Source organism: Acomys russatus, chromosome 8, assembly GCF_903995435.1.
Source record: "Acomys russatus chromosome 8, mAcoRus1.1, whole genome shotgun sequence".
NCBI classification, from domain to species: Eukaryota; Metazoa; Chordata; class Mammalia; order Rodentia; family Muridae; genus Acomys; species Acomys russatus.
The window spans coordinates 547,071-619,159 of NC_067144.1; positions in this window are offsets into that span (position 1 = coordinate 547,071).

The window sequence follows — 72,089 nt, forward strand, 5'->3', positions numbered from 1 at the left end:
GAATTTTTTTGGCTCACTGATGTATACTATCATATCATCCACAAATAGTGATAATTTGACTTCTTCCTTTCTGATTTGTATCCCCTTGATCTTCTTTAGTTATCTTATTGCTGTAGCTAGGACTTCGTGTACTGTATTGCAGAGACACAGAAAGAGTGGACAGCCTTCCCTTCTCCCTGATTTCAGTGGAATTAATTTAATTTTCTCTCCATTTAGTTTGAGGATGGATATAGACTTGTACATTGCCTTTATTATGTGCATGGTATTCTTGATTTCTCCAAGACTTTAACCATGAATGGGTGTTGGATTTTGTCAAATGTATTTTCAGAAACTAAGGAGACAATCATGTGGGTTTTTTTTTTCTCTTTCAGTTTGTTCATATGATGGATTACATTGATGGATTTCCTTACATTGAACCATACCTGCATGTCTGGGATGAAGCCTACTTGGTCATGGTGAATGACATTTTTTATGTTTTCTTGGATTTGGTTTATGAGTATTTTATTGATTATTTTTGCATCTATGTTCATAAGAAGAATTGGTCTGAAATTCTTTCTTTTTTGAGTCATTGTGCAGCTTAGGTATCAAAGTGACTGTGGCCTCATAGAATGAGTTTGGTATTATTCCTTCTGATTCTATTTTGTGGAATACTTTGGAGAGAAATGCTATTAGGTCTTCTTTGAAGGTCTGGAAGAATTCTGCACTGAATCCATCTGGCCACATGCTTTTTTTGGTTGGGATATTTTTGATGACTGCCTCTATTGCCTTAGTTGATATAGGACTGTTTAATTTGTTTACCTGATCTTGATTCAGTTTTGCTACTTGGTATCTATCAAAACAATTGCCCACTTCATTAAGATTTTCAAATTTTGAGACATAGGCTTTTGAAGTAAGAACTAATTGTTCTTTGGATTTCCTCGGTGTCTGTTGTTATATATCCCTTTTCATTTAATTTTGTTGATTTGAATATTCTCCCTCTGTCTCTTAATTAGTATGGATAAGGGTTTGTCTATCTTATTGATTTTCTCAAAGAACTAGTACTTGGTTTCATTGATTCTTTGAATTTTTCTCTTTGTTTCTAATTTATTGATTTCAGCCATGAGTTTAATGATTTTCAGCTATCTACTCATCTTTGGTGTGTCTGTTTCTTTTTCTTCCAGAGCTTTAAGGTGTGCTGTTAAGTTAGATGCTAGTATGGGATCTCCCTAATTTCTCTATAAAGGCACTTAGTGCTATAAACTTTCCTCTTACCTTGCTTTCATTGTGTCCCATAAGTTTGGGTATATTGTGCCTTCAGTTTCATTGAATTCTAAATGTTTTTTATTTCTTTTTTAACAATTTTATCCCTTACCCAGAGGTCATCCAGTAGGGAGTTGTTCAGTTTCCATGAGCTTTCAGGCTTTCTGTTCTTTCTGTTGATGTTGAGTTCCATCTTTAATCCATAGTGGTCTGATAAGGTGCAAGGGATTATTTCAATCTTCTTGTATCTGTTGAGGTTTGCTTTGTAACCAAGTATATGGTCAATGTTGGAGAAGGTTCCATGAGGTAGTGAGAAGAAGGTGTATTCTTTTGTGTTTGGGTAAAATGTTCTGTAGATATTGATTACATCCATTTGATTCATGACCTCATTTGTTTCATTATTTCTCCATTCAGTTTCTGTCTTCACGATCTGTCTATTGGGGAGACTGGGGTGTTAAAATCTCCCACTATTAATGTGTGGAGTTTGATGTATGATTTAAGCTATAGTAATGTTTCTTTTAGGAATGTGGGTGCTCCTGAATTTGGAGCATAGATGTTCAAAATTGAAATGTCCTCTTTGTGTATTTTTCCTCTGATGTGTATGAAATGTCTTTCTCTATCTCTTTTGATTAGTTTTTGATGAAAGTCTGTTTGATTAGATACAAGAATTGCTCCTCCAGCTTGCTTCTTGGGTCTGTTTGCTTGGAATATGTTTTTCCAGCCCTTTACTCTAAGGTAATGTTTATCTTTATGGCTAAGGTGAGTTTCTTGTATGCAACAGAATGATGGGTCTCTTTTCTGCATCCATTCTTTAGCCTGTGTCTCTTTATTGAGGAGTTTAGGCCACTGAGGTTGAAAGATATTAATGACCAGAGGTTGTTGTTTCCTATTTTTTGTGTTATTAGTAGTAGAGTGTGTGTGTGAGCTTCCTTCCCTCTGTTTTTGCAGATGTGAGGTTATTTATTTCTGCTGTTTTCCTGGGTGAAGGCATACTGCTTGGTTTGGAGTTTTGTGTTGTTGTTGTTGCTGTTGTTGTTGTTGTTGTTGTTGTTGTTGTTTCTAGGGCTGAATTTGTGGCTAGGTACTGTTTAAACTTGGTTTTGTCATGGGATACCTTTTTTTTTCTCTCCACCTACGATATTGAAAGTTTTGCTTGGTATAGTGGTCTGCATGGGCATTTGTGATATCTTAGTGACTGAGGGACATCTATCTAGGACCTTATGGGTTTCATAGTCTCTGTTGAGGAGTAATGTATAATTCTGATAGATTTGCCTTTATATATGACTTGGCCTTTTATAAAAATTTATTTTATTAATTTATTCTTGTTACATCTCAATGTTTATCCCATCCCTTGTATCCTCCCATACTTCTCTCCCTCCCATTTTCCCCTTATTCCCCTCCCCTATGACTGTTCCTGAGGGGGATTACCTCCCCCTATATATGCTCATAGGGGATCAAGTCTCTTCTTGGCAACATTCTGTTCTTCCTCTGAGTGCCACCAGGTCTCCCCTTCCAGGGGACATGGTCAAATATGAGGCACTAGACTACGTGAGAAAGTCATATCCCACTCTCCACTCAACTGTGGAGAATGTTCTGCCCATTGGCTAGATCTGGGTAGGGGTTTAAAGTTTACCGCCGGTACTGTCCTTGGCTTGTGCCTTAGTTTTGAGCGGGATCCCTGGGCCCAAATCTGGTTTTCATAATATTCTACTTATAGGTTTCTAGGACCCTTTGGATTCTTCTACTTTGCTATTCTTCCATGCTTCTCTCATTTAGAGTCCCAATAGAATGTCCTCCCCTCTGTCCTAGTTTTCCGGTAAGTGAAGACTTTCGTGGGACATGCCCCTTGGGCTAGTATGCAGATATTAGTGAGTATATACCATTTGAGTCTTTCTGCCTCTGGGTTAACTCACTCATTATGATCATTTGTAGCTCAATCCATTTATCCACAAATTTCAGGAATTCCTTGTTTTTAATAACTAAGTAGTATTCCATAGTGTATATGTACCACAGTTTCTTTATCCATTCTTCTACTGAACAACACTTAGGCTGTTTCCATGTTCTGGCTATTATGAATAAGGCTGCTATGAACATGGTTGAGCAAATTTTCTTGTTGTGTGGTAGGGCATTTTCTGGGTATATTCCAAGGAGTGGAATAGCTGGGTCTTGAGGAAGCCCTATTCCCATTTTTCTGAGATAGCACCAGATAGATTTCCAAAGTGGCTGTACTAGTTTGCATTCCCACCAGCAATGAAGGAGTGTTCCTCTCTCCCCACATCCTCGCCAGCATGTGGTGTCACTTGAATTTTTGATCTTAGCCATTCTGATGGGTGTAAGATGGAATCTCAGAGTTGTTTTGATTTGCATTTCCCTGATGACTAAGGAGGTTAAGCATTTCTTTAAGTGTTTCTCAGCCATTTGATGTTCTGTTCAGGAAGTTGTCTACTGTGACAATATGTTCCAGGCTCTTCCCCACTTTTTCTTCTAAGTGACTTAGTGTCTCTGGTTTTATGTTCAGGTCTTTAATCCACTTGGATTTGAGTTTTGTGCAAGGTGACAAATATGGGTCCAGTTGCATTTTTTTACACATAGACCTCCAGTTAGACCAGCACCAATTGTTGAAGATGCTATCCTTTTTCCATTGAATGGATTTGGCTTCTTTGTCAAAAATCAAGTGACCATATGTGTGTGGATTCATATCTAGGTCTTCGATTCTATTCCACTGATCAACCAGCCTGTTACTGTGCCAGTACCATGCTGTTTTAATTACTATTGCTTTATAGTACAGTTTGAGATCAGGTATAGAGATACCTCTGGAGCACCTTTTATTGTACAAGATTGCTTTAGCTATTCTGGGTTTTTTGTTTTTCCATATGAAGTTCAGAATTGAACTTTCAATGTCTTTAAAAAATTGTGTAGGTATTTTGATAGAGATTGCATTGAATCTGTAGATTGCTTTTGGCATGATGGCCATTTTTACTATGTTAATTCTCCTGATCCATGAGCAAGTAAGATCATTCCATCTTCTCATGTCAACTTCAATCTCTTTCTTCAGAGTTTTGAAATTTTTTTCAAACAAGACCTTCACTTGTTTAATTAGAGTAACTCCTAGATATTTTATATTGCTTATGGCTAATGTGAAGGGTGTGGTTTTCCTAATTTTTTCCTCTGTAAGCTTGTCATTTGTGTATAGGAAGGCTACAGACTTTTTTGAGTTAATTTTGTATCCAGCTAATTTGCTGAAGCTGTTTATCAGCTGTAGGAGTTCTCTGGTGGAATTTTGAGGGTCACTTTTGTACACTATCATATCATCTGCAAATAGGGATAATTTGACTTTCTCCTTTCCCATTTGGATACCCTTGATCTCCTTTTGTTGTCTTATTGCTCTGGCTAGAACTTTGAGTACTATATTGAAGAGATATGGAGAGAGTGGGCAGCCTTGCCTTGTTCCCGATTTTAGAGGAATTTCCTTGAGTATCTCACCATTTACTTTGATTTTGGCTATTGGCTTGCTGTATATAGCCTTTATTATGTTGAGGAAAGTGCCTTGTATCCCTGGTCTCTCTAAAACTTTAAACATGAATGGGTGTTGGATTTTATCAAAGGCTTTCTCTGCATCTAAATAGATGATCATGTGGTTTTTTATTTTCAGTTTGTTTATATGGTGGATTACATTCATGGATTTCCATATATTAAACCATCCCTGCATGCCTGGAATGAAGCCAACATGGTCATGATGGATGATAACTTTGATGTGTTCTTGTATTCGTTTTGCAAGTATTTTATTTAGTATTTTTGCATCGATGTTCATAAGAGAAATTGGTCTGAAATTCTCTTTCTTTGTTGAGTCTTTGTGAAGTTTAGGTATCAATGAGACTATGGCCTCATTGAGTGAATTTGGTAGTTTTCCATTCATTTCTATCTTTTGGAGTAGCTTGAAGAGTATCGGTATTAGCTTGCCCTTGAAGGCCTGGTAGAATTCTGCACTGAAACCATCTGGCCCTGGGCTTTTTTTGGTTAGGAGACTATCGATGATTGCTTCTATTTCTGTAGGGGAAATGGGACTATTTAGCTTGTTTATCTGCTCTTCACTCAACTTTGGCAAGTGAAATTGATCAAGAAAATTGTCCATTTCCCTTAGATTTTCAAATTTTGTGGCATATATGCCCTCCAAGTAGGATCTTATGATTCTTTGTATTTCTTCAGTGTCTGTTGCTATGTCTCCCTTTTCATTTCTGACTTTGTTGATTTCAGTACTGTCTCTCTCCTTTTTAGTTAGTTTGGCTAATTGTCTGTATATCTTGTTGATTTTCTCAAAAAAACCAGCTCTTGGTTTTGTTGATTCTTTGGACTGTTTTCTTAGTTTCTAATTTGTTAATTTCTGCCCTGAGTTTGATTATTTCCAGATGTCTACTCCTTTTTGGTGTTTCTGCTTCTTTTTTTCTAGGGCTTCCGGTTGTGTCATTAAGATGCTTATGTGCGATGTTTCCAATCTTTTTAAAAGCACTTAGTGCTATGAATTTTCCTCTTAGCACTGCTTTCAATGTATCCCACAAACTTGCATATGTTGTTCCTTCATTTTCATTGAATTTCAGAAACTCCCTGATTTCTTTCTTTATTTCTTCCCTGACCCAGGTATCATTTAGCAGAGAGTTGTTTAGTTTCCATGTATGTGTAGGCTTTTTGTTATTTCTGTTGTTGTTGAATTGCAGCCTAAGAGCATCGTGATCTGACAGAATACAAAGTATTATTTCAATCCTCTTGTATCTATTAAGACTTGCTTTGTGACTTATGATGTGACCAATTTTCGAGAAGGTTCCATGGGGTGAAGAGAAGAAGGTATATTCTTTCTTGTTTGGGTGAAAGGTTCTATAGATATCTGTTAGACCCATTTGACCCATGGCATTGGTTAATGATGTTATTTCTTGGCTTAGTTTCTGTTTCAATGACTTATCCTTCAGTGGGTGTTGAAGTCTCCCACTATTATTGTGTGGGGATCAATGTGTGGTTTAAGCTTTTTTAACAGATCTTTTACAAATGTGGGTGCCCTTGTATTGGGAGCATAGATGTTCAGAATTGTGATGTCATTTTGGTTGACTTTACCTTTGATGAGTATGAAGTGTCCTTCCTCATCCCTTTTGATTAATTTTGGTTGAAAGTCTATTTTGTTCGATACTAAAATGGCTACACCTGCTTGCTTCTTGTGACCATTTGCTTGGAATATTTTTTTCCAACCTTTTAACCTGAGGTAATGCCTTTCATTATGGGTGAGATGTGTTTCTTGGATGCAGAAGAATGTTGGATCTTGTTTATGTACCCATTCAGTTAGTCTGTGTCTTTTTATTGGAGAATTGAGGCCATTGATGTTGAGAGATATTAATGACCAGTGACTGTTAAGAGTCTTAATTTTGATGTTGTTTTCAGTCGAGCGTTTGTGTAGTTGTGTTTTTGCCATGGGATAGTTATCTATTTCCTGGGTAGTTTTGGTTGTAGCTTGACCCTTTGGGATGGAGTTTTCCTTCTAGTACCTTCTGTAAAGCTGGGTTTGTGGATAGGTACTGTTTGAATTTGTTTTTGTCATGGAATATTTTGTTTTCTCCATCAATGGTTATTGATAATTTTGCTGGGTAAAGTAGTCTGGCCTGGCATCTGTGGTCTCTTAGGGTTTGCAGGATCTCTGTCCAGGCCCTTCTGGCTTTTATGGTCTCTGCTGAGAAGTCGGGTGTAATTCTGATAGGTTTGCCATTAAATGTTATTTGGCCCTTTTCCCTTGCAGCTTTTAATATTTTTTCTTTGTTCTGCATGTTTTGTGTTTTGATTATTATGTGGCGGGCAGTTTTTCTTTTCTGGTCAATTCTATTTGGTGTTCTGTAGGCCTCTTGTATGTTTATAGGCATTTCTTTCTTTAGATTGGGGAAATTTTCTTCTATGATTTTGTTGAGAATAGTTTCTGGGCCCTGGAATCTGATGTCTTCTCTTTCTTCAATGCCTATTATCCTCAGATTTCTTCTTTTCATGGTGTCCTTAATTTCTTGGATGTTTTGTGTCAGGAGTTTTCCAGATTTGGCATTTTCTTTAATGGTTGATTCAATATCTGTGATTGTATCTTCTAGACCTAAGATTCGTTCTTCCATCTCTTGGATTCTGTTATAAAAGCTCACCTCTGTGTTGCTCGCCTTCTTCTCTGAGGTCTCACGTTCTCGTTTTTCTTCTGTCTGTGTGTTTATCATTGAATCCATTTTCATTTTCAGATCTTGAACTGATTTTTTGATATCTTTCCTCTGGTTTTTTGTGTATTCCTGAGTTTCTTCCATTGCCTCTTTATAGGTCTTCAGAGCTTGAACCGTTTTATTTATTTCTTTCATCTGGTTGTTTGCATTTTCCTGCAAATTTTCCAGTTCCACTCTATGTGCTTCTTTTATGTCTCTCACCTGTTTGTCTGCGTCTTCCTGCACTTGATTACGAATTTTATTTGTTTCCTCCATTACCATCCTCATTACTAAAGTTTTGAGGTTATTTTCTTGTATTTCCATTGTATTTGAGTTCTCTGGGTTGTTTTCTTTGGGATAGCTAAAAACTGGAGAGGCCATGTTGTTTTGGGTTTTTTTGTGTATGCTTTTTCGCTGTCCTTTAGACATCTTGCCGTCTTTGTTTCTGTTGGGTAGCTTCCAGAGTTAGATGGAGGGAGTCTGATGATAGATTCACTTGTTTTCTCACAATTTCCCTAGGCTAGGAGCTCTAATGCTTCACTGGTGTGGATGTTAGGAAGTTAGCCCTGTTGTTCTGGTCTCTCACAGCCAGCGATCTTCAGCTCCTCTGTGCTGTGGGTACTGCAATTGTTCTGAGTTTCTGAATGAGCATTGGGTAGTGCCAAGGTATCCACAGCCTTCTGTGTCCCCTGCCCAGTCCAACCAGGAACACTGGACCCGAACCATGGGCCGAACTCAGCTAGATTCTCAGGGCATGAACCGTCTGCGGAGCTCAGCTAGGGATTCTGGGCCCAAAATGCACACAGGGTCCAGCCAGAATTTTTGGGCTGGGACTACACACCAAGCTCAGCTAGGGGCTTTTGGCCCAAAGTGCATGCTGTGGTCAGTTAATGACTCAGGACCCGAACTGTCCGCCAAGCTCAGCCAGGAATTCTGGATTCAAACTGCACACTGTGTCCAACCAGAGTCTTAGAGCCAGTGGAACTGAGCGCTCCACCCAGCCTGCGTCACAGCAAGAGAACTGCGGCTGCGCCGAGCCAGGGCCTCCGGTGGAGCTGAGCTCTCTGCCCAGCCTGTGTCATAGCAGAACTGCGGCTGTGCTGAGGTAGCACCGGTGGTGGAACTCAGCGCTCCGCCCAGACTGTGTCACTGCACGGGAGCTGCCACCGAGGTGATGTGGTGCCTAGGGTAGAACTGAGCGCTCCACCCAGCCTGCATCACAGCAGGGGAGCTGTGGCTGCCCTGAGTTAGTGCCTTGGGCAGAATTGCTTGCTGGGCTGGGCCAGAACCCTGGACTCTGGTGCTGAACTGTCCGCCGAGTCCAGTCTGGGTCCTAAGGCACCACGCAACCCAAATCCAGCCTAGAGTCCCCTCTCCCGCAGCAACTCTCACCAGCCACCACACCAATCGCCTCGACCAGAAAGCTATGAGCTGCAAACCTCAGCCACTGGAACCGCCACCACTGGTGCCGCTGGTGCCGCTGGAGCCGCTGCCACTGCTGCTCAGATCCGAGAAAATCAGCTCTCCTCCTATGTGCAGGGGCACGCAGGTCCTCCACACCATGGTCCCTCCAATCCACGGAGCACTCCCACTGCCGTGGTGTGGGGACCTCAGTGCTCTTGGTTCAGAAATCTGTGCAATTCCCTGAATTGTTCACTGGAGCCTCCACACACGGTCCACACTGCTCGTCACCATCTTGGATCCTCCTGACTTTTGACTTGGCCTTTTTCTCTTGAATTTTTTAATATTCTTTCTTTGTTCTATATGTTCAGTGTTTTGATAATTATATGGCAGGAGGAGGTTTTTTTCTGGTATTCTTTTTTTGGCATTCTGTAGGCTTTTTGTATATTTATGGGCATTTCTTTCTTTAGATTAGGGAGTTTTCTTCTATGATTTTGTTGAAAATATTGTTTTGGCCTTGCAGCTAGGAGTCTTCTCTTTTTTTCTATATTCATTTTTCTTATATTTGGTCTTCTCATTCATTTGGATGTTCTGTGTCAGGAGCTTTTTAGATACAATTTTTCTTTGACTATTGTATAGATTTCTTCAGTCATATTTTCTATCCCTGAGATTCTTTCTTCCATCTCTTGTATCCTGTTAGTGATGCTTGTGACTGCAGTTCCTGTTCTCTTCTATAGGTTTTCCATCTTCAAGATTACTTCAGGTTGTGTTTTCTTTATTATACCCATTTCCATTTTTAGATCTTGAACAGTTTTTTTTTTTTCATTCCATTCTCCCATTCCTGTATTTCTTTAAGGAATTTATTAAATTCCTTCATCTGTTTAATTGAATTTTTCTGTATTCTTTTTTTTTTTTTTTTTGAGGGATTTATTTTCCCCTTTTAGAGTCTCTATCATTTTCAAACTTCAGATTTAAGAGTATTTTCTCACACTTCAGGTATATTCATGTATCCAGGATTTGCTAAAGTAGGATAGCTGGGTTTTGCAGGTGCCATATGGTTCTGGTTTTTGTTGCTTGTGTTCTTCCACTGACCTCTAGCCATCTGCTTGTCTCTGGTGTTTATAAGTCTGTTGGTGCCTGATGGTTGTAGGCCTCTAGGATTGTAGGTAGAGTTGGTGGTCCTGAGTGGTAGCAGACCTCTGGTTTTCCTGGGTGGTTGCAGGCCTGATGGTTGCCTCTCTCTCTGGCACTGTTGTTCCCTGATGGTTGTCTATCTCCAGGAGTACAGACAGAGATGTCTCCCAGGAAATGGAGCATGCCCAGGTGATGGAGAGCAGAGCACACTGGGGTAAGGGGAGACCTGGAGCAGATGGCCTGGCACAGACCATGCCTCAGATGGCAGGCTCTGTTGTTTCCTAATGGCTGCTGATCTCTGAGTTTGTAGGTGGTGATGGCATCACAGGAGATAGAAGACACCCAGGAGCTGGGTTGTGAAGCTCCTTGCCTGGATGAAGCTCAGAGGGCTCAGGGAAGACCATGCCTCCAAAACCAGGCTCTAGTAGGCCAGGAGTTGGGAGAGGGCATTCATCTTCTGTTCCACAATTGCTGTCTGCCTGAAGATCTACAGATGGAGATAATGCCCTGGAAATGGATTATACCTGGGAGAAGGACAGGGCACACACGGGAGGGCAGATGTGGCACAGACAGCCTGGAACAGACTGCACCACTGCTGGCAGGATCTTCTACAAAATTATTAACCAACGATTTTCAACAGTGTCAAGGAAGAGTAAAAAGTTATATCTAATAGAAGAAGCTCAATTGATGTATGGGCAAGGACAGTGAGTAGCTAGAGACTTGCTTTTCTGGGAGAACTGGCAACTATGATAAGCAGAGAAGTTTGAAAGTGGCCTTTATCCATCTTACCAAAAGCAATTTCCAGATTCAATGCAAACCCTATCAAAATACCTACACAATTTTTTTTAGACATTGAAAGATCAATTCTCAACTTCATATGGAAAAACAAAAAACCCAGAATAGCTAAAACAATCCTATACAATAAAAGATCCTCTGGAGGAATCTCCATACCTGATCTCAAGCTGTATTATAGAACAATAGTAATTAAAATAGCATGGTATTGGCACAGTAATAGGCTGGTTGATCAATGGAATTGAATTGAAGACCGAGAAATGAATCCACACACATATGGTCACTTGATTTTTGACAAAAAAAAAATCCAAATCTATTCAATGGAAAAAGGGATAGCATCTTCAACAAATGGTGCTGGTCTAACTGGATGTCTACATGTAGAAAAATGCAACTAGACCCCTATTTGTCACCATGCACAAAACTCAAATCCAAGTGGATCAAAGATCTCAACATAAAACCAGAGACACTAAATTGATTAGAAGAAAAAGTGTGGAAGAGCCTGGAACACATTGGTACAGAAGACAACTTCCTGAACAGAATACCAACAGCCCAGGCCTTAAGATCAGAAAATAATAAATGGAACCTCATGAGGCTGAGAAGCTTCTGTAAGGCAGGAGACACTGTCAACAGAACAAAGCAACAATCTACAGACTGGGAAAAGATCTTCACCAACCCTACATCTGACAAATGTATAATATCCAAAATATATAAAGAGCTCAAGAAATTAAACACCACCAAACCAAATAACCCAATTGAGAAATGAGGTTCAGAACTAAACAGAGAATTCTCAACAGAGGAATATCAAATGGCTGAGAAATACTTAAAGAAATGTTCACCATCCTTAGTCATCAGAGAAATGAAAATAAAAATGACTCTGAGATTCCATTTTACACTCATCAGAATGGCTAATATCAAAAATTCAAGTGACACCACATTCTGGCAAGGATGTGGAGAAAGAGGAACACTCCTCCTTCAATGCTAGTGGGAATGCACACTTGTACAATCACTTTGGAAATCTTTCTGGCACTTTCTTAGAAAACTGGGAATAGGGCTTCCTCAAAACCCAGCTATTCCACTCCTTGAAATATACCCAGAAAATGCTCTGCCACACAACAAGGACATTTGCTCAACCATGTTCATAGCAGTCTTATTCATAATAGCTAGAAACTGGAAACATCCTAAATGCCCCTCAGTTGAAGAATGGATAAAGAAGCTGTGGTGCATTTACACTATGGAATACTACTCAGCTATTAAAAATAAAGAAATCCTGAAACTTGTGGACAAATGGATGGAACTCTAAATGATCATATTGAGTGAGTTAACCCAGAAGCAGAAAGACTCACATGCCATATGTTCACTTATAATTGGGCATTAGCCCAAAAGGCATGTCCCATGAAAGTCTTTACTTACCAGGAGATTGAGATAGATGTGAGGACATCCTACTGGGACTCTAGGTAAGAGAAATATAGGAGCTGGGGAAATAGAAGGATCTAGAGGGTCCTAGAAACCTACAAGAAGAACATCATGACAGGTGGATCAGGGCCCAGGAGGGTCTCCTCAAACTACTGGACTAACCAAGAACAATACAATTAGTAAACATTGAACCCCTACTCAGATCTAGGCAATGGACAGGGCATTCTCCACAGTTATGTGGAAAGCAAGGACTGACTCTGACATGAACTCTGGTGCCCCATATTTGACCACTTCCCCTTGGCGGGGAGGCCTGGTGGCACTCAAAGAAAGAATAAGCAGGCTACCAAGATGAGACGATAGCCTATGACCATATAGCTGGGGAAGGAGGGCCCCCTCAGTCATAGACCTAGGGGAGGGGAATAGGGTGAAAGCAAGAGGGAGGGAGGAATGGGAGAATACAAGTGATGGGATAGCAACTGAGTTGCAATCTGAATAAATTAATTTAAAGATAAAAGAAAGTATCCTTTATATTATTCTTAATTTTTTCTATGTTAAAACTTATTTCTAAATACACATTTTTAAGGTCTTGTTGTTTCTTCTTATTGTTGCCAGTGACTAATAAAAATATTTTTTGCATTTATAGGTTAATTTATCCTTCATAATGCAGGTGTGTCTGCAATACTAGTTGTTGCTGCTGATATGTAGGAAATAGATAATAGATATAGAGAGATAATGATGTACATAGGAGATATAAAAGACAGACATAAAAAGATAGACAGGAAGATAATGTATGTATAATATACAGATGTTAAGTGAATACAAACAAATGATAGGTAGAAAAGAGATGATAGACATAGATGATAGATGTTAGAACTTAGCCATAAGTTAAACAAACTGTACAACCTCACACATATGTCATAATCATGGTTTAATATTTAGATTGTTTTTATCTAAGAAGTAAAAAATTCTGTAACACACAATATAACCATATTTTAACATAAGGTAATCTTTTGTCTTCAAAACAGCATTTCAAAACTGCAGTTGACCTTGACCTAGAGAAAATCAAACCAGTTAAAAATCTTAGCACGGATCAGAAAGGTTGCTCTGTGACCTGCCTTAGCAGAAGAGCTAATTACAGCTGATATCTGCTGGATGAGGAGAGTCACTTTTCTTTGTGGAGGTGATTACTGATACCCGTCCCGTGCTCCCATAACCCCACACTCACAGGCAAATTGGCAGCGCTAGTTGGATTTAGTGTGTTTTGCATATATGTAAAAGGACATGAAGTTGGAAAAGAATTATGTTGAGAAACAGGAAGGCCACCAGAGAGAGTTGCAGGGAGGAAGTTGGAGGATGTATATAATCAAGATACACAGTGTACATGAGTGAAACTTTCAAATAATAATAAAAAAAAGAAGTATAAATTTCTTAAAAGAAAACAGACTTCTACAGTTTAGTAGCAAATTGGAAGTGCAAAAGCTGTATCTCTGGAAGCCCTATGTAGCAACTTTTTCAAACTGTAACTCCCACAGAGGGATAGTGGGAACTCTGCAGTTTTCAGGGAAGATAACCTTTAATTAAAAAAGAATAATGCGCACGGGAAGTCGCCGGCTGGTTGGCTCCTGCTGCCTCCCTGTAGTTGCTACCTCCAGCTCCTAGGCCTTCAAGGCTTCTGCTAAAAGCCACTGGTCTCCCATATCCCAGGCTTTCCTTATACTTCCCCGCTGTTCCTCACAGCCTGCAACAGAAGATCGGACCCTGGCACCACTCCTTGCACTTTCTGGAGTTTCTTGGATACTATGGTTTCTGCTGTAATGTATCTTCTTCCCTCATCATTTTTTTTTCCCAATAGTCATGTCTAGAATGTGTAAATCTGAGTGACTCCTTGCAACATTTGATTTAAAACATTAATACAGTTATTTCTATAACTAATCCCAAGGTTTAAAAAAAAAAGTTTAAACAATATGGCCCAGTATCCTGAGCACAGCAGCTTGACAAAAGGATTCTCACTACCTCCACACATGTGTCTTCTGTCCCTAAGTCCTTAACTGTCCTTCATCATTAGCTCTGCTTTCATTGAGTAAATATTGCCAGCACCTTGTGACTAAAAGAGTCATCCTGCAGGACGGAATACAGGAGGGCATGCTGGCAGAGTCTACACACGTTGAAGACCATACCTTACCTGTGACAGAGGTTCTGAAGCTGCTGGTGACTAGACCTCAGTGCAGAAGACAGTGAACAGCACGCTTGCTCACAGTAAGCACTAGTGCTGCACCTCACACCCATCTAAAAAAGAAAGATATCTGTGATTTAATATTACCTATAATCAACATTTTTATTACCGCACCCCAAACACCTTTCTAAAAGATCCTGGATATTGGTGTAAGCTATGAATAAAGCAGGTCTAGCAGCTGAGGAGGCAGAAGCAAGGGGCCCTTGTGCTTATGTCTGGATTTGTTTACAGGTCCTCTTAGCTCAGGCTTGAGGATTTTGCAATCCCATATTAAAATGCTTGAAAGAAGTCTTTATATGTAATTCAATCATTTGTGCCTTGGGCCTAGTCCACAGGCCTGGATATTTATTTTCATATCTGGACCCAAGGTTAGCTCATTTCCATAGATGTGGCTGTGACTTATTCTTCAGAGCCCTCTTCTGTGTAACTCATTATGCCTTAGCAAAGAGGCAGAGCCTGAACAAGCATTCACATGGAAAACCAAAAGCAATTCCACACAGAGCACCTTCAGAAGGGCTAAGATGCAAGTGTCTGCAAAAGGTTGGGAGGCTCCTTGGCAGTGTCTTTTGATGAGCTCATGAAGTTTGGGGAGGGGGGAGTGGGAGTAGAAATGTGCGGATAGTCAGCACCCCAAGCACTTCAAGACCTCAGGGAGCAATCAGCTCAGAGAAAAGTTGGGAACCTGGCTTCCAGACTGGCCTCCCTGATTGCCAGGACAAATGGCTACAGCCAGGCGCCTGCTGCCCATTCTGACTTGGCCACCTTCCTCCTTTTTGCTGATTTACTTGACTCTAGTCCAGCTGGACAGTCATACCTACCTTTTTTCATGGTCTCCATTTTTAAGTACATTTAAATCAATTGCTGCACTAACACAGAGGGAAAGTTCTGTCACCCATCACATTCAGATGCCTATGAAAATGAACAGGGCAGTCTCAGAATTCATGCTGTAACTTGTGGCCTGGGAAGGGAGGCTAGGCTCAGGAGAAGGAAGTGCTTGTCTACTGTATGTCACAGGAATAAGACAGAAAAGATACATATGGTCCTGTCTCTATTTAGGATCTTCATAGTGATGGCAGCAAGCAGTGATGGTGGCTGGAGAGCAACACTAAGGGCTGGTCATGCAGGATCCCTGAAAGTGTGGAAAGACACCTTCACCACTGTAATGTACAAATTTATTTTCAAGTGGAAAAACAACTAAATTAGTGAATAACTTCATTACTCGCTGGTGATTTTAGTTAGTATCTACATACTGAGAAACTCTAATTGTCACTGACCTCTGGTGCCAGCTGGATACTTAGTTGTCCCACAGGTATCTCAGACACCTGCTCCAGTTGTAACATAAAGAGCTAGATCTTGACCGTAGAAGTGAGACATTTTATAAACCCATATCTTCTGGCTGCTACAGAGAATTTTTGATGTTGAAAAGCTGCATAGTCCCTACAAGGCAGATGAGCCTCAGTGAGCGAGTAAACAGACATGTGGAAACCATAGGAAACACCTACTTGCAACACCAGGCTTCAGAGTTCATCAGTTATGGCAGCCACCAGATAGGACCAATACAGACACAGTCACATAAAATTCATACAGTATTATGAAAGTATTTGAGTTAAAGATTGCTTTTACTTCAAGTAAGACAGCTTCTTTCCGCATCGCTTGATTTTCAGGGAAGCAGTCTGTCTTAGTTAGATTTTCTATTGCTATGATGAAACACCAGGACCAAGGCAAGTTGGAGAGGAAAGGGTTTATTTCAGCTTACACATCCAGGCACCAGTATATCATTGAGGAAAGTCATGGCAGGAACTCAAATATGACAGGAACCTGGAAGGAGGAACTGATTCAGAGGCTGTGGAGGGGTACTTCTTTCTGGCCTGCTCATCTTGGCTTGCCCATCCTGCTTTCTTATTGAATCCAGGACCACCAACTCAAGGATGACACCACCCACAGTGGCTTGAGCCCTCTACAATAAAATATTAAATACGAAAATGTCTTACAGCTGGATCTTATGATTGCATTTTCTCACTTGCAGTTCCCTCCTTTCAGATAGCTCTAGCTTGCCTCAAGTTGACATAAAACTAACCAGCTTACAGTCCCTCAATCTTACTACTAAAACCATCTCAGGGTGCATCAAACTGTTTTCTAATGTTATCTTTATGCCATATCTTATTGCAGCTCTTAGCCTTGGTCAAAGAAGCTTCTGTTTGCCATAAATTCACAATTGGTAAATATGCAGAGAATACTTGACTGCAATATTCTGCCCTAAATGGGACATCTCTATTACCCCATAATGCCCACCATAACCCAGGAAGACCTGGAAACCTCATGGATGTGAAGAAGAAGGGTAGAAAGAATGTAAGAACCAGAAGTTGGAAGCGACTACTGCAGAATGGTATCTTCTATACATGGCATAACTGATGCTCTCATGACTTTATGTGTTCCTTTCAAAAGATGTGTACAAGATTGGGCCTACCAGCCAGCACTATCATAAATGCTCACCACACAGCAACTACTAACAGTTAACGGCAGCTGGGGAAAGGGGCCTCAGTGCCTTCTGTGGTGCATTTATAAGTTGCCCTTTCTCCAGTTACTAAACTGTCAATACATTCTCCTACATGCAACTCTATTTGAACTCAGTGGGATACACACACAGGCACAGAGACACACAGACACACACACACACACACACACACACACACACACGACAAAAAGTAGGACGGGAACTTGGAAAGAAGGGTTTCCTCAGGAAAAAAAGAAGAGATGGGACATAGAAATATGAAGGAGGATTAAAATTGAATGCATATGTGTATGTGTACGAAACTAAGAATAAAAATAAATAAATAAATAAATAAATGGATGACAGAATGAAAGGGAGGAAGGAAGGAAAAAAGGAAGGAAGGAAGGAAGGAAAGGAGGATAGAAAGAAAAAGTATTTGGGTTACTTCATCTCTGTGGCCCTAAGAGACCATACCTAAGCTGACATCCACTCTGACATTTATCCTGAGCTGTGACCACACTGACCCATGCATTTTAGTAGGAAAGGGGGGCTGTCAAGGGTAAATTCACCCACCTACCTTCTGCTCTTCTTTACAAGAACTTGGCAAAGAACCATGCAATCAACTGTGTCCACAAAATTGTCCTGAGGTCAACATGGAAGAGAGTACAACACACATGTAGACACCCACTTACCCCACAGTAGCCCAAAGCATCGTTAGGACAAAGTCACAGATGACTACATGCCTACTGCCCTTATGTCAGTCAGATTTCTCACTGCTGTAACAAAGTACCAAATGGAACAACTTACAAATTTTATTCCATAGCATTGTGGTGACAGAAAGTGTGAGCAGACCCAAAGGCATGCCTTCAGTGACTCATTTCCTCTAATTACACATACCTCCTAAAATTGCCACCATTTCTCAAAGTAGCACTGCCATCTGGGGTTCAAGTGTTTGATATACTGGCCTGAAGAAACATTTTCTATTCCTACCAGCACAGATCTGTTGCAGATACAGCCTCTTGGATATGGAAGGTCAGAGGAAGTGGCTGCCATTGACCCACATATTATTTTTCTGAGCTTGAAGAACAGTTTTCAAAGTCAATGTGAAAGATAAAAGTATTTAATGAAGGTGGTCAGTACCTGTCACCCCCAGCCTTGAAGGGATTAAATTCCTCTGGCCACTCCTAAGGCACCTGTGTGGATATGCAAACGTACACAGTATTGTAAATAATAAAATATTTTTAGCTATCTAGAAGGAATTGCATTAAGGTGTTACATGATAATCCACTGCTGCCAAACACTGAAGATGAAAACACACTTCTGTATGGTGATCTCCAAAATGTGTATTCTTGTTAACAGAGGGGCTAGTATAAGGAAAGAGCAGAAGATCTCGGTGGGAGAGGATCTGGGTTCAAATCCTTCTGTTCCCTCTTCTTAACCTGTGAGATATATGGGAATGATCATTTCTCTGCCTATAAAAAATGGAGAAGATATGATGAAAATATAAAATTTAAACAACAAAAGTCCCACTTCTCTTAGCAAGTCAAACACTTTAAAAGTTTAATATCATTAAAATACCTGTCTCTAAAATAGCCAGTATCTCTAAAATACCCAAAATATCTCTGAAACTCAAAAGTGTCTCTAAAACTCTGAAATATCTTTAAAGTTCCAAACTCTCTCAACCATGGTCTCCCATAAAAGAAGAATAAGTCACATACTTTCTTATTCCAAGAAAGAAGAAGCAAGACACAATGACAAGATCAAAGCAAAATAGAAGTCCAGCAGAGTGAAGCTCAGTGTCAGAATCTAGGACTCCTAATCTCAGAGGCTCCAAAAGACTTGGCACAGCACACACAGAACTTCTAGGCTTAGGCCAGCTCCACTCCATGGCTGTTGTTGTCCTTGGCAATTGTTCCATGGTCCTGGCACCTCCAAAGTGCTAGAATCTCTGCTGAAACTGAGCTGCACCTTCACCAAGAGCCTCTCCTGACCTCTCTTCAAGGACTCCAGCCCTGTCATAAAATGACAAGTCCCACCTGCTATCCAAGATCCTTTGATACCTTCAAAACTAGCACCACCTACATGGCTCTGACACTACCAAGTTTGGTCCACTCTAGACCATAGTTCCTGTGTGCTGACCCTGGGGAAATAGCCTCAGACTTATTGAAAGATGCTGGTATCTTTTTAATCACCTCAATGTTTTCAGTTAAACACCATCAGTTGGCCTAGTAAAGCAAGTTGTTTACTTCAGAGCTACTGGTTGATCCTGTAAGACTTTATTTATCATTAAAAAAAAATAATTATTGTTTATTTTTATTTAATTGATTTATTCAGATTACATCTCAGTTGTTATCTCCTTACTTGTATCCTCCTGTTCTTCCCTCCCTCCCTCTTCCACCCTATTCCGCTTCCCTAGGTCTGCGACAGAAAGGGGCCTAATCCCCCACCATATGGTCACAGCCTATCAAGTCTTATCTTGGTAGTCTGCTTGCCCTTTCTATGAATGCTACCAGGCCTCCCCACCAAGAAGAAGTGGTCAAATATGGGGCAGCAGAGTTCATGTCAGAGTCAGTCTCCACTCTCCACACAACTGTGAAAAATGTCTGTTGGCTAGATCTGAGTAGGGGTTCAATGTTTACTGCATGTATTGTCCTTGGTTGTTGCAATAGTTTGAGCAGACCTCTGGGTCCAGATCCGCCCATCATGATGTTCTTCTTGTGCATTTCTAGGACCCTCTGGGTCTTTCTATTTCCCCATTTTCCCACACTACTCTCACCTAGAGTCCCAATAGGTAGTCCTTGCATCTATCCCAATCTCCTGGTAAGTGAAGACTTTCATGGGACATCCTTTTTAGGCTAGTGTCCAATTATGAGTGAGTATATACCATGTGAGTCTTTATGGGTCTAGGTTAACTCACTTAATATGATCCTTCTTAGGTCCATCCATTTGTCCAGATTTCTTGGTATTCTGGGTATATTCCAAAGAGTGGAATAGCTGGGTCTTGAGGTAGTCCTATTTCCAATTTTCTGAGAAAGCGCCAGGTTGATTTCCAAAGTGGTTGTACAAGTTTGCGTTCCCACCAGCAATGAAGGAGTGTTCCCCTTTCTCCACATCCTCACCAGCATGTGGTGTCATTTGAGTTTTTGATCTTAGGCATTCTGATGGGTGTAAGGTGGAATCTCAGAGTCGTTTTTATTTGCATTTCTCTAATGACTAAGGATGGTGAGCATTTCTTTAAGTTTTTCTCAGCCATTCAATATTCCTTTGTTGAGAATTCTGTTTAATTCTGAACCTCATTTCTTAATTGGGTTATTTGGTTTGGTGGTGTTCGATTTCTTGAGCTCTCTACATATTTTGGGTATTATTCCTTTGTCAGATGTAGGGTTGGTGAAGATCTTTTCCCAGTCTGTAGGCTGTCACTTTGTTCTGTTGACAGAGTCTTCTGCCTTCCAGAAGCTACTCAGCCTCATGAGGTCCCATTTATTCATTGTTGACCTTAAGGCCTGGCTTGTTGGAGTTCTTTTCAGGAAGTTGTCTTCTATGCCAATGAGTTCCAGGCTTTTCCCTACTTTTTCTTCTAACAGATTTAGTGTCTCTAGTATTATGTTGAGGTCTTTAATCCTCTTGGATTTGAGTTTTGTGCATCGTGATAAATATGGGTCTACTTGCATTTTTTTTTACACATAGACCTCCAGTTAGAGCAGCACCATTTGTTGAAGATGCTATCATTTTTCCATTGAATAGATTTGGTTTCTTTGTCAAAAATCAAGTAACCATATGTATGTGAATTTATGTCAGGATTTTCAATTAGATTCCTTTGATCAACCTTCCTATTGCTGTGCCAGTACCATGCTGTTTTAATTATTGCTGCTCTGTAGTACAGCTTGAAATCAGGTGTACTGATTATTGTATAGGATTGTTTTGGATATCCTGGTTTTTTGTTTGTTTGTTTGTTTTTCTATATGAAGTTGAGAACTGGTCTTTCAGTGTCTTTTAAAAAATTGTGTAAGTATGTTGATAGGGATTGCATTGAGTCTGAAAATTGCTTTTGGTAAGATAGGCATTTTTAATATGTTAATTCTCCCCATATATGAACAAGGGAGATCCCTCCATCTTCAATCTCCTTCTTCTGAGATTTAAAGTTTTTTTCAAACAAATCTTTAACTTGGTTGGTTAGAGTTACTCCTACATATTTTATATTGCTTGTGGCTATGATGAAGGGTGGAGTTCCCCTAATTTATGCCTCTACATGATTGTCGTTTGTGTATAGGAAGGCTACTGACTTTTTTGAGTTAATTTTGTATCCAATCATTTTGCTGCAGGTGTTTATCAGCTGTAGGAGTTCTCTGGTGGAATTTTGGAGGTCACTTATGTACACTATCATATCATCTGCAAATAGGGATAATTTGACTTCTTCCTTTCCCATTTGTATCCACTTGATCTTCTTTTGTTGTCTTATTGCTCTGGCTAGAACTTCAAGAACTGTATTGAAAAGATACGGAGAAAGTGGGCAGCCTTGTCTGGTCCCCGATTTTAGAGGAATTTCCTTGAGTATCTCTCCATGTAATTTTATGTTGGCTATTGGCTTCCTTTAGATAGCCTTTATTATGTTGAGGTATGTGCCTTGTATCCCTGATCTTTCCAGAACTTTAAACATGAAAGTGTGTTGTATTTTGTCAAATGCTTTTTCTGCATCTAAGGAGATGATCATGTGGTCTTTTTCTTTCAGTTTGTTTATATGGTGGATTACAGTGATGGATTCCATATATTAAACCATCCTTGCATGCCTGGAATGAAGCTTACCTGGTCATGGTGAATATTTTTGATGTGTTCTTGCATTTGGTTTGTGAGTATTTTATTGAGTATGTTTGTATCAATGTTCATAAGCGAAATTGGTCTGAAATTGTCTTTCTTTGTTGGGTCTTTGTGAGGTTTAGGTATCAAGTGACTGTGGCCTCATAGAATGAGTTTGGTAATGTTCCATCCATTTCTATCTTTTGGAGTAGCTTCAAGAGTATCTGTATTAGCTCTGCTTTGAAGGTCTGGTAGAATTCAGTGCTGCATCCATCTGGCCCTGGGCTTTTTTGGTTGGGAGACTATTAATGACTGCTTCTATTTCTGTAGGAGAAATAGAATAATTTAGTTTCTTTATCTGATCTTGATTCAATTTTGCAAGTGGAATCGATCAAGAAAATTGTCCATTTTCCTTAGATTTTTATATTTTGTGGCATATATGCCTTTGAAAAAGAAAGGATCTTATGATTCTTTGTATATTTTCAGTGTCTGCTGTTATGTCTCCTTTTTCATTTCTGATTTTGTTAATTTGGATAGTGTCTCTCTGTCTTTTATTTGGTTTGGCTAACAGTTAGTCTATCTTGTTGATTTTCTCAAAAAACCAGCTCCTCATTTTGTTGATTCTTTGAATTGTTCTCCTTGTTTCTGATTTATTGATTTCAGTCCTGAGTTTCATTGTTTCCAGGTGTCTACTCCTCTTGGGTGTTTCTGCTTCTTTTTTTTAGGGCTTCCATGTGTTGCTAAGTTGTTTATGCAAGATGTTTTCAATTTCTTTATAAAGGCACTTAGTGCTATGAATTTTCCTCTTAGCACTTGTTTCAATGTGTCCCACAAATTTGGGTATGTTGTTCCTTCATTTTCATTGAATTTCAGGAAGTCCTTAATTTCTTTATTTCTTCCCTGACTCAGGTGTCATTAAGTAGAGAGTTGTTTAGTTTCCATGAGTGTGTAGGCTTTCGGTTATTTCGGTTGTTATTGAAGTCCAGATCTAGACCATGATGATCTGATCAGATACAAGGTATTATTTCAATCTTCTTGTATCTGTTGAGGCTTGCATTTGTTTACAGATTTTATGCATTTCCTCCATTATCATCTTCATTACTAAGGATTTGAGGTCATTTTCTTGTATTTCAGTTGTTTATGACATGATTTATCTTAATTATGTTAGGCACAATGTTAATCATGTCCAATCTTTCATCCCACACTGACCAGAATCATGATTTTTAACTCAAAATATTAAATGACCCTGAAAGAGTTTTTGCTTCAGTCTGAAACTTCACAAGCCAGACCTCTGTCTATACTGCTCTCAGGTATATCCTCTAAGCTTCCACAATAGTTCATCATGTCCTGAGCACTCAATGGCTACTCTAGCCCCCTTACCACACTTTGAATACCCAATGGCTTTTCTAATATAAAGTTCCAAAATGCTTCCATTATCCTTCACAAAATATGGTCATTTCTGTCACTGCAATGCATCATAAACATGGGTCCAACTTTTTCTATTGTTAAGATAAATTATCATAGCCATAAATAACACGGGGAGAAAGGTGCTTATTTTACCTCACATTATTCCATCATCCAAAGAGGTCAGTATCTGAACTCAAGGCAAGACACTAGAAACAGGAATTGGTACAGAAGCCATGGAGGGGTGCTTCTCAGTGGCTTTTTCCTCATGCCTTGCTCAACTCAACATGTTTTCTTAAGGAAACTAGAACCACCAGTTGAGTTGGTGGCAATGCCCATGTTGAGCTGGACCTTCCTACATCAATCATCAATCAAGAAAACATACTGTAGGCTGCCCACAGGCTGGTTCAGTGGACATTTTCCCAGCTGAGGTCCCCTTTTCCAAATGATGCTAGTGGTGTCAAGTTGACATAAAACTAGTAAGCGTAGTAAGAATAACCAACACAACTTTCCAGGGGCAACTTCTTGAGAAAACAATGATGGCGGAACTACATTCTGTGGACAAAGGCAGAAAACTCCTTCATCATGACAGACACGTTATCCTGTGTTAAATTACTACTGGAGCCTTCAGATAGGCCTACTGTATGAGAAAGGCTGAGCTCAAACACCCAGGAAAACATAGACAGCCCTAGGAGTCACTTCCTAGCCATGTCACTGAGGGAGAGCAAGGTTAAAACAAACCCAGATCTGATGATGTTGCTAGCTGTAGAAAGGATAAGATCCTGTTTCTGTTCCCTGCACATTAAAGGAACGAAGCCAAAAGAGTGATTGGTTAAGCACTGCACAGCAGTCAGCATGTTTAAAAAAAATTCTCAACCAAAATAAAGGACTTTTTAAAGAAAGTATATTCATGTTTTACTTGCAAAAGGAAAGGATAATGAAGACAAACGTACAAAGGAGAAAGGCACCACTACACACTAGCCACCTGCAGTGGCTTTGGACTCGAATACCCAGCTTCTAGGAGTATGTAGTGTTTTTCTCTTTTCAGCTTTCCCTTTCTCACACATCAACCAGGAGAGCACCACTCTTCTCTCCCATGTGTCTAATGCTTTTTGTGCTTCTCAGGGAGTCCTGCTTTGCAGAGCTTGGCAGACCTTGTCTTAGGGAACACAGGGAGCAAAGCCTTTTTACACAGAGTAACACACAGAGACAAAAGATGCCAGAGAAACATGTTTATTTTTATAGTATCACTTCTTTACTCCCCCAAATATTTGAACTACTTATTATTTGGTCAGAGGGGACAGAAGCCTTGAATATAATTTCCTTTTCACTCTTTGTGCCATCATTTATTTATCTTTCATCCATTTCTATATTTGAGACATTCTAAACTAAGAAACTGGCTATTCATTCTACTTTATTTCAAAAAGTTTTAATGTACTTTTTTCTCCAGACACAGTCATGTAGAACTAGAATGTAAAGGGCTCTCAATGCTTCTGCACCTCTACAAATAGACTAAACTGCTAAAGGGGAGTCTCTATGGAGTGTGTAGAAAGTCACTTTATTTTATTTTATTAATGTATCATATTACATCTCAATTGTTATCCCATCCCTTGTATCCTCCCATTCCTCCCTCCCTCCCATTTTCTGAAAGTCACTTTTTAAGACCCAAAAGTTCACCTCTAAGTTGCCTCACCCACACAAGGGCCAGATAACTTCCTCAAATTCTGGGAGCTGTAGTTGTAAGCTCCATCTAGGATGCTGGGAGTAAAATAACATCATAATAGAATAGTCTTGGAAAATAACAAAGCCGCATGGGGACATACAGTGTTTGTATGGGTTTATCTTTAGGTAGCCTTTATAATACATGTCTTGTTGCCACTCAGATGGGAAGTCCAGGGGGTGGTCCTGACCAAAGACCATCTTGGTCAGTATTTAATTAAAGCTTGCATCAAATTTGGTTCACAATGGTGGAACTGGTTTTTCTCTTAAGTATCTCAATATTAACAAATTCTTAGATGTGACTAAGCTATTTGGCATATGGAGTGGGCCTCTGCATCAGAACTATCAGCCTGGGAGGCTGCAGGGAGCATGGCATTCTGTTAAGTACAAACAGTGTCTGCTCAGTCATTCCTGTAATGCATGGCAGAGCCAAGAAGGAAAAGGTAAGAAAGCCAACCTGTACACAGAATGGGGAATAGGAAGCCAGATGAGAGGTGGGGAATAGGACCCTAGTCTGGTCTCTGCAGGTCCAGTTACCAGCAGTCAATCATATCTAAAACTTTTAAACAGAAAATTCCAGAAACAAAGCCAGCCAAAATATTTAGTGCTTGCTTTGCAAGTGCAAAAATCTGCATTTAATCCCTTGAACCTACACTTTAAAAATGTCAAGTATGGTGATTTTGGGGGTGCTGTGGTGTGCACAGAATTCAGATGCCAAATTCTGTGCTCTCAGATCTGATTACAGTCGGGACACAGACATTGTCATTTCTATGAAGTATCTGCTGTATCAATGTTGTGTTAACATTGCTCCCCAATTTTCTCTGGTTGGTTGATAATGAAGCTGAGAGCAAATGAGTGGGTAGAGGAGATTTTTAAAAAGTTCCAGTGAGGGGGTCTTAGGATATAGACCACATGGAGGGAGGAGAAGAGGGAAGAAAAGGGCGAGAGAGGATGCAACTACGAAGAGCTCACCATGAGGACTGACTTGATGGAGCAGAAGCAGTGCAGGTGGAACCAATATGGCAGGTAATTGGGGCATGTGACTGGGAAGCAGCCTGTCTAGCATAGTTAGAATAGATGAGTGTCTGCCCAGTTCTAGTGCTTTAACGCTTGTTGAATAAATCTAACAGGTCTCTGTATCATTATTTGGGAGATAGAGTGGGTGATTAGAAAAGGTCCCCCAAAATTATACTTAGTTTTACATGGTGGTGTCCTCTTATAATCCCAAAGCTGGGGATGAAGAGGCATGTGGACTCCTCGGACTCCCTAGCCAGTCAGCCTAGCCAGCCTGGTGAATTGCAGGCTAATCCTGTATCGTAAATTAAAACGGTGAACTATACTTGAGGAAAAATACCCAAGATTGACTTTGGCCTACACACACACATCCACATCCACACACCTGTACCCACACAGTATATGTTTTCACACCTACAGACAGACAGACAGATAAAAAGTATCTTTCTGAGTATATGATGAAATCTCTTGTGATTTCATATACCCTCACCCACTCAGATATAACTCATCTTATTATACAGTGTGTCCATCCTGTGTATGCTACCAGCCTGTTAGCCACTTATGAAATGGCTCAGTTGTCTGGTGACTGCTGCACTATCTCAATGTGAGTTTAAGTGGCTGTTATTTTATTCAATTATAATTCCCAAAGCACAAGAGCATGGATGCTGGAAATTTAACTGTGCAAAAGAGAAGCCATCAGAATGTCCACTAAGAGAAAAAGTAAAAGTTTATCATAGGTATATGCAAGTCAGAAAATGAAAACCACAAAGGATCAAGTAATATTCAGTTCCAAGCAAGCTCTGGTCTTGGTATATAGCCTGTGGGTAAGGGGCACCGATGTTTTGGCAGGGCTTGCAGAGCAACCATCAGTGGAGTCAGTTTAGAGCACCAGGCGTGTTTCACCCAGGAACATCTAAAGAAAGAAGTCAGTGTGACTGCTCCCACCCCTGCCCCTGCCCCTGCCCCTGCCCCTGCCCCTGCCCCTGCCCCTGCCCCTGCCCCTGCCCCTGCCCTGCCCCTGCCCCTGCCCCTGCCCCTGCCCCTGCCCCTGCCCTGCCCCTGCCCTGCCCCTGCCCCTGCCCTGCCCCTGCCCTGCCCCTGCCCCTGCCCCTGCCCCTGCCCCTGCCCCTGCCCCTGCCCCTGCCCCTGCCCCTGCCCAGTGTTGTTCTGGTAAGAAACCATGTTCATTTGGCTACAGTTCTTATGCTCAGCCCCAGAACTCTACTACCACCTTTCCCCTCCTCCACCAACAGCTGATCTTCCCTTTAGTTCCCTTATTCATTTCATCCTTCTGACCCGACCCAAGTTGCAGTTTCCTGTGAACAATGTCTTAACTTCTTCAGTTCTTTCCATTCTACAGCCATCTGAATGGTTCTGGGCTTCATCTGTTAGTACCTAACAGGCAGGCTCCGATAAACAAGGAATGTAGCTCTGCCCTTGAACTAATGTTCCTCCCTTTATTCCCTATGAGCTTTTGTCTGTAGGTTCAAGTCTTCAGGCCTGTTTATTTATCTGAATTACCCAATGATGCAATTTACTCTTTGCTGGACTGTGAGGAATAAAACAAAGCTTGCAGAAAATATTTTATAGGATAAAGTTAGCAGTCCTCTTAAATGCCACCTTAATTAAGCCGGTTCACCAAACCTACTTCCCAGGAGCTACCTCTTTGTCAAGGGCAAACTCTCCCCTCATAGAGAAGACCTCGGTAACCACCTCTTGCTTAGCACTGAGGTTCTCACAGTACTCTGTTCTAACAACAAGCTGGTCTGAAGCCCTTGGGCTCCGTGGAACACTGAGTGACTACTCTCAAATCACTGTTCCCCATCCCAAGACTGTGAAATCTGTATCTTGGGCAAACCTTTTCTACGGAGATTTTTCTGTTCTTCAGACTATATTTACCTCTCCACAGACACAGTGATTTCTAGTTACCAGGCCTTATTTTATTTTAAAAAAGCAATGATGGATTTCAGTGTCCTAACTTTACAGATGGAAACACACACACACACACACACACACACATCTCATGCCCGCCAATAAACAGGTGGCATAAGAGAATTTAACAGCATCTCCTCTACCTCCACCCCTATCCTGCCTGAGCCTGAGCTCTTAGGCTCTGCTGCATACTTGAGTATGTACTCAGAGCTATATGGCTCGTTCATTTTCAGTAGCTTTTTGCATTTGTTCAAAGGAAAAAGTAACCTTAACTTCTTAGGTAAGCCCTGTAGGAAGAACATGGCAGCAAATGGAAAGAAATGATGGTACCAGATATCACTGAGGGTCAGACATGGGGCATCTGTTTATCAATTCATTCACAGACAGCTAAGTGAGATCTTTCTACCCTTACCTATGCCAGAGCAGTTTAGATTATCAAAAATCACAACTAAGTGAATTTAGCTAGCATGGGGTGAGGATTTTAGATAGGAAAGTTTTGAAGGAAGACCTGAGGCACATAGCATATGACATCATTTCTCCCCATCAGACCAGACCCACAGTGCAGATGCAACAGTAGTAAAGTTAAAATTTCCTACCAAAATTCTTGCTAAACAAATATTTATGCGTGTGCATGTGAATGTGGTGTGTGCATTTGTGTGTGTGATATGTGCATGTGCATGTGTTTGGTATGTGTGTATTTGTACGTGTGAGTATGGTATATATGTATGTGCGGGTATAGTATATGAGAATGTTTGTGTGTACAGTCTATGTATGTGTGTATGAGAGAAAGTATGTGGTGTGTGTGTATGTATGTTAGTGTGTGTGGTGTGTGAGTGTGATGTGTGTATGAGTATGTTTGGTGTGTGTGTGTGTGTGTGTGTGCATGCCTTCTGTGCACTTGTGCACACTTGTGGCTTGTATAGAACCCTAAAGCAGTGTCTGTTAAGGAACTGTATGAGTGTCTATGTTCCCACTGTAAATCATATACCACACAGGCCTGACAATCTGAGTTTGATTGCAAAAGCCCACAGTGAATGAAGAAAGTAGACTTCCCTATTTGCCCTCTGAAGTACACACACACACACACACACACACACACACACACACACACACTAAGATAAAAAATTTAAAAGTTGTAAAGGTCAGTAAGACTGGGAATATAAGATCAACAATGAATACAAGAGAGGAAAGTAAAATTTCGAGGTCCAGAAACTTGCATTTGAACACCTAAGTGTACATAGTCTCAATCCAGAATACAGCCCCTACATGCCCAAATTAGCTTCCTGACCCTAGTGACCACACAGCATGCCCCATACTATGGGTACCATTATGGCAGCACTATGGAACAGGCAGGATTGTGGAAAAGCTGGGAACAGCCACACACAAAGAAGGGAGAACAGTGAGCTTATGTTTGCTGCAGGGAAAAACAGCATTGCAAAACATGCCTGCAGGCAACCTTTTCCTACCAGATTTCCTAAAATATAACACAGTAAAATAGATGTGGGTAACAACAGCCTGGACAGAAGGACACTGATGGGTTATATACTGAAAACTGCACAAGAAGACAGGAATTGAGGAGTATATTTCATAAAGTCTGTCACTGATTAATTGTTTAAATTTAAATGTTGCCCTGAAAAGGATTAAAATCTGCACCACCCAAAATCAATTTCCTAAAAGAATTCACCCATCATGTGTATAGATAACCAATGTTTTGTTTGGTAACAACCCCATTTTCTATACAATGAGGGCAAAACTCTGGAAGATTCCATAATTCTCACATCTTGAAAGCTGCTCATCATTGCTTAGAGTTTTATGAATGCCCCTATATTAACTAGAAGCAGCCTTCAGTGTGTTTACTGAAAGCCTGTCTATGCTACACATCTCTGAAGGAATTATGTCCCTGGAGTGGGCATTGCTCCCAGGTTGCCAACAAAACTAAGGCTTGGACAAGTTTGTTAAAATGGTCTGAAGCGAAACAAGGACAGTGTCAAAATCCAAAGCCATTTGCCTCTAGCTTCAGGGCCCAAGCACACAGCTGTTTGATGAAGCTGAAAAAGAAAGGAAGGCAGGTCAGAGAGCTGAGATCACTTGCAAGCATACTGGTTCCCATGAGAAAGACAAGCTGGCTGCAGTGTTATGTCTCCAACAAGTTTTTTTTCTCAGATGGCATTTTAACACTTAGGACAAATTCCCAGCTATCCTTGTACCTGGAATCTTATCTCTAAAGTTCCAGATCCCCTCATCAAAGGTTGTCATTTTGCACAAGTGGAGACGACTCTTTTGTCCCTAACTTTCATAAAATAGAAAGTAAGGAGAAAGGTAAAATGCTATGATCTGGTTTATTCCACTTCAGATCTGTTCCATGTGGCTTCCAACATACTCTGGAGGCCTCAGGGCTTGGCAGGAAGAATCCAAACCAGTGTTTCCAATGGGAGGAGAAAAGAAAGCTGTGGGAAAGCCTGCCTCCCAGTACTGCATGCTGGTGGATGTGGCTGCTCAGACTTTAGTCCAAAGCTTTGGTATTGTGAGTGAGTGATTCTCCAAGACTCCTAGAAAGGGTGATTGACCACCCGTGGTCAGCTGGTCAGCTTCTGCTAGCTCAAGAACTGGTCACTGTACATAGGCTGCAGAGCATTCTGACTCTAATCTACTGGCTGGTCATAGTTCGCAGACAGAAGATCTTACAGGAGTTTAAAGCTCCTGCTTTCAGCTGTTTCTGCATTTTGTTTGTTTCTGGGGAAATGTGAAAAAAGTGAAGTGTTGAAAGATGAATATTGCATAGGCTCTGATCAGTGTTCTTCACCATGGGAAACTCATTAGCTTCCTCTTGAGCAAAAGGTGGTCCTTCCAGAAAGCCTGCCAATGCCTTTGGCTCCCGATGTTTATCTAGAACATCCCTGAACAACTAACAGTCCACTGCACTCCAGAGACGGTTGCTCCCTTACCCTTTATTTTGATTTTTTCCAACATTTTAGTTGTATTATTTTTGCATTGGCTTAACACATTTATGCCCATTAGAACAGGACAAGAAAGATAATGTGCCATCCCCCTTGCCCTATACATAGGGGCTAGTGCAGTCCTCACCTGCCCTGTATCAGGAATAGAAGCTACTGGAGACAGACCTATGGCTCTACCCTATGGAGTTCAAGCTGGAAGGCAAGCTGGCAAAATCTTTAAATTTTTTGTTATTTTTTCTTGAATTTTAATTTCATATTCCATGGCTTGGTGGTTAATGGTGCCTATTATCTGATATTATTCTCACTGGCTATTTCAATCTCCTGGCTCCACATTTCTTAGTGTCCTTTGTTATTCTTTACTTCCATTGAGCTGAGAGTCAGTTGTGGAATTCTGCTCAAATATAACTGGGTTGCCCAAGAATGGCTCTAAATGTAAAACAGGGTTGCCAAGAAGCAAATCGACATCAGATTGATTTGTACCCTAATGTTTTGTGCAAGGCCAGTCCCATCACTCGACTTCCAGAAAGTGCCCAGAGGGTGGTTGTGTATATTCTGCTTTCTTATGGCAATGTGCATGAGCTATTTAGTTACCAGGTCACTGTATAACTCAGTCTAATAATGGTATATGCAGGTGAGGAGGGAGGCAGCTCTGTCATAAAAAAAAGGTGACACTCTAAATCAGGTATTGAGAAAGCTAAGCCCCCCCCCAAAAAAACCAAAAACCAAACAAACAAATAAACAAACAAAACAGAAGAGAGGTATAACCTTTAACTTCACATCATTGTAACAAATTCCTTAAAAAGGAATGAGAGGTTGGTTTAGCATCAATTTCTATGGTCACTAGCCCTTCACATGGAAGGAAGGATACATATCACAGGCTAGATAGCAGAAAGAGGCAGAAACAAAGGGTACACCCGAAGAGCCTATGAACATCACATTAGACTCCACCCCCTATCGGTCCACAGTACTTCCCAGCACAGCCACCTTGGGACCAAATGTTTAATGCACGGTTCTGGGGGGCGATACTCATCCTATTCATTCCACAGTAAGAGGCACTGGGATTGCCAGTGCTGAGGATTTCAATTTTCCTTAAAGTGACCTTTACGGAGACAACTTACATTAGATAATTATTTGGGGATAGCAAGTTGCTGGCTCTGCCAAGCTGAGCATTGGCAGGTTTTAAGAGTCCAGTGAATTCCCAAGGGCAGGTATGGTGTGAACTCAGAAAAGGGCATAGTAGACAGGCTGGACACAGGAGGACTTGAGCACCAAGTTGAGCCAGAAGAATGGGAGGACTGGTCATTGGATATATATTTTGGGGGGAACGCCAAATAAATGTGTGATGAACTGGATGAGATCTGTGGAAGGAAGAGTAAGAGAGGAGTCAAGCATGACATCAGTGCTGGGCAGCTGCAGCCCCACCCTAACCCCCAAACTTGTCACAGCTTCTTTCCAGACAAAGGGTCATTTAGTGTAGCAAGTCCTCCAAGAGACTGATCTCCCACCACATATCCCTAGGCTCTCCCCAGCCCTCAGGGAGAGGAGGCGCACATACACACACACACACACACACACAGAGAGAGAGAGAGAGAGAGAGAGAGAGAGAGAGAGAGAGAGAGTCTCAAACTATCCTTCTGGCAGGAAGACATTCAACTGGAACTTTTTCCTAGAATTGTAATAGTGAGCTGCTAAAAATGAGGCCTGAGTTTACAGGGCACATACTGGAAATGAGGGCTATTAATAGGTCCTTGCAGGCTGGCTGCCATACTAGACAGGCTGTGAGGCAGGAGCCCGCCCTGCAGTGTCCACAAGTGGGGAACAAAACCATGCTGCTAAGGAGGGCAGAAAAGAAAATTATTTCACAGATGCCTTAAGAAGGCAAGAAGGGTTTGTAATCATTTTAGAGTACATGCTAGCTCAGAGCTATGAGCTCGTGTTTAACACACACACACACACACACACACACACACACACACACACACTTGAATGCTTGAGTACTTGGGAAAGAACAGATGAGTCAGAGCCTTCTGCCCCAGCACTTACTGACACGTGGTGTCTGCAGGGACCAGAGAAGCACAGACATAAGGGTAGCATCTCCAAAACCCATGTGTTGCTGGAACAAAGCAGAAACCAGGCAGCAGAAAAGAGTTTCTGAAAAACTGTTTATTTCTGTTCAATAGCGAAAAGCCCCTGCAGAGAATCCTCCAAAGCCTTATTTTCAGTTATATACCTTTTATTCTATAGTCAGTGCTTTGTAAAAATGTAAGCCTTATATGATGCCAGTTCCACTTTTACCAGTGGCCTTGGGCAAGCTGACCTAACCTTTTTGAGATGAGATGAGTTTCTCATCAGTAAAATGGGCATAAGATTCACCACAGTGCTTCGAGAATTGAGTAGGATGGTATGTGCTTTGTCCCTGTCACTAGCAGCAAATGTGAGCTTGCCTTTCTAGATGCTGACAAAAGAGGGACATAGGGAAAGCACAGCCTATTTATTCTGTCCTTTTGTTTATTTTTCAGATTTTCCATAATTTGGGCAAGGGAGAAAAGAGAGAAAGCCTACCTGTTGTCTTGAACATTTGCCCTCAAAGCTCCTTGTGGTCTTAGGCAAAGGCATGTGAGGCCTGGCCACAGGTTCAGCAGGATCAGGGGGGTGTGCAGATCCCAGGGAAGAAGTCAGCTCTGTTTGACAAATCTCTTCCCATGAACAGACATCCAGATGAGCTAATGGCATAGGAATTATCATCAGATCTGTTAGGCAGCTATTCCTTTATACCAGACAGTGCTTTTAGACAACATTAGCCAGTTCCAACCGAGAGAGAGAGAGAGAGAGAGAGAGAGAGAGAGAGAGAGAAAGAGAGAGAGAGAGAGAGAAAGAGAGAGAGAGAGAGAGACCTCTTTCTGAGTTGCATACCTAAGAAGACATTTCTCATCTTAAGAGGTATACTGGGGTTAAATTAATGGCATGTGGGATAGAGCTGTCTTTCCAATCGGTTTGAGAGCACGATTTTTTTTTCAGGTTCTGGGGCTACTGAATGAGCATGCCATGGTACACAGGTTTAGATGAGAACAAGCAAACTAGCACCCAGGTGGACCCTGCCTGGTGAGCCTCAGCACCTGCTCCTCCCAGGTTCCATATTACGGATGGGAAGAGCTCAGGAACAGTGTTCTCAACATTGCCTGGTCCTGTTTCTCCTTCCTTCAAAGCAGTTGACTGAGTATCTGTTTCCATGTGTACAGCTGGCAGGCACTCATTAAATGTTCTTGGATTAAACATACGTTCTTAGGATCAGAAGTTCATTCGCCTTACCTTTCCTACCGGAAGATCCTCCATGCTCAATACATTCCCAGTGTCTCCTTAGGAGGCCCAGGACTCAGAACCAATCCGATTCAAGGTCACAGTTTCACGTTCAGCTCATATTCTTTCTCACCGAGTGGGTCCTCCTACTGCAGCTCTGGGCTGCATTTCTACTCCATCTAAGCTAGTACATGTATTTGAACTTAAAAAAAAATCTCTGGCCTTATTGCACTGCTGTCTTGAACCCTTTTCTTTTTTCTCCCTCTCTGTCTTCCTTTCCTTTAAGGCCCTTGCCTCCTGGGAGGATGTGAGGAGGCTACACCTCTGGTGAGGTCCCCACAAGGACTTGGAAAGGGGCCTTCACAGAGGGTACTTGTCCTCCCACTGGCTTCCAGCAAACACCCAGGAATGTCTGCCCAGCTCTCCTAGCCCGTCTCTGTCTAGTACATTAACAATAGTCCAGCTATACATTTTGCCCGTTCAGGATTTCACTTAGGGAAACTGAGCATCCACCTGCACCACAGCAGAGGAAGGGGTCGGATCGTCCCAAGAGGCAGCAGAATCAAAAGGACTCAGTGCCAAGCGTCCCTCAGAACATCCTCTGATTTCCCAAGGCTGAAGGAATTATTCTGAAGGTATTAATAGAATGCAGATGTTGGAGAATGTGGCTTCAAATTCTGCTGAACAAATGACCCTGTTGGGAGGTCGTTTCCAGTCTCCAGGGACATTCCGTGGAGAGCCCAGCTGATTGTCTCATATTGAAACAACATGTCCAAGACACATTCCAGCCTGAAGCAAGCGGAACAGGGCTATTCTGACCAAGTATAAATCATGAGGCAAAGGGAAACTACATCCCTCAGTGCTGCCCTCCTCCTTCCTGGTTCCCTCCACCTCCTCCTCCTACCCCCAAGGAAAACAGAGGTTGAGTAAGAGGCTGCCAAGCCAGGCCGCCGAGGCGCCGGCTGGCTGGCGGCACACATGCGGCAGTTTGGGAAGCCTGCAGCTTTCCATGCTGTGGCTCTGATGGTTTTGCTTTAGCGCTTTGTTTCTGATCTTTACTCAAGTCCTAAAACACCAGGCTCCTCTAGAGAATTCAGTCTGACCTTATAAGAGTTAACACCAGAGTCCCCTGCGCAGGGGGTGGCGAGCGAGGGGTACAGATAAGAGAAATTCTCCTGGGGGGAGGTGGGTGCCAGAAGATCAGGGTGGGGGATTTCTTTAGAAAGTGAATGTGTTACTTTTGAAAATATTGGCTATCCAATAAAAAGAATGAACTGTCTTTCAAGAGACAGTTTGCCAAAATGGAAAGAAAGTCTTCTTTCAAAGACAGCCAAACCTGGCAATGTTTGGTGAGCTGTGTGTTCAGGACAGGACACAAATTAGCTGGGCTGGATAGAAGGCATTCCCCCAGCAGCCTTTGGCTGGCCACTGCACTGGCAGAACCTGGCCTTTATAAGCTTGGTGTGTTATGAAAATGTGGGCAAGCCCACAGTATCCTTTACTAGGGAAGTCTAACTTCAGGTCCAGCCCACCACCCACCTCACTGGACAAACCCAGAAACTGTGGTCTACATGGTCAAGGCCACCAGCGATGCTGCTGGTGACCTGAAGGGACACCAGACAGAAAGAACAAGAAGGTGCATCTGTTCTCACGACTCAGAGGAGTCATTGGTAATAGGGACAGAACACTAGCCGAACCTGAATGTTGGCTAACATGGTAACATCAAACTCCCTCCATGGCTCCCAGACCTACAGTCCTTGGAGTCTCAGCCAGCCAACCAGTCTCAGAAACGAATGCCCCAGTAACTCTTGATGCTTTTTAGTGTCGAGACAGAGCTACCCAAAGCAGATGTCCTTCAAAATGCAGGATCAAGTACAGCCTTTGGAGTCAGGAAGAGAATGTCAACCAGATGGGCATGCACTTAACTCAAACCTCCCCTGTCTTCAGCTTGCCAATGAATGATGTGCCCTTGTGTGTGGTGTGCAGACGGTTTCCTGTGAGAAGTCTTGCTCCCATGGAGAAATGGACGGAGGAGTTCCCAGAGGGCTGCAGGCAGCCCATCCTGCTTAGAAAATAATTTTGTGCCACTGTTGCTACACCGGTCACTGAAACTCTATCTCCATTAATTTGAGGATCTTCCTTCCTCCTCCCACCAAACATGGCCAGCCAGGTCTCTGTCTCTATGAGTCTGATACTTTTAAGTAACTTACCTAGGGTTAGTTACATGATACTTGTCTTTTCCCCCCATCTTCTTTCATTTAATAAAACAGTCTTACTGTTTACTCATTCTCTGCTCTGTCATCCCTCTTATTAAGGCTAAATATCATTCTATGCATATGAATGCCACATATTGCTCATCTACTCATCCATACCTGTTGACTATTGTGGCAAATGCTGCCATGCACATGACATATGCCCCTTTAGGAACTTACTTTGACCCATGTCTTAATTTGCTTTCTATTGCTTGATAAACATCAGAACAAAAACAGTGGTTTTCAACCTTCCTAATGCTATGACCCTTTAATACAGTTCCTCATATTGTGACCCCCCCCAACCATAAAGTTATTTTGTTGCTTTGTAACTGTAATTTTGCTACTGTTATGAATCATAATGTAAATATCTGATATGCAGACTATCTGATATATGGCCCCAAAAGGGGTCATGACCCACAGGCTGAGAACTGCTAAAAGCAACTTTGGGAGGAAAGGGTTTGTTTGGCTTACTATTGCAATCCATCATGAAGGGAAGTCAGGGCTGAAGGTCAAGGGATGACCCATGAGGCAGGAACTGAAGCAGAGACAATGAGGAAGGACTGCTTACCAGCTTGCTCCTCATGGTCTGCTCAATCCCTAGGAAGACCTGCCCAGAGTAGCATCACCTACAGTGGGCTGGGTCCTCCAACGTCAATCATTAAATCAAGAAATTGCCCCACAAACTTGCCTACAGCTCAATCTGTTCTTGGAAGCATTTTCTCAATGAAGGTTCCTTCTTCCCAGGTATCAAGTTGAAAAGAAAACTTACCAGCACTGCCTACAAATGGAGTAGCCACATCATGATTACCCAGTTCTTAAGTTTATAAAGGAACAGCCAAACCGTTTTCATGTAGCTGTATCATTTGACTGCATGCCTCCATATGCCACTAGCATTTCTTATAAAGAGTAGTGTTTTTGAGGAGAAAGACTTGAAGGATTTTTCTACATAACCCTTGCAATGGACTGAGGTAACCCTATTCCTCAATTTTTATGAGTTAATCATATATCCTAATTCTTTACATATCATTATTAGGCAATGCAAAGACTTCTTTGATATAATTTTAAAACTCTGTTAAATCCTATATTGTCCTCTCATCCCAATTACTTTCAAAGACAATTGTCTTCAAAATTAATCTCTCTATATTTGAATGAGTTCTTGCAAATGCGTTTTAAAGTTTTGGGTATATGTGTCATTAATTGTGTAATTTACCTCATTGCAGTCTCTACTTTAACCAGAAAGTCTGACTACCAGACCTGTATGTTTTTATCTATGGACTCCACCAAACTTGAATTAAAAATATTGATAGAAAATATGTATACAATGAGCATTATAGTTTTTTGTTGTTGTTGTTTTATTTCCTAAATAACTTAGCATGATAATTGCTTGTATGGAGTTTATTCGGCATTTACTATTATTATTTATATTGCATTGTCTCAGGCACCAAAGCTAATCTAGAGAGTCATCAAAGTATGCAGGAGCATGTGTGCAGATTATATGCAAGTATTATAGAATTTAATATAATAAATGTGAGCACACAGTGACTTGAGTGCCCATGAAGAATCTTGAGAACAACCTTTCTCAAACAACAATAGATGTAGGTCTTAATATGTAGAAATGTTTGCCATCCACACAAGTATATGTCTTATGATCTGAGCTATTTCCTGATCTTCTATGGTGTTTGTTCTGACATGCTTTTCCCACCAATATGATGGACAGTATCATATAAACTATAAGCCAGAAAGAAAAATAACTAACACAGGCACCTTTATGTCATTCACCCCAAGGAACCACCTGAGGATTTCCACAGATTCTAGGCTTAGGTGCCATGGCATGGCTGAAGAGACCAGGCTTTGTCCAGTGTTGCAGTCCTGTCTACATGCACTCTAGCTACTCATGAATGCTTCCATCAAGGTGTGAGGAGAAAGTGTCTGATTACAGAATTCACACTTTGTCATCTCAGCTCTGTAAACAAGGTCTCATAGGTACTGGTGACAGAATGATAAAAGCTTTCTGTTCCAAATAACACACAGGCAAAGCCTCTCTCAACCGATGATGGTTCTGATTCCATAACAAAAAGTCTGTATGGAGTGATAAATTCCTACCATCTCTCACCATCCAAACTATTCGCCCTTTGGATCATTTCCTGTCCTTAATTTAGTCCTGGGTGAAGTATACTGACTCCATTCACCAAGCATTGCTAAGGGTTCTCAGTATCTTCCAACTGCATAACCACTTCTCACACCTCTGTAGTAGTTGCCTGGATTGTGGCAGTATACTCCCTCCACCACGATCAATCCTTTTCCCAAAGTGTTTCCATCAGGGTGTTTCCAAAACTCACCTGTTCATGTGCTCCCTGCAGAGATTTAACACTCACTATTGTTCTTAAACAGAAAAGTCCTGCACCTCCCCCAAGTAACGCAGTGGCTTTATCCCTGACCACCGTTCATCTCAGACAGCGACTCTAGTTCCTTCTATCTGCCTACAATGCTCCTTCTTCCCCCTTAACCTACCTTTTTGTTATCTTTAAAATGTAGAACTCAAGATAGGAAATCCTCCTCTGTGCGCTCTCATTATATTGAGTATCACTCCTTGACAGCATTCATGCAGTTTATTCATTTCAGTGTTGTATTTATTGTTTTGATCAACAATAACAAGCTACAGATCACAAAAAAAGTCCATGCTTCCATCTGTTTTTGTGAATAAAGTTTTACTAAAACATTCATGTTCCTGTGCTTACAAAGCAATACAATTGTTTCATCAGAACTGAGCAGTCACAAGAGAGAAACAAAAGTCAACCAGTCCTTTGGAAGTCTGGCTTTAAAAAAATATGACCTGACCTGGTATTGTTTAGTATATGATACTAATAATACAGATGTTTTGTCTGACTTTCACTATTGTGCCTCATATACATTGGCTAGGGCCATTCAAGACTCATTCTTTCAGTACCCATTCAATAATGGTTGGACAAATCAGCAAATCTGTCATGTTATCAGACCCCTCATGCTATTAAGGGGCAAAGCAATGTCTCCATAGCCTCTTCCCTGGTCTTTGATTATTTACATTCAAAGCCCTGTCAAGAATGCTTAAGCTTTTTGGCACTTGTGTCTTTCTCTGGGCTGGACATACAAATAGACAGAAACAGACACTGTATCTCTGACTTCTTATGCACAGATTATGTAAGAGCCATTTGTGGATGGAAAATATTGCAAAGTGTCTTACTGAGTGTATAGCCAATTTTGTCATTTCTTCATAAATACTACAATCTAACAACTATTTTCATGCTTTATAGTATGCTAGGTATTGTAAGCAATTTACGGTTGGCTTAGAATATACAGAAGTATGTATTGGGCTGTATGTATGCAGAGGACTTGATAGATTTAGGAATTTTTAGTAGACTCTAGACCCACTTCCCTGTTGGTATTTATGGAGTTGTTCTCTGATTAGAAAATGCTTATTACTCAGAGTAAATGGAATTGTGCAGAGTCAATCTTTGCCCCATATCTCACACATGTTGTTTAGCTTGACAAGTTATCAAGACTTCGCTTTTATTTTATGCAGAGAAGTAGGCTGAGTTGGGAAAATCATTTGAACATGTTCGATCACATCTTCTGGCTTCCGATTCTCCTTTTAACGTTTGAGCATTTCCAAAACATATTCTCAAGCTGTTTCTGAGAGCAAAGGCTTCTGTGTCCAGTATGCTAAGTATAGCTCCATACCCTGGAAGAGGAGGCCCTGTGAGCAGAGTACTTCTTTCACATTTCTACAGGGTAGTTGCTCTCCACATGTCTTTTTCTCAAAAAATGTCTATGATGATTGTTCAGGGACTAGTGTTCCATAGTACATATCTGAAAAATATATTGGTTTTCAAATTGTTGCCTATGCTGCTTATCTTAAGTGCAAGGCGAAAAAAACCTGATTCACTTCCATACCAAACTCTCTGTACATCAGTCCCTGTGTCCATCACTGTGACCTACAAGGAAGGACATTCATGAACGATTTAGGGTATGAAGTATGTCTTTCCTTACTATAAAACGCTATCTGTTCCTAAGCTGCTGTCATCTGCTATTGCTTCATTCAATCAACACAAATGATTTAGAACAAAGGAAAAGTCGATATCATTATCTAAGCAACTAATTTATCCACAAGGAATGGAAAACTTAATCCTCTCAGACAATAGTTGAAGCTTGAAAAAGTGCCTTATGTGCTTATGGGAAAACCAAATATCTGAATGTACCTTGGTCCCCTTCAGCTTGCTATAGAAGCTCTTTATCTATCCCCCCACATTTTATAATGTGAATTAACCTTGTACATCCTTCAGCGATGTTCCCAATCATCTCATCTATACCTTGTTGTTCTAGGTTTATAACTGGATTCACCATGTATGCAAATTAAAGACTAGTATTTCTTGAACATCTACTATGTGCTGAACACATGTTAAACCTTAGTCGGGGATATCTTCATATTAGAATATAGACGTGGACATGATGGTTCACAGGGCAATGTGCTCACCACTGAACCATGAAAACTAATTTTGAGTTTGAGGCTATCTGATCATTGGAGCTTCTCATGGGAGGGATGAGGAAGCATGTTAGGCATGAATGTCTTGGGGTCCTAAGGATTATCAGAGGAGTCAGGCTGTGGGCAGGAAGTAGTGCCTTGAGGAAGCTTTAGAAGCATTTAGTAGAGCAGCTCAGAGCATCCAAATTTATCTCACGGATAACGAAAGTCATAGAAGACTTTTATCCAGAGGAACACAAGTAACGCTGTATTGAAGGGAAGTATAAGGGAGACACCTTTCTCTTGGAAAAGGTAGCAGAACAGAGACATACTGCTCTTAAATACCATTCGTGGGTTCCATAGTAGGTATCACTGAGACACTGACACAGTCCTCCAAAAGGTAGGAGACCTGTGCCCACAGAAAGAGTTGCTACTGAATGGCAAAGTGCTCCAGATGTTCCCTTAGTACGTTCCGTGAGTTCCACATCTGTCAAGAGGCGGGGAGCTAAGGAAAACACCATGCTTTGTGTCCATGACATCCAGTGCTGGCCCCTCTAATGGGGTTGCAGCACTATGACAGCAGGAGGTGCCTGAACTGGTCGTCAATGGCTTGCTGTGTATTCAGTGACAGCAGCCTACAGGATATTGGACAATATTTGGAAGGAAAAGGAGGGAATCCTCAACCCTGAATGGGGCCTGGCACCACCTGTGGTGTCTGAACAGAGCTCCAGATGAGAAAAAAATAAATTCTTGGAAGCTGACATGACACAACTGAAAACAAAAGATTCTGGCTGGCTAGAATGAAACAAATGAAGAGAAACTTGTTTTGTTTGAGAAGGGAAAATGAACAACAGACAACTAAGCTAAGGTCTAGGGAGCACAGGAGCTGCCTCCAGAAGCAAAAGGGACAAAGAAGGAAGCATTTTTTACACAGGTAAAAGCAGAAGCTATTCCTGGGAAAATCATCTAACACTCAGGTTGGCTCCTTTCTGTACAATAGAGGCTGGGGTCTGTGTGAATAAACTAAGGCCCATCACTGTGCAAAGGACCCAAGGCAAGGCTGGTCCAAGTTTCTTTGTGCAGATTTCTTGGTGAGTAAAAACATTTCTCATTTGGGCCCAGGGACTGTTTTCCCAAAAGCAGATTCCCCACCAAGTCAGGGCAGCTACCAAGTCTGGCTCTGGGCTTGATAGAACCAGCTCTGGGAATGAAAGCCTTAGCTGTCTTCTGGACATGAGTTAAGGAAGCCACTTAGAGGCCACAGGATCAGAATGATGGAAACAAAGCAAAGTGGCTTTGGGATGATGGGATTTCTTATGGAGTCACTGTTTATATATAAGCAGGATTTCATGAACATTTTCTTCTCCCCCCCCCTCCATTTTCTTTAATTTTTATCAAATTGTTGTGGAATTTCTGTTTTGTAACTGAGACTGTTCTTGAACTCATGACTCTCGCATCTAACCATGCTGAGTATCTAGATTTATAGGCATATGCCACCACATCCAGCTCACATGTATGCTTACACCAAGTGCTCGGGAACATAAGTGGACAGACAGCCTCTTGATCCAGCGTGCACGCCCTTCTCATTTCCTCTTCCATAGCCCTCTCCTTAAGGTAGTCACAGGCCTTTCCCAGCCAGGTCTATTCCATAGGGAGATTTTTAAAACTGGATGCTTCATCATTTGCTTCTTGGGAAGATTTTGTCCCTAGGTTCAAAGTCATCTGTGTTGGCTTCACGTCACTGTAACAGCTAGTGAGCACAAGCTACCTAATAAGTAAGGAAATTAGTTTCAACTTACAGTTTAAAAAGTTCAAGTTTAAGATCAAGTGGCCAGTGTGTGAGGGGGATACATCATGGCAGGAGGGGTCACATCTCAAACCAAGAAGCACTGAGAAAGAAAATTGCCGATAGCCCCTGAGCTTTCTAGTTGGCACAGTCCCCGTGTCTGAAGGGCCTTCTACAAGTGTCCACTTCTTCAAAGTCCACAACACTTCCCAATGCTACTCCCCTGGGGAGGAAACCCCGGTATGTACACCTTTGGGTAAGCTTTTCCCATGAGTAAGTAATTTAAAAGATAAATGTTGATGTCCAATATAGCAAAAACTACAGGTGCCTTGACAAAAGATCATTTTGAAAGTCGTTATAAGGGAGAATAGCTAATAAGCTAACTTGCCACTACCTGCAGAAATGCACTGTATGAGTGTGTGTGTGTGAGAGTGTATATGTGTGTGTGAGTGTGTGTGTGTGTGTGTGTGTGTGTGTGTGTGTGTGTGTGTGTGTGTGTGTGTGTGTGTGTGTGGTGTCCCATGAATCCGGAGCTCATTGTTTTGGTTAAATTGAGTAATGAGTGAGCCCCTGGGATCTGCCTGCCTCTGTCTCACACATTGTCACACGAATAGTTCTGGGGTTACATGGACATGCCAATGCACCCAGCTTTTATGTAGTATTAGAGGATGTGGACTCAGGTCTCTGAGTTTGCACAGCAAGCACATTACCCACCATTCCATTCCACTAAGACATCAACCCGGATCTCAGATTGTTAAAAACGATATAAACGCTATTGAAATATAATTCAGATATCACCTGATTCACTCATTTCAGGTGCAAAGTCCACCTGAATGTCTCGGCACCCTCACATTATAAAAACCAGCATCTATTTTAGAGACTCCTGTAGCACTGGGGAGCACTCACATCTGGTTCACAATCACCCACGCCCATCCTACATAATGAGTCCTCTATTTCTGATCTCTGCAGATTTCAAACAAACTTATACTCAACTGAACTTCAGTTCCTCCATCTTTAGAAGGAGAAGCACTAATCATGGGGATCCTAAAGACACCTCTGAATCTACCATATTTTTTTAAATTTTCTATTAATTTATTCTTGTTACATCTCAATGGTTATTCCATCCCTTGTATCCTCCCATTCTTTCCTCCCTCCCATTTTTCTCTTATTCCCCTCCCCTATGACTGTTCCTGAGGGGGATTTCCTCCCCCTGTATATGCTCATAGGGTATCAAGTCTCTTCTTGGCTACTTGCTGTCCTTCCTCTGAGTGCCACCAGGTCTCCCCCTCCAGGGGACATGGTCAAATGTGAGGCACCAGAGTACGTGAGAAAGTCATATCCCACTCTCCACTCAACTGTGGAGAATGTTCTGACCATTGGCTAGATCTGGGTAGGGGTTTAAAGTTTACCTCCTGTATTGTCCTTGGCTGGTGCCTTAGTTTGAGCGGGACCCCAGGCCCAAATCTGCCTATTTTTATTTTTTTTTTTTTTACCACATTTTAAATATACACCAGCAAGCTATATTGCTGGCCATGCATGGCTTACTTCACAGGTCAGGCTGCACATTGTAACAAGTTGTCTTGATGTTCACATGCTCCATGAGACATGTTTCCTCTTGGAGATAGTATCCCACGCCACCCACAGAAGCCTCAGCACAGATGACAGAACACCACAGAAGATCCATTCCTAAGGCCTGATATAGGAAAGACTGAGAAAATGAATAAAAATGAGATCCTCAAAAGAGCACAGCACCTGTCCCAGGATTTTGTTTCTCACCCTGAGGTAGGCTTCTGATAGGTACAGCATGCTGTGAGGTCACTTTGTTAAAGCAACTACTTTAAAGTGAATAGAGTGCTTTGGAGGCGCTTAGCATAAGCACAATGCCACATCTACCTAATTCCAAAATATTTCCATCCCTCCAATGTAAATCCTCACATAGTCTCCCTATTTCTTCTTAGTTTCCACCTCTGAAAATCAATAATCTGTGTATGGATTTATCTATTATGTAATTTCAAATAAACTCAACAAGATGTACGACCCCTTATGTCCTATTTCTTTTTGTTAGCATGTTTTTAAGGTCATGCACATTATAACGATTATCAGTATTTTATATATGCCACTCTTTGGTTATCTTTTGCTGTTGATGAGTACTAGGTTACTTCTGCCTTTTGATTTATGTGAACATGAATAAACTGCTATTTGTTTTGTTACTGGTTGCTGTAATTTAATGTGAAATCATTCCCACTAGCTCACAAGTTTGAATACTTGATCCTCAGCTGGTGATGCCAGTGAAGCTTCTTGGTGCCACCTGAAGTTACAATGCCTTGGAATGGTACTAAAAGACAACATCCCAGTCCTAGGCTCAGTCCAAGATCTCACAGCCCCCTCACGTGCCACCATGCTGTACCCACTATGCTGGGCTGTATTCTATGAATCATGAACTAATAGAAACTTTTTCTCTTTTAAGCCATTTCTATAAGGTAGTCTGTCCCACCTCTAAGAATGTGACTAACACCTAAGCAGTGGAATTAGAGGTTTTGTATAGTTCTGTTTAGCCTTTCAAAGAACCTTAACATTGTTTACAACAGAGGCTGAACAATGCTTCTACACCTAAGCCAATGCTTTTTACTTTATTTCTTCGGGTTTTAAAATGTATTTTTGATTAGCAAACAAGCTAACAGACTGTATGAGACAGACCACGTCTTTTTGAGTCTGGGTTAAGTCACTGAGTATAATCTCTAGTTCCATCCAGTGCCCTACACCTTTCATGACTTAATTTTTCTTTAAGACTAAATAAGAATCCTGTTGTGTATATGTACCAGGCTCATTTAGTTTGTTGCCATTTCCTAGCTACTGTGCATAGAGTGGAGCTGACAGTGAGAAAACAATTGTGAAGAAGGACTGGACTTGTTTGGACAGATGCAAGGATGCGCTATAGCCAGGCCACACACTAGGTCTACTTTTAGCTTCTCCAGGATTCTCTATACTGATTTCCAACATTGTTGCGCCAGTTTGCAATCCCGTCAAATCCTCCTCAGAGTTTGGTCTCAGGCTTTGTTTCCTTTTATCTTTATGAAAGCTCAAGAAGTTTCATTTGCATTTCTCTAATTGTTAAAGATAAGGAACACTTAAAGATATTTCTTAGCCATTATTATTGTTGTTTTATGTATATGCTTGGTCCATCTGCATGTACACCTGCTGCCAGCAGAGGTCGTCAGACCCCCATTGGGAGTCACCATGTAGTTGCTGGGAGTTGAACCCATAACCTCTGGAAGAGCAAACAGTGCTCTTCACAACTGAGTCATCTCTCCAGCCCCCTTCTTAACCATTTTTATTTCTTCTTTTGAGAGTTCTCCATTCAGATCTGTAGGCTAATTTTAAAACCAAGTCATTTATTTTCTTGATTCTTTGGATTTTGAGTTCTTTGTATAATCCGGATATGAATCCTTCACTGGAAAGATATTTGGGCAGAGATTCTCTCCTACTCTGTAGGCTTTCTCTTCACTATTGGTGGTTTCCTTTGCTATACAAAAGACTTTTAGTTTTCTCATGTTCCATTTCATGATTATTGACCTTAATTCATGGGCAAATGGAGTCTTATTCAGAAAGCCATTTTCTACAGCTATATCTTTTAGGGTTCTGGTATCTTTTCTTCTAGCAAGTTCAGCATTTCAGGTTTCAAATGGAAGTCTTTGATCTAAGTGGGAGTAGAATTCTGCGCAAGGTGATTGAAATGGGTCTAATTTCATTCTTCTCCATTTGGTCATCAAGTTTTCCCAGCACTGTTTGTTAAAGATGCCTTTTCTCCAAAAATGTTTTTTTTTTTTCTTTTTGTTACATTTTAAATGGATGTAGTTATGGATACTCATGTTTCAGTCTTTTGTCCATTAGTTTACATGTGTATTTTTGTACCAATTTTATACTTTTTAAATCACTGTATCCTTGTAATATTTCTTGAAATCAAGAATGGTAATCTTTCAATATTGTTGCTTTTGCTCACGATTGGCTTGGCTATCTGTTGTCTTTTATTATTTTGTATGAATTAAAAAAAAATCTTCTGTTTTTGTGAAGAATATCCTGAAGATATTGACTGGGATCACATTGATTCTGTAAATTCTTTTGGTAGGGTGTTCATTTTCACATTATTAATTCTACCAGCGCATGATCATGGAAAGTCCGTCCATCTTTATTGTCTTTTTTTTGTCTCTTTAAGGTTTTTATTGTAGAAAGCTTTCACTTCCTTAATGTGTTTTTTTTAATGCTGTTGTGAATAGAAGTGTTTCCTTCATCACTTTCATAGCATGCTTGTGTATAGAAAGGCTATTGGTTGTTTCAGTTGATTTTGTACTCTCGCATGTTGTTGTGTTTACAATTTCCATGAGTCTTCTTGGAGAATTTTTTAAATATCTTATGTCATCTGAAAATAAGGATAATTTGACTGTTCTTTTCCAATTTATAACCCTTTAATTTTCTTCCTTTTTCTTATTGGGCTAGCTAGTGCTTCAAGCATTATATTTAAAAGGAAAGAGGATAGTGGACACGCATGTCGCATTTCTGATTTTAATGAATTTATTCAAGTTTTTCTCCATTCAGCATGATCTTGAGTATGGGCTTGCTATAGTTTTTCCTTTGTTATGGCCACCCCAGTCCCATTTTCTCTAGGATGTTTACCATGAAGTTTTGTTGCATTTTGTCAAAGGCCTTTTCTGTATTTATTAAAATTACTAAAGATCATTTATAAGATGTTTTACATTTACCGATTTACATATTTTGAATTCTTCCTGTATCTTGGGATGAAGCCAACCTGATCATGGTGGATAATCTTTGTGCTATATGTCTGTACTTATACAGCAAATATTTTATTGAAGATTTTTACATTAGAGATACTGGCCTCTACTTTCCTTTTTTGATGTTTCTTTACCTGGTTTCGATATTAGATTGTACTGGCTTCACAGGAAGCATTTAAAAGTGCTTCTTCAGTTTCTTCTTTTTTAAAAATAATTTAAGAACTATTGGTTGTGGATCTTCTTTTAAAGTCTGGAAGGATTCTGCCGCAATCCATCATAAGGGTTTTTGTTGCTATTTTAATTTCTTCCTCTCTTGCATGTCTGTTGAACTCTTCTTGGTTTAATCTATGTGATTTGGCTGAATATAGAAATTTGTCCATTTCTTTTAGATTATCTAACTTAAAAGAATAGAGGTTTTAAAATGATTTCACTATAATCCGAATTTCTTTTGTGTCTGTTATAATGTTTCCTTATTCATCTCCAACTTTGTTAATTTAAGTACTCTCATTCTTTATATTGATTAAATGGGCCAAGGAACAAAGTATTATTAAACATGCCTCTAATCCCAGCACTCAGGAGGTAGATGCAGATGGATCTCTGAGTTTGAGGCCAACCTGATCAACATAGTGAGTTTCTAGACAATGAGATCCTGTCTTAAGAAACCGTAAATAAGTAAGTAGGTGATAGATAGATGATAGATAGATAGACAGAAAGAGATAAATGGGCCGTGGATATGACAACCTTGTTTATTGTCTCAAAAACCAGCTCTTAGATTCACTGTTTGTATTCATTCTTTGTATTAATTTTATTGTTTGTTTCTATTTCATTAATTCCTTCTCTGATTTTTAAATATGTTTTCCTTGGACTTTGGTTGGTTTGGTTTTCCAAGTTCTTGAGTTGCATCATTAAGTAATCTATTTGTTCTATTTGAGCTATAAATTTTCCTCTCAGGCTGCTTTTAATGTGTCCAGATACTTCAGTGTGTTATTTTCAGTTTCATTTAATTCTAGATAACACATATTTATTTCTAAATTTCTTTTTTGACTCACTCATTATTGAGGAATGACTTGCATAATACCCATGAGTTTGCATACTTTTTATAGTTTGGTTTTAATCCTCATTGCACAGTGATTATACAGGATATAAGACATTATTTCAATTTTTGAATTTATTAAAGTTTGTTTTATATCCCCATCTATGGTCTACTTTAGAGAATCTTCCAGGAGCTGCTAAGTAGAATGTGTATTCTTTGGTGTTTGGGCAAAATATTCTCCAGATATCTGTTAGGTACATTTGTTGTATGATTTCATTCATTTCTGGTGTTTCTAGGACATTGTCCATATGATCTGAGTCTTGGAGGAAATGGGTATCTTAATCCATTCATCCACATCATGTCCCGATTTGAACGGTCAGGCCCTTCGTACTTAAAGTTAATATTGAAAAGCATGTGGTTACAATCATTTCTGTTTTGTTTCCTCAGTCCTATTTTGAGTTTCCATAATTATAGCTTCATTTATTTGATTCAAAGTATTGCTTCTAGTCTTCCTTTTAGAGCTGGTTTGGTTGACATGATATAGTTTAGCTTGGTTATACCATGGAAAATTTTGTTCTCATTACACTATGGTGGATAGTTTTCCAGGGTATAGAAATCTAGGTTGGCATGTGTGGTCTTTACAAATTTGGAGTGCATTGGTCCAGGTTCTTCTTGACTTTAATAGTTCTATCGAGGAATCAGTTGTAATTCTGATTAGTTTTCCTTTACATTTAGCATGTGGTTTTTCTCTTGAAGTTTTCAATACTCTCACTTTGTTCTTTATATTTAGTGCTATAGATATTATATGCTGTGGTGAGTTTCTTGTCTAGTCCTGTGTATTTGTTCTTCTGTATACTTCTTCTGTCTACATGGGTATGTATTTCCTTATTTGGGAACATTTTCTTCTATTTTCTTGTTAAAGCCTACTCTATACAACAAACTTGAAATTTCTCTACCCTCAATGTATAGACTTGGCTTTTTGTTCCATAATTTCTGCAATATATAATACATATATATATATCAAGTGGTCCAGCTCTTCAACCTTATTTTAAAGTCCTAATGTTCTTTAATCTGCCCATCCAACTTGCAAATTTTTCCCTTGAGTTTTCTAGTTGTATTATTAAGTTATTTCTTCATTTCAGCATAAGCTCTTATTCGTATTTTGATCTCTTTAGTGATGTTCAGCCATATCTTTATGTTGTTTGAACATCACTTAAGTATATATAGTTAGGGCTAGCTTCTTTAACTTTGTCTGTTTGTTCATGTCTTATTTAAACTCCTAACATACTTTTCCCGTGAAATCTCCACTTCCCCAAACTTGCAAACTTTCTCCAATAGCTGGGGAACATTATACAAACATAAGATCCTATAGAAGACATTCCATGTTCAAAACACAATAAATACACAAGAGTGGAGTGTAAACATTCTTATTCCAAAGGGAAAATTCTGACAAAGCAGGAATGAACTGACCAAAGAGAGGCCAAACACAACCTGACAAATGTCAAGTTCTGCAGCTCATGACAGAACCAGCCAGGCTCCAAAGGCTTTGAGTAGTTTCCCTTGTCAAGCTGAACTTCCTGGACCATGCACAGCTTCTCTCTTCATCCATGTCTTCAACTTTCAGCATTCCTCAATGCATACCTCAGGACTCTGGCATTTCCAACATTCTGAGTTCTACATTGCAAATTGGGATTTACCTTCACTGTTTGACACTGCAGCCTCTCATGCCCTCCTTGTAGAGAGGCAAAACACGACACATTTCCTGGCCTCAATCATGCTCCGGAACCATCATGCAAGACCTCTCACTATTCAATACTTTATTTCTGCAGAACCGTATCATATGGATGACACTCTCACCTTCTGCCTCCAGCTCTAGAGAGCTCTTGTCCCTCTTTGACCACAGCTGTAGCTGTGGTTATGCACAGACTCTGGGCAAACACTTCCCCTGACAGATACTTTCCAAGATCAGGAAACAGCATTCTCAGTTTAGGACCTCTCCTTTGGAATGAATTTCCCTTTGCACAAGTTGGGTCATTTGTTGTGTGGGACCTTGTTCTAAGAACACTTTTCCTTTTGTCTTAGTATAAAACAAGGCTTTTTTTTTTTTTCTTTACCAATTGCAGACTCTTAAAAGCACAGGGCTTGGCTAAACCCTTAAACTTGTTTGAGATATTTTTCTGGACAAGCTGGACAATTTTTATATCTTTTTTCCTCCACCTGTTGTACTTTTCCACCCTAGACTTAAATAATTGCAGGAAGCAGAAGCTGTGTCTCAGCCTAAAACTTTCTGTCTCGAATTTTCCTCTACCAAACAGGTGAGCCCATTACACTACATTCAGTGTCAGTTTCTCCAGAATTGGGCAGGATATAGCCAGTCTTTGCCAGACATCACATGAGTTTTTCTTAGCCCATTTTCTGACAGAGTCCTTGTTTTTCTCTGACACCTCATGAGCTGAGCCCCCGTAGTCCACATTTTTCTCAGCTTTCTTGTCTTTCGAGATCTCATCAGAATGGTCCCCTAAGCTTTGTTTTCAGGCCTATCCATCTTTTGTAACTCATAGCTGTAAGCTCTCTCAGATTCCTCCCACAAACCAATTCCAAAAACCTATGAACTTCACAACAGCCACGCTTCCTGAGTTTTTCTTTATTAGCTACCTGCCCTTCATTGTAGTGATATAATACTTTGACAAAATCAACCTGAGGGTGGAAACATCCACTCATGTTACAGTTTAAGGGGGTATGATATGAACCATCCACTCGTGTTACAGTTTAAGGGGATACAGTCTTCCACTACAGTGAGGAAATCAGGGCAACAGGATCTTGAGGAGACACATTCTGGTTTCATTAGACCAATAGTCAAAAAAGAAAGAGCTATTGAATGCAACCCTCAGCTCTTTCTCCTATTCAGCCTAGGTCCAACCCATGGAGTGATGCGGCCCACTGTTATGGTGGGTCATCCCATCTCATTTAACCAAATCTATATAATCTCTCATACCCATGCCCAGAGGCTTGTCTCTTCTATATCTTTTCAACTTCACAATTAAATACCATACATGTCATCCCATTACTATATATATGATTTCCAGTGAATTTATTCAGTTTTTACTACAGTTCTTTATGAGCCTTCACATATAATGAGGCATTCTCTCTTTTCAATATCCACAGATTTCTTTGAATTAAACTTATTTGGAATATATTTTTTTCCTAGATTAGCAGATTCCTGTATCTCATCTAATCTGAGATATGGTCAAATTTTTTCACATATTCTTTCCTCCTCCTTCTTTTTCTCTTATTTTTGGATGCCAATAATATCTATTTTGGTTTATAAGATGGTGACTTTTAATTCTCTCTAATGCTGTTTACTTTTCTACCTATTATTTTATATGTGATCTATGGACCATACACTTCCAAACTCCAATTTACTCTTTCTTCTGGCAGTTTAAACCAGCTGTTAAAATTATTCCAATAGACTTTTCATTTTCCCTGTAGTGGTTTTCAGCTCCAAAATTTTTATTGATTTTCTTTTCTAATGTTTAACTGTTTATATTCACTTTTGGCTTGTGTAAATTATTACTTCTTTGTCTATGTTTTCCTTTGTCTCTCTGAGCATATTTGAGATAGATGGGTTTAAATAGTTATATAGTAAGCCTAACATCTGGCTTCCCCTTAGTATAGTGTCTTTCCATTTTTTATTTTATTCCTTTAAATCAGCCACAACTATTTCTTTGAGTGTATGGTTTTTCTTTCCTTTTATTATTAGAGAATCTGAATATGTATGACACTTCTGGCTAAAAGAAAGACATTTGGATGTTATAATGTGTTAATTATCATAATATTTCTGTTTTGTGACGTCATGAAATGAATAAATTATCTGTGCATTGTACTCTTGACCATGATGTTTGGTCTCCCTTCAGGTCTACAGGTCCAAGTGACCATGGATAAAAATACTAAAGTACAGCCAAAAGAAATCTTTTCTTTCTTTTTTTCTACTACTTATTTATATATTTTCATAAACATTTATTTTATTACAAATACATAAAACAAACTACATACAACAGAGAGAACCATGTGACAATCATGAGTTCTATAAATGTTACATTCATAGTGATTTAGCTATTTGTATTTGTCAAACTTGAAGTAAACACCTTTCCTGTCTTGTTGGGTTTAAATTTCTGAATGAAATTCAATATCTATCCTATCTTATCTCTATTAATTTAACTCCTTTACCTTGATCTAAAAAGATCTTCTGCCCTAACCAACTTAACTTGATTGTGGAACTAAACTATCCATTCTTCAACACCCCTCAGAGACTTGAGAAAGACTGACTTAAATTCCTGAGTGAACCACCAGTGCAGGTTAGCAGTTTGCAAACTGAACAAAATAAATGAGACAGTTTACTGCTGGAATAGTCACCCAACACTCTCTATAACATTGGAGCCTCATCTTCGGCCTTCTGGCCCAGTATCTCTGCCAGACTTATTCACAAGGCAGGAACTGTTGAGGACTTGCTTACCCTGTCTTGGCAGAGTTTGGCCGTCGACTCTGCCTGCATCTAAGCTGCCCATTTTTAGGCAGAATTCTGTTTGTGGCAGGAACAAGGACTTTTTGCCCAGTGGCTGGTTTGCCATATTTAAAGCCATCTCCATAAGGAGGTTCTTTGATGCTCATCGTCTTCTTTGAGGTAGGCTGGGTGTTGTCAGGGTTAATTTGCCTTGTTGTCAAAGAAACTTTAGGATAATCAAAACATCTTTAAATGCCATATTGTGTGTCTCTGAGGCTTTTGAAGACCTTATTCAACTATTTTACTTCATATATCTGTAGAGTTATATCTATCTGTTAGACTTAGGGTATATATTCTTGTTCTATAATCTGACAGGTATTTGACATGCCCATAATTTGTATCAATATACTAAATTCTATACCAATGACTTAGACAAAACTTTCATTATAAGTAACAAGGCTTTGAGTTAAGGAGTAGGTTCAATCATCTACCTTTTTTTCTATCCTCTCTCTACATTTCTATATCTCCCTTTCATTCTTTTCAGCTCCTATCTCCTTGCCTATGAATGAAAGATAAAGGAAAAGAGAGATGTTCCTGAGTTCCACCTACTTTTTTCTCTGTATAAGACCAACAATAACTTATAACCACCAGCTGATGAAAATTAGCATTTGTAGACCAAGAGAGCAAACAGAAACCTACCCAACCCCCCTTAGAGGAAATGGACATTGTTCTCTTGAGGTTTCTTCAGGCCGAATTGGGGTGAATAATACCTTAGAAGGGGTCCAAAAATGAGGAAAATGGTTAAGCAAGCCAGAGGTAGCATTTGTGGTCCAGTTTCTAAATGTTGAGAGATTCCAGACTTAATAGGAGATTGAAATGCTGGTCCAAATTGGATCAGAAGCTTTCTACAATGCTGTCCAGGAAGCTGTCCAAATATGATGAGTAACAGCAACAGAGGCATCTGGGCCTGGAGCAAAGAGGATGCAGGATGGCAGAATCCATCATGCTGAGAGGCATGGATCCTGTCAGGTCTGATCCAGCTTCAGTGTCCAGTTCTTTTGTTCTGCAAACATAACTTCTCACAAGCATTATACAGTTCTAACATTATAATTGTATGAGGTGTGTGGGATGCACAGAACAATTAAGGCTGGCTCTCTGCTCATTGTATGAGCCAACATAAAGTGTTTACAAGTCTTCCTTCATGCCGTACTAAGAATGGCCTCTAGTAATAACCCACAGTCTGTGGCTAACATGAAGCCTCTCTATGCATTTACATCCATATCTCTGCCAGTCTCCCAGCTATTCCCATGTAGTGGGATTAGGAATATAAGTTACCTATTTGTTCCACAGTTTGAATTCTTTACATCTCAATTGCAGCCTCCTCCCTCAACCCCTCGAGATCTCCCTCCTCCCTCATCAACTCCCAATACCATCCCCTCCATCATCCCCTTTCCCTCCCTCCCCTAGTCCTTAGAAAGGGTAGCCCTCCTCCCCTAACATCTGTCCTTAGCTTATCTAGTGTCCCTTGTACTACATATGACCTCTAACTCTGTAGCCTGGCAGGGTCACCCTACACTCTCAGCACTCTGTCCAGTGTCCAGATTTGAGTCTCCATATCTGTCCCTATTGCCTGCTGGGTGGAGTCTCTCAGACGACATCTATGTTGGGCTAAAATCCATATATAGCTAAGTGTATACCATGCATGTCTTTTTTGGGTCTGGGTTATCTCACTTAGTATCATCATTTCTAATTCCATCTATTTGCCTGCAAAATTCAAGATTTCCTTGCTTTTAATAGTTGAGTAGTGTTCCATTGTGGAGATGTACCACAGTTTCTTTATACATTCCTCACTAGAAGTACATCTCGGTTGTTTCCAGGTTCTGGCTATTATGAATAAAGCTGCTATGAACATAGTTGAGGAAATGTCCTTGTTGTATGGTGGAGCATCTTTCAGATATATGCCCAGGAGTGGTATCGCTGGGTTTTGGGGTAGAACTGTTCCCATTTTTCTGAGAAAGTACCTTATTGCTTTCCAGAGTGGTTGGACAAGTTTGTACTTCCACCAGATGTGGAGGAGTGTTCCCCTTTCTCTACATCCTCACCAGCTTGTGTTGCCATTCGGATTGTTATAAGATGGAATCTCAAGGTGGTTTTGATTTGTATTTCCCTGATGGCTAGGGGTAGTGTGCAGTTCTTTAAGTGTTTCTCAACCATTTGATATTCTTCTATTGAAAAATCTCTGTTTAGTTCTTTACCCCATTTTTAAATTGGATTATTTGGGTTAGTAGTGTTTTATTTCTTGAGTTCTTTATATATTTTAGATATTAGCCATTTTTCAGATGTAGAGTTGGTAAAGATCTTTTCCCAATCTGTGGGCTGTCACTTTTTTCTGTTGACAGTATCTTCTGCATTACAGAAGCTTCTCAGCCTCATGCGGTCCCATTTATTAATTGTTGATCTTAGAGCCTGAGCTGTTGGTTTCTGTTCAGGAAATTGTCTCTGGTGCTAATGAGTTCTAGGCTCGTGCCCACTTTTTCTTCTAACAGATTTAGTGTCTCTGGTTTTATGTTGAGGTCTTTAATACACTAGGACTTTAGTTTTGTACAGGGTGGTAAATACAGATCTACTTGCATTTTTTTTTTTAACAAGGAGACATCCACTAGGACCAGCACCATTTGTTGAAGATGCTGTCTTTTTTCTATTGTATGATTTTGGCTTCTTTGTCGAAAATCAAATGACCATAGGTGTGTGGATGTATATTTGGGTCTTCAATTCAATTCCATTGGTCAACTGGCCTAGTTCTATGGCAGTACCGTGCATTTTATTACTGTTGCTCTATAATATAGCTTGAGATCAGGAATGGAGTTTCCTCCAGCAGATCTTTTATTGTATAGGATTGTTTTAGCTATCCTGGGATTTTCATTTTTTCCATATGAAGTTGAGAATTGATCTTTCCAGTTCTATAAATTATTGTGTTTGTATTTTGATAGGGATTGCATTGAATCTGTAGATTGCTTTTGGTAGGATGGCCATTTTTACTATGTTGGATTCTCCCAATCCATGAACATGGAAGATCTTTCCATTTTCTGACAACCTCTTCAATTTCCTTCTGCAGGGACTTGAAATTTTTTCATATAGGTCTTTCACTTGCTTTATTAGATTTATACCAAGATACTTTGAGACTATTGTGAAGGGAGTGGTTTCCTTAATTTCTTTCTCCACCTATTTGTCATCTGTATACAGGTGAGCTACTGACTTTTTTGTGTTAACTTTGTATCCTGCCACTTGCTGAATTTGTTTACCAGCTGTAGGAGTTCTTTGGCAGAAATTTGAGGGTCACTTATGTATACTATCATATCATCTTCAAATAGTGAAATTTTAACTTCTTCCTTTCCTATATGTTCTCCTTTAGCGGTCTTAGTGCTCTAGCTAGGACTTCGAGTACTATATTGAAGAGAAATGGAAAGAGTGGACAGCCTTGTCATGTCCTTGATTTCAGTTCAATTGATTAAAGTTACCCCCTATTTAGCTTGATGTTGGCTATAGGCTTGCTGTATATTGCCTTTACTATGTTTAGTAAACATAGTATGTTTACTATGTTTAGGTATATGCCTTGTATCCCTGATCTCTCTAAGACTTTTAACATGAAAGGGTGTTGGATTCTATCGAATGCTTTTCCAGCATCTAAAGAGATGATCATGCGTTATTTCCCCTTCAGTATGTTTATATGGTTGGTTACATTAATGGATTTCCATATTTGAACCACCCCTGCAAACCTGGTATAAAGCCTACTAAGTCATGATGTATGAGATTTTTGATGTGATCTTGATTCAGTTTGCCAGAATTTTATTATGTATTTTTGCATCCATGTTCATAAGAAAAATTGGTTTGATATTCCCTTTCTTTGTTGGGTTTTGTGTGGTTTAAGTGCTAAGGCAACTGTGGCTTCATAGAATGCATTTGGTAGTGATCCTTCTGTTTCTATTTTGTGGAATAGTTTGAGGAGTTGACTGCTTCTATTTCTTTAGAGGATATAGGACTGTTAAAAATTTTGCCTGATCCTGATTCAGCTTTGTTAAGTGGAATTTACCAAGGAATTTGTTCATATCTTTTGGATTTTCAAATTTTGTGGCATATAGGCTTTTGAAGTAAGACTGAATGATTCTTTGGATTTTCTTGGTATCTGTTGTTATGTCTCCCTTTTCATTTATGATTTTGTTAATTTGGGTACTCTCATTTGCCTTTTAGTTAGTTTGGTTAAGGGTTTGTCTATGTTGTTGATTTTCTCAAAGAACCAGCTCTTGGTTTCACTGATTCTTTGGATTGTTTTCTTGTTTCTAATTTATTGATTTCAGCCCTGAGTTTGATTATTTCCAGCCATCTACTCCTCCTGGGTGTGTATCCTTTTTTTTTTTTTCCTAGAGTTTCAGATGCTCCATAAAGTTTCTTGTATGCGATCTCTCCAATTTCTTTATGAAGCCACCTAATGCTAAGAATATCTATGCTTTCCTCTTAGCACTGCTTTCTTTTTTTTATTAATTTTTTAAATTAATTTATTTTTGTTACATCTCAATGTTTATCCCATCCCTTGTATCCTCCTATTCTTTCTTCTCTCCCATTTTCCCATTATTCCCTTCCCCTATGACTGTTCCTGAGGGGGATTACCTCCCCCTGTATATGCTCATAGGGTATCAAGTCTCTTCTTGGTAACCTGCTGTCCTTCCTCTGAGTGCCACCAGGTCTCCCCTTCCAGGGGACATGGTCAAATGTGAGGCACCAGAGTACATGAGAAAGTCATATCCCACTCTCCACTCAAGTGTGGAGACTGTTCTGATCATTGGCTAGATCTGGGTAGGGGTTTAAAGTTTACCGCTTATATTGTCCTTGGCTGGTGCCTTAGTTTGAGCAGGACTCCTGGGCCCAAATCTGCCTATCATAATGTTCTACTTGTTCTAGAACCCTCTGGATCCTTCTACTTTGTTATTCTCCCATGCTTCTCTCATTTAGAGTCCCAATAGGATGTCCTCCCCTCTTTCCCAGTTTCCTGGTAAGTGAAGGCTTTCGTGGGACATGCCTCTTGGGCTAGTATGCAGATATAAGTGAGTATATACCATTTGAGTCTTTCTGCTTCTGGGTTAACTCACTCATTATGATAATTTCTAGCTCAAGCCATTTATCCATTACTTGTTTTTAATAGCTGAGTAGTATTTCATAGTGTATATGTACCACAGTTTCTTTATCCATTCTTTTACTGATGGACACTTAGGCTGTTTCCATGTTCTGGCTATTATGAATAAGGCTGCTATGAACATGGTTGAGCAAATTTTCTTGTTGTGTGCTGGAGCATCTTCTGGGTATATTCCAAGGAGTGGAATAGCTGGGTCTTGAGGAAGCCCTATTCTCATTTTTCTGAGATAGCACCAGATAGATTTCCAAAGTGGCTGTACTAGTTTGCATTCCCACTAGCAATGAAGGAGTGTTCCTCTCTCCCCACATCCTCACCAGCATGTGGTGTCACTTGAATTTTTGATCTTAGCCATTCTGATGGGTGTAAGATGGAATCTCGGAGTTGTTTTGATTTGCATTTCCCTGATGATTAAGAAGGTTGAGCATTTCTTTAAGTGTTTCTCAGCCATTTGATATTTCTCTGTTGAGAATTCTCTGTTTAGTTCCAAGCCTCATTTCTCAATTGGGTTATTTGGTTTGGTGGTATTTAATTTCTGGAGTTCTTTATGTATTTTGAATATTAGACCTTTGTCAGATGTAGGGTTAGTGAAGATCTTTTCCCAGTCTGTAGGCTGTCGCTTTGTTCTCTTGACAGTGTCTCCTGCCTTACAGAAGCTTCTCAGCCTCATGAGGTCCCATTTATTAATGGTTGATATTAAGGCCTGGGCTGTTGGTGTTCTGTTCAGGAAGTTGTCTCCTGTGCCAATATTTTCCCCACTTTTTCTTCTAAGTGACTTAGTGTCTCTGGTTTTATATTTAGATCTTTAATCCACTTGGATTTGAGTTTTGTGCAAGGTGACAAATATGGGTCCAGTTGCATTTTTTTACACATAGACCTCCAGTTAGACCAGCACCATTTGTTGAAGATGCTATCCTTTTTCCATTGAATGGATTTGGCCTCTTTGTCAAAAATCAAGTGACCATATGTGTGTGGATTCATATCTGGGTCTTCGATTTGATTCCACTGATCAACCAGCCTGTTGCTGTGCCAGTACCATGCTGTTTTAATTACTATTGCTTTATAGTTTGAGATCAGGTATGGAGATTCCTCCAGAGCACCTTTTATTGTACAAGATTCTTTTAGCTATTCTGGGTTTTTTGTTTTTCCATATGAAGTTGAGAATTGAACTTTCAATGTCTTCAAAAAATTGTGTAGGTATTTGGGTAGGGATTGCATTGAATCTGTAATTGCTTTTGGCAAGATGGCCATTTTTACTATGTTAATTCTCCTGATCCATGAGCAAGGAAGATCATTTCATCTTCTCATGTCATCTTCAATCTCTTTCTTCAGAGTTTTGATAGTATTCATAAGTGACACCAAAAACCTTGCTAGGGAACTCCTACAGCTGATAAACACCTTCAAGCAAGTGGCTGCATTAACTCAAAAGAATCAGAAATCAGTAGCTCTCCTGTATACAAATGACAAATCTGGAAAAAAAAAAAAAAACTCTTCAAAACTCTTTGATAACTCTAACCAAGCAAATGAAAGGACAAGAACTTTAAGTGTTTGAAGAAGGAAATTTAAAAAGATATTAGAAAATGGAAAGATCTCTCATGCTCAGTAAGATTAACATGGTAAAAATGGCCATCCTACCAAAAGCAATCTACAGATTCATTGCAATTCTCGGCAAAACGCCAACACAATTCTTTACAAATCTTGAAAGAACAATACTCAACTTCATATACAAAAAACCCAGAATATCTAAAACAATCCTGTACAATGAAAGATCTTCTGGAGGGATCACTACCCCTGATTTCAAGCTATAGTACAAAACAACTAATAAAAAACTGCACAGTATTGGCATAAGAGCAGACAGGTTGACCAATGGACTGAAATTGAAGACTCAGAAGGAAACCCACACACCTATGGACACTTGATTTTTGACAAAGAAGCCAAAGCTATACAATGGAAAAAATAAAGCATCTTTCAACAAAAGATGTATTCTGACTGGATGTCTGTACGTGGAAGAATGCAAATAGATCCACATCTATCACTCTGCATAAAACTCAAGTCCGAATGGATAAATGACCTCAACATAATTCTGGATACACTGAATCAGAAAGAAGAGAAAGTGGGGAATAGTCTTGAATGCATTGGCACTGGAGACAACTTCCTGAATACAACACCAACAGCTCAGGAATTAAGATTAACAACAAATAAATAGGACTTCATAAAACTGAAAAGCTTCTGCAAGGCAAATGATACCATCAAAAGAACAAAATGACAGCCTAAAAAATGGGAAAGGATCTTCATGAACACTACATCTGATAGAAGGCTAATATCCAAAATATATACAGAACTCAACAAACTTGATATCATCAAACCACATAACTCAACTTAAAAATGGAGAACAGATCTAAACAGATAAAGCTCAAAAGAGAACTCTCAAATGGTGGAGAAGCACTTGAAGAACTACTAAACATCTTTAGTCATTAGAGAAATGCCTATCAAAATGACTCTGAGATTCCATCTTACACCCATCAGAATAGCGAAGATCAAAAATTCAAGCTAGTGAGGATGTGGAGCAAGGGGAACACTCCTCTATTGTCAGTAGGAGTAAAAACTTGTACAACCACTTTGGAAATCAGTCTGGTGCTTTTTCAAGAAATTTGGATACTCTTGATCTCCTTTTGTTGTCTTATTGCTCTGGGTAGAACTTCAAGAACTATATTGAAGAGATATGGAGAAAGTGGGCAGCCTTGTCTGGTCCCTGATTTAGGAGGAATTTCCTTGAGTATCTCCCTATTTAATTTGATGTTGGCTATTGGCTTGCTGTATATAGCCTTTATTATGTTTAGGTTTATGCCTTGTGTTCCCAATCTCTCCAAAATTTTAAACATGAAAGGGTGTTGGATTTTGTCAAATGCTTTTTCTGCATCTAAGAAGATGATCATGTGGTTTTTTTCTTTCAGTTTGTTTATATGGTGGATTACACTGATGGTCATAATGAGTGAGTTAACCTAGAAGCAGAAAGACTCAAATGGTATATACTCACTTGTATCTGGACACTAGCCCAAGGGGCATGTCCCATGAAAGTCTTCACTTACCAGGAAAGCAGGATAGAAGTTACATCCTACTGGGACTCTAGGTGAGAGAAGTATGGGAGATTGGGGGAATAGAAGGATCCAGAGGGTTGTAGAAACCTATAAGAAGAACACTATGATTGGCAGATCTGGGCCCAGCCCAGAGCTTCTGCTCAAGCTATGGCACCAATCAAGTACAATGTGTGCAGTAAGCATCAAATCCTTACCCAGATCCAGCCAATGGACAGGACATTCTCCACAGTAAGGGAAAAGTGAGGACTGACTTTCACATGAACTCTGGTGCCCCATATTTGACGATGTACCCTCGATGGGAAGACCTGGTGGCACTCAGAGGAAGGATAGTAGGCTACCAAGAAGAGACCTGATACCCTAGGATCATATACAGGGAGAGGAGGTCCCCCTCAGTCTCAGTCATAGGGGAGGGGAATAGGGTGAAAGCAGGAGGGAGGGAGGAATGGGAGGATACAAGGGATGGGCTAACAATTGAGATGTAATATGAGTATTATAAAATTTAAAAAAAGAAAAAAAGAAATTTGGGGTAGATATCAAGATCTAACTATACCACTCCTGGACAATACCCGTAAGATGCTCCACCATGCTGTGAAGACACTTGCTCAGCTATTTTCATAACAGCTTTATTTGTAATAGCCCAAAACGGGAAAGAACTTAGATGTTCTTCAACTGAAGAATAGATAAACAAAATGCAGTATATTTACACAATGGAACATTACTCAGCTGTTTTAAAATGATATCCATCCATTTGCCTGAAATTTTCATGATGTCATTGTTTTAGAGTTCCTCTTGGTAAGTTCTGCTAAGTTGCTAGTATGAGATCTCTCCAATATCTTCATGAGGGCACTTAGTGCTGTGATCTTTCCTGTTAGTACCACTTTCATTGTGTCTCATAAGTTTGTTGTGCATTCGTTTTTATTGGATTCTAAGAAGTTTTTAATAACTTCTTTATTTCTACCTTGATTGCAGTAATTCAGTAAGGAGCTGTTCATTTTCCATGAGTTGTAGGTTTTCTTTTGTTTCTGTTGTTAAAATCCAGGTTTAATCTATGGTAGTCTGGCCGGATGCAGGGGATTATTTTAATTTTCTTTTATCTTTTGTGATTTGCGTTATGACCAAGAATGTGGTCAATTTGGAGGAGGTTTCATGAGATGTTTAGGTGAAGTGTTCTGTCAGTATCTGTTATGATCAGTTGATTCATAATGTCTGTTAGTTCCATTATCTATCTTAGGTTTTGTATGCATGATCCGTCTATTGGTGAGAGAGAGAGATTGAAGCATCCTATTATTAATGTGTGGGATCCAATGTGTGATTTACGCTTTACTACTGTTTCTTTTACAAATGTGGGTACCCTTGCAGTTGCGGTATAGATGTTAAGAATTGAAACATCATCTGGATGGATTTTTCCTTTGATGAGAATGAAATGTCCTTCCTCACTCTTTTGATTAATTGTGGTTTGAAGTCTATTTTGTAAGATATTAGAATAGCTACACCAGCTTGATTCTTGGGTCCATTTGCTTGAAAAAATTTTTCCATCCTTTACTCTGAGATAATGCTTATTTTGATGTTGAGATGTGTTTCTTTTATGCAAAAGAAGGATGAATCCTGATTTTTTTTTTACCCATTCTGTTATGTGGTGCCTTTTTATTGAGGAATTGAGTCCACTGATATTAAGAGATATTAATGACCAATAATTGTTAATTTCTGTTATTAGGTTGGTGGTGGTGGTGGTGATAGTGGTGGTAGTTGGTAGTGTGTGTGTGCGTGCGTGCGAGCGCGCTCGCGCGTGTGTGTGTGTGTGTGTGTGTGTGTGTGTGTGTGTGTGTGTGTGTGTGTGTGTCTCCCACCTTTGAGTTCTGCTGGCTTAAAATTATTTATTACCTGTGTTTTTGTGGATGTAGTTAATCTCCTTGGGATGGAGATTTCAACTTCTAGAACCTTCTGTAGGACTGGATTCATGGAGAGATGTTGGTTAAATTAGAATTTATCAGGAAATATCCTTTTTTTAACCTATAGTGATTCAAAACTTTGATGGGTAGTGTCCTGGAATAGGATCCATGTTCTCTCAGAGTTTGCAAGCCATCTGGCTCATCCCTTGTGGCTTTTTACAGTCTTCATTGACAAGTAAGATGAAATTCTAATAGGTCCACCTTTGTATCTTACTTGGCCACTTCCACTTGTAGCTCTTAATATTCTTTCTTTGTTCTGAATGCTTAGTGTTTTGATTATGTATTGCAGGGACTTTCTTTTCTTGTCCAACTTTTTTGATGTTCTGTAAACTTGTACCTTTATAGGCATGTCCTTCTTTAGGTTAGGAATTTTTTTCTTCTATGGTTTTGTTAAATATATTTTCTGGGTTTTTGAGCTGATATTCTTTTTCTTCTTTTATTCCTATTATTCTTAGATTCGGTCTGTTCATAATGTCCCAGATTTCCTGAATGTTTGTGTCAGGAATGTTTCAAACTTAACATTTTCTTTTGACAATGAATTCATTAACACCTGAAATTCTCTCTTCCATATCTTGTATTCTGCTGATAATACTTCCATATATTCTTCTGTTCACTTATTCAGATTTTCTATTTCTAGAATTCCTTCACCTGACCATTTGGCTGTTGTTGTTGTTGATGTTGTATTCTTGTCATTCTTTAATGGATTTATTAATTTCTTGCAATTTTTTGTCTGTCTTTCCCTCAATTACTTTAAGGGACTTTTCACTTCATCCTTAAGAACCACTATTATCTTCATAAAATTGATTTCAAGTCCATTTTATTGTACTGTGAATGTGCTGGAATATTCAGCTTTTGCTATCAAAGCACAGGTGGCCTCTGGTAGTGCCATGTTAACCTGTCTGCTGTTTATTTTTTCTTTTTAAATTAATTCATTTAGTTGTTCACTTTATATCTTAATAGTAGCTTCTTCCCTTCTTTCTGCCCAGTCCCATCCTCCCTTTATCTTACCCCCTCTCCTGCCCCTCTAAAAAAGGAACCCCCCCCCCCACCTACTCATCCCAGCAGGTCAAGTCTCATCAGGACTGAGTGTACTTTCTACCACAGTTGTCTGGTAAGGGAGCCCCACCAGAAGGAAGTGATTGAAAAGCATGCAAAAAAATTCTTGTCAGAGATAACCCTGATTGTGTTCTTAAATTGGCATTTAGGGATCAGGTTTGACATAATTACAGGGTTAGGTCTGATTTCTGAGTTCCTCTCTGCTGGATGGGTGCTTTGCTATTTGCTTTTTGTTTCTTCTTTACTCTTCTGGTCAATGTGCCCTGGATCTCTGTCCGTCAGCATGACTGCCCTAGTCCCTAGATTAATTTCCCAAAGAACCATCCCACGACCCCTTTACCCCACCTGCCACTCTGAAGGACTGATGTGGCCTGCAGCTGAGCAGTGGAGGCTTCCTGAGTTAGAGCAGGGGCCTATTGTTCTGACTGGTATGGCCTGCTCCTGGAGAAAATTGCACTTTTCTGACTGTTCTAATTTCACAAAGAAATGATAACCATATTTTCTTTCTCAGATTTATGTGCTTAATTAGATGTCTCAACCATTGTCTTCTGGCAGGAGGCTGTAGATTGTCTGGTTCTCCTACCATATCTTCACCCTGAGTCATTTCTGAGCTCGTCTAAGCTGACATAGACACTTTGTACCACTTCTTCAGAGAGTTACAACACACACAGATTTTAATTTCAGATCCTGGAATCACAGACTAGAGTTCTTTTCTGAGAATGCACGCTGTCTTTTGTGAAATCACCACCAAGCTGGAAAAGGAGCAGAACGAAAACAAATAAAAATGTCAAAAATATTTCCTTCTACTTTTTATCTTTTTCTTAATTCAACATCCTTTTGAACACTGATCACTTTTGACTATTTTAACATTCTTACAACTCTATTTCTTTATGTAACATTCCCTCAGAGGCTTTCTATGATATATCTGACATTTCATATACTTTTCCAAAAGAAGGGAACTTTTGGACCAGTAGAGAGTAAAGTACTATAGTAGTTAAAGCCAAATAAAGATGCTACGCTTGCTTGGTGGCACCATTCAGGGCCCATCAATGAGGCCTTGCAGCAACTGGATGTGTTCCTCATTGGGCAAAGGACTACATAAGCCTCTACAACAGCAGCACAAGGAGATCAGGATGGAGAGGAGCTGCATTTTCACTAAAGTGGCAGATAGTGGCTCATATTCTCATGTATAAGATTCTGCAATGCTGATGTTTGAGGACCAGTCAAGATGGGGTCAAAGTGATCACCTGAGGGATGTTAAGTGTGTCCTTCCCCTGGAGGGGGAGACCTGGTGGCACTCAGAGGAATGACAGCAGGTTACCAAGAAGAGACTTGATACCCTATGAGCATATACAGGGGGAGGTAATCCCCCTCCGAAATGGGTGTTTTCAAAGAAAGTCAGAGAGAGTATATATATATAAGGAAAACCAGGCCTCAGAGTCCCTAGGGAAAAACTCGTGTCAGATAATAGCTTCAACAGTGAATGAAACCTCTTGGCCGCCACCCCCTCCTTCCTGAGTACTAACTGTAGAGCAGAAACAAAAGATTTCAAAGGAATATTCACATTCCCTGAGTCAGGCCTCAGTGCTGACTCAGAGCTGAAATTGAGCAGGGGCAGGAAACATTTTCTACCAGGCAAGTGATTAAAGATGTTATTTAATTCTGGATGGACTTTTCTTTTTTATACAATATATTTTATTAATTTATTCATATTACATCTCAATTGTTATCCCATCTTTTTTATCCTCCCATTCTTTCCTCCCTTCCATTTTTCCCTTACTCCCTTCCCCTATGACAGTGACTGAGGGGGACCTCCTCCCCCTATATATGCTCATAGAGTATCAAGTCTCTTCTTGGTAGCCTGCTATCCTTCCTCTGAGTGCCACCAGAGCAGGGCACATGGTCAAATATGGGGCACCAGAGTTCATGTGAAAGTCATGATCATAATGAGTGAGTTAACCCAGAAGCAGAAAGAGTCAAATGGTATATACTCACTTATATCTGGACACTAGGCTAAGGGGCATGTCCAATGAAAGTCTTCACTTACCAGGAAAGTGAGACAGAGGGGAAGACTTCCTATTGGGACTCTAGGTGAGAGAAGCAAGGAATAATGGGGAAATAGAAGGATCCAGAGGGTCCTAGAAACCTACATGGATGAACTTTTCAATACTTGAAACAATGAAGCTATGGATTCTGGAGATTTTATTCAAAGACAAAAAGGAAACTTGGCTAGATTGTTTTTAAACATACAATTTCCTGCTGTGTACTTCCTTGAGTTAAGTTCATTCACTATAGGGGTAGCATGTAAAATTGTAATGTCAATAACGTGAACCAGAGGAGATGGAGGACAAGGTTTTTTGTTTATTTGTTTTTGTTTTTAAGAATAAGATACAAATTCAATGAAAGTTTTAATGTCACACACAAACACATCGACTTAGGATGGAAATGTGTTCTTATGGTCTTGACTTCCTTGCCATGCAGAGCAAGGTAAGGAGCCCAAGAGTTCCCACAGCATGTGCAGCCCTTTCCAGACCACTGTCAGGCTCAGAACTGTAGAAGGCCTGATGCTAGAGCCTGGGGAAGGCATGAGCTGGGTGGAGCCTATACCTCTCACATTTCTTTCTACTTGGTTCCAAGCGAGCATCAACAAGTTTAGGATGCAAGCTAGGCTTTGCATATGAGACATCCCACTCTGATACCTACCACCAAATTAAGAAGCAAGGAGAAGGCGGCCCAAAACTCCTGAAAATGTAGTTACATTGCTTCCACTCTTGCCTACATGTCTCAGATTCCACGCTGGCCATAGGAATTACAATAATGTCCCTTGCTTTTCTTCTCAAACTGAGTCTTGATAGGTCCAGTTTTTGCTACACATTGTGATTCATGTCTTTCTGGTAATAAAAATGAAATAATTGATCTTTTTTACTGATACAGAAAAATATCTCAAGTTTATTCTGAAGCAGAAGAAGATTGAGGGATAAATGTGGGCTTTTACTCTGTGGTTTTTATTTCCATAAACCTTAGATCATAAGAATGCATGATATATTTACATAAATCTTTCCATAATTCCTGTGGCCTTTGGAAGCATAGCATTTGCATGACTTCACTACTGGGGCAAGTGTGCTCATTTTCAACAGCTTTGTATCAGAAAGGAGTCCTCTCCCAGGCCTGTGTTCATGTGCATGGGGGAGGGGAAAGACTTGTGACTCCACCCTCATTTGCCTTTTCTGTAGCACATCATAATGTGGTCAACTCATCATTGTAACCACTCACTCCTTCCTAGGCCACTTATTAGAGGACGATAAGGACATTAGCCAACAGAACCAAGGTTTCATTTGTGTTTGCCACGAGGACAATCAAGGTTGATCTGGCCCAGATGAGTGGTCCAGTTAACAGTGACTGACCTAAATGAGGCCACATTTCTTCAGTAAGTCAGATTTTTTCAGCTGCCACAGTTTCCTCATTGTCGGGAAGAGTGGTACATTTAGAGATGTCTTCACAGGAGTGAAACCATATCACCAGGTCCACGTGAGCCTGGGTGTGCCTGTATGTACTGATGTGGAAAAGTAGACTGTTATCTATGTCCTCCTTCACAAAAAATGGGGTATAGTGTTTATTGTGGGCTCCAAGCCATCTGGCACCCTGCCGAGACACAAATGAGTCACCAGTTGTCAGACCCCATCTTGGCCTCTTTCTCATAATCTCCTCTTGTTTTCTACTTTTTTGATTTTTAGATTATTGTCCACTCTGTAAACTGATGTTATAATCATGGGTGAGAATGACAGTGATGCAAGGGGTGAGTGTACAGGCCTTATGTGGCAGGACAGACAGACCCAGTCATTGTGTCTACTTCACTGCCTGTTATCGTCTACGGAGGCAGAACGCTTTCGAAGAAGCACTAAGCATATCCAAGTAGCTCTACATTTGAATCCTGAATTCACTGATTTTTGGTAGGAAGTTTGTTCAGGGCTGTGGGTACATATCAAGGTTCCAGTGGAATCTGAGAACATCACTGCTTAATGCAGGAAAATCCTGATACCCTTGCCTGTAATAAGCAAACAGCAAAACATGCATTGGGTGGCATGTGCATGCATAGCAGCCAGGCCAGCCTGAGAGCTGAGTGGGAGAGGCTTCCCAGGGCAGGAAGTATGAGAATGTTTAATTCTCATTAGGGAAGATGACAGGAATCACCAGCGTTTTCTGAGGACTTCACACAGCTGGGAGGCCTTCAGCTGCTGCAGGAGCTGGGCATGAAAGCTCCGAGCAAGGGCCCAGAAGGGCTAGCATGTTTCTTGTCAGTGAGAGAGAGATTCTCTACTGATCCCAGGGAAGTGCAGCAAGTTCACCTTAGATTACATCCATGAGGGAAATTTAACTCAGTTTTATGCAATTCTAACAAGACACAACAAAGCTTCCACTACATATAAATAGTCTGGAAGAAAGCTTAGTGTTGAATATGAAGTCTCCTGGAGAGCTCTACCGTAGGTCAAGGCTGTGTGCAACCACTTTGTGAGGCCATGTATTGGCGCCTGCATCTAAGGCCTCCTAATGTGATGCTCAGTGTTTTATTTCCCACAGTCTAGGATCCACAGTTTTCCTCTCCTTCCTTGTCTGCCACACCAGGCATTTGACAAGATTTTCATTTCACTTTGAAGATCAAGGATAGACATGTTTAAGAGATTTAATATTAGAATCCTGTTCAGTGCCTCTTAGCTTAAGTAGGGAACAGATAGGAGGATAAAGATACCCAAAAATGCTATTTTATTTTGAAAATTCAAAGCATCTTAAATCTCTCGATAGAATTATAGCATCTAATGCAGACCTGTACTAGAGACCTTTGTCTGTGTGACCAATACAGTATTTAGGAATGTATGTTTTTTTCTATTAAACAGATAGACAGAAACATAGACGTGTATACAATATAAACATTAAATGTAGCATTACAACCAGATTAGACAGAACTGCACATGAACTGTAGTTCTAGCTGTGTTTGGAGTTAAGCTAAGAACTTATTAACATAATATCATTTCATACCTCAAATAACATAAAATCTTACAGAAATGCTCTGGAAGCTCCCCCTTTTTTTTTTTTTTTTTTTTTTTAAATAGAAATTCAGAGCATTCACTCTGTCTATCCCAGACAGCAGCTGAGTACCAACTACTAGTAGGGTCATGGACTCGAATTGCTACCTAATGATGGCCTTTGCCATAATTACTGGCCTCAAGTGGACTCCAGCATTTGAATTTAAACAAATTAGAAGAAAACATTCATTCAAACCAAGAAAGTACAAGATAATACCCAGCAAAGCAAAACTTATAACTCTAAGGGGGAAATTGTGTCCATTGAAACCCTCCCCAGGCTCTCACCACTGATGGCTCTACTTCTGGCTTTGTGTCTATAAATTTAGCTAACTGTATGGTCACATGTTATTTCCTCCACTACAATGTCCTTCTACTTGTGTTCAGATAAGCACAATAATACATTTTTGAGGGATCAAGGCAGAGTGGCAACCCTGTGGCCTCTGAGACAATGTCTGAAGCACCTTGTATTCTTTTATGGCCAATGTGGCCTTCCCTAGCTCAGCTAAGTTCGGTGTGTGTCATGTATTTCTGTGTACCTGGCTCAGCAGGACTGAGTGGAGAGACGCTGAAACAAGAATACATCTTTGAGTCATGGCCTTCATAAGGCTGACAGAGTCAGAAAGGTTGCTAGACTCAAGGGAAGGTAGCTGGCGCCTCACCTTTGTGAGTTTCCGGATCTCCGAGCCCCCAGGAATGGGGTAGGAGCTTCTCAGTTCCAAAGACCCTGGTACACCACTCCTTCAAGCCTTACCTTAGCCACTCAGAGGCTGTTAGCACTCATCCTCTGGTTATCCTAATGTATAGGGAAAGAAGCAAAGAAATATTTATAGGTACATGGTGGTAGCCTGCCTTTACTGTGGCAAAATACTTAAGAAAATCAACTTTATAAAGGAGAAAAACTTGTTTTACTTCCTAATTTCAGAAGGTTCACTCTATGGATGCTTGTCCACATTGCTTTGAGTCTGTATGTGGCAGAATGTCATCTATGGCAGAGTGTGGCCTTAGAGCTGCAAGTCACCAAAGGAGAAAGAGGAAGAGACAAGTTTCTCAATGCCCATATCTAGGAAGCACCCTTAATGATGTAACGCTACCCACCCCCAGGCCTAGTCTCCTAAAGGTTCCACCATCTCTGAACAGTGCCATAGAAACTGTTGTTGTTGTTTGTTTTCATTGGGAACTTGTTTTTATTGAAAATATGCCAATAAACAGAGATGTTTTCTTAAATCCTCCCAGCCAGCCAGAAAAGGTTATCAGCAGATTATGAGGACTGTTCTCAAACATTGTCAAGTGTTGTTCAATGTGGCCAATAAGTGGACAGCTTTGTGGGGCCATGAAAGCTCACTCAAATGCAACTTGGATTCATTCTGATATATGTCATATTTTTTAAATTTTTATTTATTATAATTTATTCACATTACATCCCAAGTGTTATTCTCTCTCCTATCTTCCCGTTCCCGCCCTCCTCCCTCTTCTGTCGTATTCTCTTCTCATAGACCTCTGACAGGGGCCCTCCTCCCCTACCATCTGACCACAGCCTATCAAGTCTCACCAGAATAGCCTGCGTCTCCTTGTTCTGTGTCCTTGCAAGGCCAATTGCCAAGGGGAAGTGATCAGATCATCAGAGTTCATATCGGAGGCAGTCCCCACCTGCCCCCCACCCCCAAACATAGAGAATGAGTTGTCCATGTGATGCATCTGAACAGGGGTATAGGTCCTCTGTACGCATTGTCCTTGGTTCATCAGTTTGTGGAGGCCTCCCTGCACACAAATCCACCAGCTTTTATGGTTTCCTTGTGGGGATTCTGACCCTACCAGGTGCCTTTATCCTTCCACTCTTGATACAACTGTCAGTGCTCTGCCCAGAGTCCCACTGCGAGTTCCAGCATCTGTCATGATCCCCCACTAGATGGAGTCTCTCAGAGGACATCTACAATGATATCCACTTATAACTGAGTATATATCATGAGTGTCTTTCTGAGTCTTGGTTACCTCACTTGAGATGATTCTTTCTAGTTCCAATCATTTGCCTGAAATTTTCAGGAGTTCATTCTTTTTAATAGCTGAGTAGTATTCCATTGTGTAAATATACCACTGTTTCTTTATCCATTCTTTGGTTGAGGGACATCAAGTTTGTTTCCAGACTCTGGCTATTACAAATAAAGCTGCTATGGACATTGTTGAGCAAATGTCCTTGTTGTATGGTGGAGCATTTTTTGGGCATATGTCCAGGAGTGGTATAGCTGAGTCTTTTTTTTTTTTTTTAATTTTTTTTTTTTTATTTTTATTTTCTTTTCTTTTTTTTTATTAATTTATTCTTGTTACATCTCAATGTTCATCCCATCCCTTGTATCCTCCCATTCCTCCCCCCCCCCATTTTCCCATTATTCCCCTCCCCTATGACTGTTCCTGAGGGAGATTACCTCCCCCTATATATTCTCATAGGGTATCAAGTCTCTTCTTGGCTACCTGCTGTGCTTCCTCTGAGTGCCACCAGGTCTCCCTCTCCAGGGGACATGGTCAAATGTGAGGCACCTAAGGAACCACTATTCCCAATTTTCTGAGAAAGTGTGAGATTGATTTCCAAAGTGGTTGTACAAGTTTGTATTCCCACCAGCAATGGAGGAGTGTTTCCTTTTTTCCACATCCTCGCCAGCATACACAGTCAATTGAGATTTTTGTCTTAGCTATTCTGATACATATAAGACAGAGCCATTTTAATTTGAATTTTCCTGATGACTAAGAATGCTGAACATTTCTTTAAATATTTCTTGGCCATTCAATATTCCTCCATTGAGAATTCTCTGTTTTAGCTCTGTACCCCATTTTTTAATTGG